Consider the following 72,089-nt stretch of genomic DNA (forward strand, 5'->3'; position numbering starts at 1 on the left):
GGATCAGAGAAAGTCAGCGCAAGAGAGACAGAAAAGTAAGCCGGGTAGCTTCTCAGCCATCTGCCAATAGCGTCCCTTGTATGAAATCAACTGGGTAAACCAACTGAGGAAGCATGTACCAGAAATTAAAAGACCCATTGTCCGCAGAAATCCGCGAACCAGCAAAAAATCCGCGATATATATTTAAATATGCTTACATATACAGTAAAATCCGCGATGGAGTGAAGCCGCGAAAGGCGAAGCGCGATATAGCGAGGGATTACTGTATTAACATTGCTACTGGCAACACCAAAATACGGGTTATGTATAGTACATCTATTAGTCACTTACTTCCAGGATTTGCATCTATTATGAAACTAATGAAGCTTAAGCTTCAGGGCCCCTAATCGTGGAGGGGCCCCAGAAGTTATTTTAATTTTAATCCTTTCATAACTCAAAAACTATAAGGCATTGGAACTTTTTATTTACGCCAGTGACTTTGACATGCAAGATGATCCAGTAGAGTAATCTTAATCAATGTACTGGTAATTATTTTGTGGTGATCTGTTGTGGAAAAAACCCATTAGAGAAAATAACAGTGGTCAACAGGATCTTGTTGCTGGATGTGTTCAACATTTTCAGAGCCCCAAAAATGTAGGTCTTCATAAATGTTTTGCTCAATAGATGCACTATAACAAGTCCTTAACACTCATACTCTAGTTTTATCAAAACCATATCTCATATCCTCTTTAATGTCTACAATAAGATTTTTGAGAAGCTCTTTTGAAGAAGTTGTCTTTTTGCATGACCTTCTGGGGGGTCAGAGCACAGGGTCAGCCACTGTAGAGCACCCCTGGAGCAATTTTCAGGTTAAGGGTCTTGTTCAAGGGCCCAGGAGAGTAGGGAATTCTGGGAATTTAGCTGGTAACCTCCCAGATATCAGTGCAGATCTTTAGACACAGAGCACCCATCCATTCTTTGAAACCCACTTCTCTGTTATATAGTCAAGGAGAGGCAACACCTGGCAATCAGCAATGGACGCGAGTCAAGCGCCAACATTATGTGGGATACCATTTCACAGATGATCACTTCATTTCCAACTTGTACAAATTAACTATTTTATCTTCAATCTATTTATTTAAGTTCCTATTCAGAACTGACATTTTTTCTGTGATATTGTCTTTTAGAAGATAAGGGATACTTTTTTTTCCCACTCTGCTTCCTAAAACGTTGGCATAATGATTAGCACAGCAATATCATGGGTCAACCATTCGGTTGTTCATTACTTCTTGAAATATTTCTTTTAAATCCTTAATTTTCACTTCAAATCACTTCCTCTGTATAGTGAGAATCACATTGCTGGCCAAGAAGGCATTTACTGATGATGCGCTCAAAGAGCTCAGTAATTTATCTTATAGAATCTAAGCAGTCTGTTTGCTTAATTAATACACTAAAACCTAACATTTTCTTGCCAATAACTAATTTCCTGCAATTCTGGATTGGTATAATAAGATTCCAGTTAATCAAGAGCAGAGTATTAGGCTAAATAAAATTCAAGAATGTTTGTTGATATTTATGTATTTTCTTTATTATTATTTCATTTTCCTAAATGAATATGGAGGTTACTCAAAATAGTTGGTGGACCTTTAAAAAAAGAGTTCAAGGGAAGGGCAAACTGTGTTTTGACTGGCTCAGTGTTAGCTATTTAAATGTGACGTACTGCATTTTTACCTCCCGGCTTCATCTCTCCACTTTAATCTCTACAGCATCCAGTTGCACACATTTAGGTCAGTGAGATGCAGCCAATGGAATGCATAAATGCTAAAAAACACTGTCATTGTTCATACATTCTTATAAAACAGTATTATTTACAAATATTTTTGGTTAAGATGAACAAAATTAAATGCTTATGTCCCAATAGGATAAACTATATTCAGGAACAGCAGTAACCTTTCACTTTATCTGTACACATGCTGGATGGATTATGTTTTGATTGCCCTGGGAGCATCTGGGTATTCCCTAAGAATGTCTTGGGAAGTTTGTCGTCGCTAGGGAGGCCTAGTCAGCCCAGTCCCAGGTGTTGCTACCATTTGAAAAGATTAAGATGGTCTATTTTCCACATTCTTCTTAGGTTGGTGTAGTTTTTATTTGGGTTCTCTGATTTCCTTCTCCATCCCCAACACATTAGATTAGCTCAATAAGAGTTGAGTGTAGCTTGATGTATTAATTTTACCTGGGATAGACTGAACTCCTGTTCTAAGATGGTTCCTGACTTGTACTCAATGCTGCTACTACAGGCAGTTACCCACTGTGACAATGGATTGAACAGAACCAATTAAAACAACAGATGGACCACTTTCATTGGATGCTTTTGAAGGGGTAAGAACATGTTTTTGAATTTCAATTTAATTCTAGGCTCAATTTAGTTTGTGTTGGTTCATTCCTTCTGAGGATAACTAATTGCATTATTGGGTGGAAATAATTAAATATATATATATATACATAATATACATACATACAGGTGGAATCTCATTGTAACGAACTTCATGGGACCATAAAAATATTTTGTTATAACAAACATGGGGAAACTATGTATACCATTGTGACCAGAGTCGATGGTGATTCGCCATCTCTAATAGCAGAGGCACAAGGATGGTTCCGTAGCTGCTTTGCTGGTAAAACAGTAAACAAGGGCAAAGTAATTGGTCATCCTCTGCTGGGTCAGGCTTTCCACGTAACATACTTGTTGCACAATGTTTAGGACATTTAACACTGGGCTTTGACCTGCTCTTCCTCACATTGTCCTGGTCTGCCACAGCATTGATTCCGAGCCCCTGGTGTTCTTCTAATTTGAAGATGGGAATTAAAGCAGGATGATAGCCCGTGTTGTTGCTCCTATCTCGTGTGCTTGAGTGCTGAAGTAACAGCTCTGATTTTGAATGAAGTCCTGAGACTGTACCTGCCTTCTCTATACAGTAATAAAGTACCTGTATTTTCTGTTTCTCACTTTTTTTGTTCATTGCAAAGAAAACTTTGAGAAGCACTATGAAACTATGAAACAGTACAGTATCTACACATGACACAACTACCCACGCAGACACTTGGTGCAGCACTGACTCAGAATTCGGCTTTACCTTTATGATGTCGTGCCTACACTCACACCGAGAATGCCTGAGGCCGGAAATTTCGCAACAGACTGTCTCTATTTTTTTGGCCTAACAAGAAAGAGACAGCCTGTTGGAGGGTTTCCGAGATTCGGCACTAAGTATTTTTTTAATCATATTATTTTTTGTGGCTATTTTTGATTGAAAAAGCATGCGTTATACTGCAATTTACATTTCATTAAGATGATAACCATTAAACACGATGTTGTATGATCGTTTATCTGAGCTAACAAAAGGTATTCTTTATTCTGAAAATTTTGTTATTTCGGTATGCGCTATAATGGGATTTGACCTATATATATGTATGGAATATAAATAGACAGCTATATAGCTATACATTGATGAATAGTCTGCCTTGCAGTCGAATCAGTACTTAACATCCCAGTCTAACGGTGCTCCCAGTGGAGCTAATTGTTGTTAACTACTTGGGATACTTGCCCTTGAACCAAAGTAGAGGCTGAAAGGGCCACCACAGTGTCCAGGGGTTTGTCTTCCCCATTTAAAAATAAGGACAGGGAGAACTGGCGAGAAGCCAGTACTTTTTCATAACATCATTACGTTGAACAAAGCTGTTATCAAACTACATAACTTTTCCAGTGATTTATAGTCCTTGTCTTTATTTCCATACACTTGGGGACAATTGTGGCTCATGTCCATAACCCCCACTCATGTAGTCTGACATCCCCAGTGACTCAGTGATACCAGTCTTCTATTCACCACATTTCATTGCCTTAAGTCACAGCGATGGGGTCCAATGTGTATGAGCCGAGGGTGCTTAGCTGAAAATATAATGCATACAATGCAGCTGTGATATGTTTAGACCATGAAAACACTATCTAGAAAACAATTGTATAGCAATTGAAACAGTCAGGCAGCATGTTAACTGTCTGAAAAAATGCAGGAAGATCACAATATTTTGGAAATTTGGAACTGGAACTGTGTCATGAGGCAGTCATGTGATGTGTCATCCCCTGCAATTCCTGGTCATGTTATCCGACATCCTCAAGGTGATGAGTTTCGGCACATGGAGGCATTAGGTTTGACATAACTTCTGATGGAAATTTCTATAATTTGCTGCCTGAATAACATGTTTCCTGACTTGTATCATGAGAACCATGTTGCCTGTTTAAGGTGGGCCATGCAATAGTGGGCCATATTGCTTAAAAGCTATTCTGTTAGGGAATTTATTCTGCATAGGGATCAGTGGCCAAGTCTTGTGGTAACCAAAGAAGGCTCAGACGTGACCCTGTGATAGGGTTTCCAGGCTGTTTAAAACCATTGAGATTTGAGCTTAGAGCTTGGGAGGAGAGTTAAGGAAATGGCCTATTGATAGGAGGGAAAGAAACTAGTATCTATATAGTGAGAGGGCAATAGCAGAAGTAAAGAGATGACTGGTCTGATGTTATGAACTGAGAAAAAATGGAAGCCATCTCACTGGGCATTAGTCTGTGAAGGCAAGCCTGAGGGGAAGTGTGGTTTTGTGTTGGTTTATTATGATCCTTTGTATTCTCCCTTCAGTGGATCCTGCTCTTAAGTAGTTAAGAGTAAAAAGAGTCCCGTTCCAGATACGTTTTACATATTTTGTAATTATTTCAGCTTTTTACTCCATTAGCAAGGCTCTCCGTGTATTAATTTACATATATGAGCAGCAATGCCTCATAACAATTTTAAACCCTAAACCGCTTCCTGCTTTCTTTGTAGTTTTTGCATGAATTTAGTATGATTATGCATGTTTTGTTTGGAAACGCTGATGGATGGATTTTTGAATGAGAGTTTACAAGTGACAAACTGGAATGCTGTAAGGCCGGAATGTCAAACTCAATTTCTGGAAGGACACTGTGGCTGCATGTTTCCATTGCAATCACTTTCTTCACTAATCAATTGCTACTGCTAATGAAACACACTTCTTTTGTGTTAATTTAAATTACTAGATTTTAAAGATTCAGAGTCCTTCATTGTTCCCTTTTTTCTGGTTGCTAATTAAGAAAAAAGAAAAAAAACACTGCAGCCACTGAGATTCCCCATGAACTGTGCTGAACATCCCTGCTGTAAGTGGTTGGCACCAATCTGGCTCTTGTTACAGTCAAAATGAGCTTAATTACCCATAACTCTGACTTCAAAAGTGACTACAGAAACGGAGTGCATGAAAATATATAGTTTATATATGTCTGCAACACTGAAATGGATGAAGTAAGCATTGATAATGAGTGAGTATATATATATATATATATATATATATATATATAAAATATTTTGGGCTGTATAGATATACAAACACACACACACACACGCACACACACACAGTAACAGCATATTATATATATATATATATATATATATATATATATATATATATATATATATATATATATAGAGAGAGAGAGAGAGAGAGAGAGAGAGAGAGAGAGAGAGAGAGAAATTTACACAATCACACACACACACAGCAGACACATACCCATTCTTTCATTTTCTTGCTTGTCCAGTTCAGGGGAGCCAATGTCTGTCATGGCAACACACTAGTCGTGACCAATGACAGTTCATGGCACACACTCACATATAAATTGGGAAATTATTACAGCTAAGAGATTATCGTAATACACACCTATAAATGTTTTTAGCATCACTAGGAAATTTGTAACACACCACTCTAAAAACACACACTGAAAACTCCACACTCTACCCATGGATAACTCACAAAGGGAGAGTTAAACCTTTATTTTCATTGGTTTAGTTTTCAGTTGCCTATAGGATTTCTTTTTTTTTTTTTATTTCTTCAAATATTTTAATTTAATATTGCAAACAACGTCACAACATACAAAATGAATTATATTTTGCAGAACATATGTCAATGAATAATCTTTTATATCTCATTTTTTAAACTTTGTGGGAATAAAAAAATAAACAGCAAAGCTTTGACAACAGCACCTTGACATTTGAATTGAATTCCAATGCTATCTGTAGAAGTTTAAAGCAGTAAACAAGTATAATACTAACAGGAATAAAGATCACTTACTGTCTAAAATGTAAACGGAATGTTTTGGTCAGAATTGATTTCCTTTTTCAAAGTGGACAGTTTCTCACTTCACAATCGAAGCAGCATGCAATATTTTTTCATTCATTTTACTTTCTGTGTTTTCTATTTAATTATTTTTTCAGATTCTTGGCAACGTAAACAAACCACAATGTCTTGAGGAATGTAATACAGAATTATTTGAAATTGTGCGCAGATGACTTTATTTTTTTTTTTTCTTTTATTTGTCTTGGTCATGGATATGTTCAATAAATAGACCGTATTACCACTTTACTGTATAAACTTCTTTTTTTTTTCTTTTTTTTTTAAACTTTACATGCAGTCCATAAAATTATCATTTAACGGAATAATTTACCCTGTTATGTATATATACAAATAGATAATTTCTCTTTTTTTCTCTCAATAAAATCTATACAACGTTAAATTCACTATCTCCCTCTCTTAATGGTTAATGTACATACACAGGAAGTGTCTATTCTTATAAAGCGCCAGCCAATTTTTTTTTTGCTATCCATAGTGAGAGCTCGTACATATGACTGGGTCGTCCGACACTGGGAATTGTAATGCCTCTTGTCGATTCCTCTGCAGCCTTCCTTGGTGTAGCCCATTGGGTTACATTTGGTCTCATAAAAGTATTGCTTCAATTGGCCGTTTGGTACAGGGACCTTTTCCAGGACGGTTACCGTCTGCCCTGACATGTCCACTGCCGTCTTTTTGTCAACAGCTGTCACCCATTCACTAATACTGTCACATACGCTGAGCTCGCCTCGGCGGGCCGGGTCTGAGTGGCGGCGCACCCTCATGGACATGTTTGCCGAGTCCAGGTAGTTTTTATACTCCTCCAGGAGAAAGAGCAGAGGGGGTTCCAAAGGCACTTGGCTACTGATCATTACGCGTGATGTGTACATGTCCGCATCCTTGGGATCAGCCCCCTTTGTGGCAGGCTGAGGCTCATTTCCCCCATCAAGCAGTTCCTCAATGACCTGCTCAAAAGTGTCCGCTAGTGACGGCAATCCACGTTGGGGTACACCCATGCTCTCCAAAGTCCCATGGGTCCGTGCTCCAAGGTAGCCCGGTCCGGCGTGACCTCGGATGACGCCGGCATCTTTCATGGGAGCAGCTTTCATGCAACTAAAGTATGAAATAACCATAGTAATGAACAAGATGGTCATCACTCTTCTCACCTGGTGGAACTGCAATGGAAAAGAAAGAGAAAAAAAACAGATGTATTAGAGGTGTGAGGAGAGGTGAACAGCATCCATCATTGCCACATGTTAACCAATCTGACTTTTAGACATCATCAGTGGTTAGACCACTGACGTCACTGGGAGTTCCACAGGAAGCTCAGAGAAGAGGCTCTCGAGATGTCATTAAGAGCCTTGATAATGTTTCTCCTCCCCCTTTTTCCCACGTTCCTCCGCTTTACACATTCCTGGTGGACTGTGACAGGACCCTACAGAAATTAATCCATTACAATTATGGGATATAAGACAGACATTTTCTTTCTTTTTATATTTTGTCAGGGTTAAAATAAGTTGTAAACATTCTTTCACTGAGATAAAATAAAAAAGAAAACTCTGTCATTTTAGTAAGGTAAGTAATAAGCTGTTAAAAATCCTAAATTAGCAGTCTCTCTTGCTGCCTTCTAGTTTGACAACCCTAGCAGGTGTTGAGCCTTTTTTAGAAAGAAAAGAGAAAAAAAAAAAACAGTGCAAATTACCCCCCTGGAGGGCAGTCTTGTGTGCTGTCTCCCCCTGGAGATGCACACTCTGAGAACCTTGGACATCCATCTGTATTCTCTTTTTACGTTCTCTCCTCCCCGATTTCTTTTGTTTAAAATATGTCTAATATTTATCTCAAGCCTTAATTTGCACCCAGGGGAGAGAACATTGGCTCAAGCCGTCTGCACACTCACGTCTCATATCTGCGTTCTTTTTTTTGACCTTCACAAAGTCTCTTTCTTTCAAATCCCTGTCAGGGTTGCCAGGTTCTAAATTGCCATTAAACCCAAACTATTCCTGTCATTATGGTGGATAGTGATGAGGTGCTGGTTCTTGAGACACTGAAGGCTCCCACTTCTGAGGTACTTGAAGTAGCAGATTTGGGTGTCAGCTCAGGGAACATGTCCCATAAACAGGGGCATGCTGTACTATAATTAAAGTGGGAGGCAATTGTTCCATGGCTCACCAGTCAGAAAGCAAAAAAAAAGACACTTTCTACCCTATTATATGGGGAATCTTGAGGTTCATTTCATTATAAACTAAGAATGTTTTCTTCTGTGATTACAGAATCACAGAGCTATTGTGAGAGAATCTCACTCAACATTAGAGTCATGATAATAATTAGTAATAATAATAATAACTGGGTCCTTACTGTACTTCAAGACAGCTGTAAGAAAACCAATTTGTCAGAACTGGGCAGTGTCGCCACACTTAATCACATCCTGTTCTTTTACAAGGTGTTGTTTTGGCAACAGATGAGAAAAGTAACTGAAGCAACAGAACAGGTACAATTCCTAAGGGCCCGTTGGCATTCCTAAATTAATAATTCATATGTATTTAGAATGATTCAGAAAATTAGGTTTTTGAAAAAAGTACTAAAATATGATTAGACTGCCCCGTCCCCTTTACGCACACACATACACAAACACATTCACTTGTAACCTTGGTTCTTCAAGACTAATTGATATGTGCTGCCCTATATTTTTAAACACTGTGAAGACAGCCCTAGAGGCAGGCATGCTCTCTCCGGAGCCCTGACTACGATCATGTCCTACGTATAATAAACACTCGACTCCTGTTTCATCAGCTGCCAAGAGCATCTCCAAGAATACTAGCAAAAAAAAAAAAAAAAAAAAAAAAAGGTAATCCATGCAAGAGACTTAAGTTGTTTTACCCAAGGCAGTAAAAAAATAAACATAATGGCTGATTCTTTTCATGTGACAGACAGAACAAGAAAGCCCTGATTATACTTCCCTTTTCACTTGATTCTGCCGGCAGGGATACCAGCATCTCAGAGTGGATGTCATGTGTCGATTTATTTATTTATTTATATTAATTGACTGCAGCCATCTCTGAGACACTCAGTAATTAGGTTGGCCCAACACATTCTGGTGCTTGTGGCAGAAAGACGGCACTACAGGTCCAGCAACATCACTTGGTGGTTCTCAAACCCCGTCCACTAGTTAACTGCCACTTTTTTTTTTTTTTAATTGAAGGTTTACTTGTATTGTAATAATAATATAATAATACATTTTATTTAGGTAGCACCTTTCCCATGCTCAAGTACACCTTGATCTCCTGATGTCTTCTCGTTTCATCTCTATCTCTGCAAAGTTTACTTTTCTCATACATTTAGATAATGTGTATGTGCTTAGGCCATGACATTATTACTCTTATTTTTTTCTACATTTTAAATTTTCTATAAAACCGGCACAGTAAAACAAGCTTGCCTTGCCATATGTGTTCTCTTTTAATGTTAGCACAGGTTACATCTACAGACAGGGGCAGGTCTACAATGAAACTAGTGAAGCTTAAGCTTCAGGGCCCTTAATCCTGAAGAGGCCTCAGAAGTGACTTTAGTTCACGTTGTTTAAAAATATTAGGAGTCTACTGTATGAAAAGGGTTTTTTTTAAAACCCCTACATGTAGTGGTTAAAATAAAACAAAAATTGTGGTGATCTGTCATGGAAAAACCCCATTGAAGAAGATAACTGGTTACCCAGACCTCACTGCTGGTTGAGAAGGGGCCCCAGAGCAGTTCAAGCTTCAGGGCCCCAAAAATGTGGGTCAGACAAAACACACATTTTCTACTCAGCCACTGCCAAACTGCCCTGGTGTGAATGGGACTGTGCTTCTGTACGCCTTGGTATTGGGCTTGACTCCCGTTCCCCACAATACATAATGGAAATAGAAGAAGAGAACTAAAATAATTTATATGTGCCAGTATCTGGCACACAAAAGTATCTAAAAACGTTTGATTCTGTACACTTAAAGGAAAAAGAATCATTATGATCATCTTGCTCTTCACAAACTGACCACCGAGTTAAATTACTTGTAAGAAAACCCAGTGATTCTCTAAGTCCTATATTTAGGTATGACAATTAATAGTTTAAATACCTAAGCTATAAATGGTGTGGGCAAATGGGGGCAAGCCAGGACAACACCCTTAAACAGCAGCCAGAACAAGTCATCCACTTGAAGCTAAGCATGTTCAGGTTTGGCCAGTACTTGGATGGGAGACCATCCAGATAAAACATGGGTTGTTGCTGGAAGAGGTGTTGGCAAAGCCAGCAGGGGGTTCTTATCCTGTGGTCTCAATGTGGATCCCAATGCCCCAGTGCAGTGATGGGGACATTGCGGTAAAAATGGTGCTGTCCTTTGCATGAGACATAAAACCGAGGTCCTGACTCTCTGTGGTCATAAAATCTCTGAGCATCCTTCATAAAGAGTAGGGTGCATCCCTATGTCCTGGCTACACTTCCCACCTCAGCCTCGTCATTCTGACCCCCTAATCATCCCCTGTCTCTGACTGGATAACTATCTCTCACCCCTTCACCACCTAACAGCTAATGCATGCTGAGTGCACTAGCACAAAAATAGCTGCAATCACATCATCCAGTGGTGGCTGAAGTGGCTCCCCACTTCCCACTGTGTAAAGCACTTTGAGTAGTGAGAAAAGTGCTATATAAATGTAAAGAATTACTGTTATTACTATTAAAACACAGCATGGCTTGGACTGTGAACCACAAAGTGCCAGTTCAATCTCAGATCTCTTACTGCTGTATGTAATTCACTTATCCTGGCAGTTCTTATAGCTGCACACATAAATAAGCAATGGTGTCACTGAGACTTGTAAACTGCCTGACATAAAAGAAGGAGAGGACATTACTGAATTATGGCAGTGTGTTGAGGGTGCATTGCTAATGGGGTATTAAGGTTGTACTTGTCATTGAACCAGTCTCTTTCTTTCTTTCATTCTTAGAGAGAGGATGCTAGGAATAGACACTGCCACTGGTACTGGAGGGGTGCTATGAGAGCTTTTACCACAAGAAGGCAGCATTGCATCCAGTACCTTGAGACCATGGAGGCTGACTATGTATACTGTACTTTAGTTGGCTTATTGTCATATATGGCAAAGACAAAATATGGCTTTTTGTGAAGCAATCAAATATAAAAGATAAAATAGCTTCACCATCATATGTTTCACAACAAAAATGATTGCCTTAATATAGAAATTATTATAATGTAAATTATTCAGAAGTCCTTTGGTATTGTCTTTGATGCTACTCCCTGGTAACCTCCAGAAGCAGAAACACAAGCACTTAATGTGCTATCTCAGGTCTTGGATTCATCTAACCATGAAGTCCAAAAGCAGCACGCCAAAAAACAGCCATGTTATTCATGAGTATCCTAGAGAAAGTTTGTAATCCAACGTCCAAAGTCATGTCAGCTATGTAGTAAATGGGGCACGCAGTACACCAGGTTAGCCATACACCTTATGTAACAACAGTCATTGGCAACAAATTGGCTGTCCGTGCATTCACTAATACTATCCTGTCTTATTTCAAAATTCTCTTTCATGAGAAGCACACTTTTTGGATGAGTGAGCTGGTTTACTATAGTGTTGCAATATGGATGGATAAGGACTTTCCTACTGCGGCTCATAGGCACATGCATTTTTGGATAATTTCTTGGGTTACTCTTTTTTGTGCATGCAGATATTATCCCATATTCGACAAACCAATACATCATTTTATATATTCTTCTGTGTCACGTGTATCATGTTTTGAGATTCATGGAGCTTTTATCTGTTGTAACTTGATTTTATGATGAGCCGCCTGAAGGTACCAGTATTTTCCATGCCTTCCGGTGTTACAACTGTACAAGGTAAACAAATCCTAAAATGAATAAGGAAACCTCAGCACCAAGTTTAGAATTGAACACAGGAACTGTCAAAAAGGAAACAATACATTGTTACAATATTGTGAGAGTAACACTAAATCTGTGGATGAAAGAGTATTTTAGTCAACATTAAGAAATGATTTACAGCTGCAAAACAGAAATCTGATGCAGGATGTGCAGACAGAAGTGACTTGGCTAATACAGTGGCAAGGTCATTGAGGGCAGAAAATCTGAGTGAAGTAGTAAGAAAAGTCCCTGCACTGCTCACCCACCACAACCAAAACATCAAATAATTATTGGGGAAACCCATGCACATTTGAAACTCACAATGCCTGCACAGGAAGTATTATTCTCCAGTTTATGGCACGCCATGTCATATGGGCTGCCAATTCATCTACGGTCACTTCTACAATTGTAAACCAAAGGTGCTGACAAGGCCTTGAGGATCTGCCTATTTAGGGAAAGTCACTTTAGGACATCTTGGAAAATGTTCTACAATATGAAACAGAGACAAATTCCTTCAGCATATAAAAATCAACATCTGGCTGCTTATACATTCCATTCACCGATATTGTGAATGAATTTATTCTGTTACAAAGGGAACCCTCCATGGGATCCCTGTGCATCATAAGTTATATTTATATACACACTCACATTCATACTGGATCAGCTTAAAATTGCAAATCAACCAGATGTGCACTTCTTTGGGTTGAGGAAGGAAACTAGTTGACTTTGAAAGGACCCACACAAACACAGGGAAAAAGTAGAAACTCCACGCTGACAGCAAATGGACAGAGATTTAAACCCATGAGCATAAACCTGTGAGGCATCAGTTCTAACCACTGCCACACTTTGTCTTTCTGCTCAGTGCAAATTTTGACCCACTGGATTTCTTTAGGTGTTAGTGCATAGGAAAGGTGCTATATGCATAAAATGTATTATTATTATTATTAATGAACCCAGAATGGACATGGACCTAGTACAAATGGACTTTCGTAGTAGCCAACAGTAACAAGATACATGCAATAGATCCTGAACTACAACACTGAAGAACTTTTCAGAAATTTGCAAAGTATGTCTGTAGCATAACTTCTGCACTCCATGAGGTATTTACTATGAAATGTTAATCATGGAACCGTCTGTCTAATGCTGCATCCTTGGCCTATGCAAGAGCATAGGTTTTGTGCTACTTGCTCTAATATTTCTAATTCCATGGCAGTCAGATATATGGTATGGAGTGATCCAAACATTGATATCAATCCATAATTGAAACACTGCAGGTCCACTGCTATCCCAAAACAATTCAGGAATGGCATCAGAATGTTTTTCATATCAGATAAAACTACAGTACACAGGAAAGCACAATTCTCATACATTAAAAATTTATAGAAGAACAACACAAGACAAGGAAGTAACCTATTAGGGTCCTTGAATGAAAGAAATGTAAATAACCTGCACTACACATTTTTTGCAAATGTGTTCACTATAAAAGACGCTATGAAAAATGAAGGTAAAATTGATGGATAAACTGTACCAAGGCAAATTCTTGTTTAATTCCCCTTGATCGCAAAGACATTTGGTGCGCCAGTTTCCACCAGCATGACAAAATAATGAGACTTTCAAAGCCATTCTTGCTGCGGCGCTTCCACAACTCAGAACACCCTTAATTACCGAGCACAACATCCACACCTAAGCCCTGCAGCACTGCAAATGACTGACAAGTTTTAAAGAGGAATTAAAATCAGTTACCACTTCCAAAATGACCCCAGGTAAAGCATGGCTCACTGGAAAGTAAAAGTCTCAAGAAAATTTTCAAAAAAAAAAAAAAAAAAAAAAATCAGCTGCACTTAAAATAAAAGGCGACATGATCCTCACTGTCCAACAATAATCAGATTAAGACTAAGCTCTTATTTACAAAAAAAAATGTAAATAGTTTTTGGAAAAGGCTTATCTGTCTTTACTCTACAAGACTCCTTGCAAAAGCAATCTTGACATACTTGTATTTTATATAAGGATTAATGTATTGTATATCCTGGTCTACTGATGCCAAGAGTTTCATCGTGAAGTTTGCCCTTCTAAACACTTACTGTACATTAAGTTCTGAGTTCTGAGCTTTCTAGCTGTGTAATACTATAACATTTTCTATAAAAAGGTCCTAGAAATCTCTGCTTCCTGTTGTCTGTCAACACAGGAGGCCAGAAGTTGTCCCACCATGTTTCAGCCTGCTTCAGGCTATTTTTACTGGATGTTCTGGAATTTTTTCTAAACCCACCCCAAAGCCTATCTCATACACCCCACCCCCACATACTCTGCCAACACTTATCGTTTTCTATACATTAAAATGCAGAAGTAATGGCAACTTAGCTTTCACTTTTCTTGTGTTCCTTTATTTAGTATCAGCCATCCATTTCCTAAACTCGTTTATGTTCATGGGGGATCATTGGACAACCAACATTTACCTAAAGGTGTGATGAAATACCACAAACCAAACTAACAGATTTGTTGGTGTGAATGTTGTAATAAATACAATATCTACCATATATAATATTCTCAAACTTGCTTAATCCAATTTCAGATCATGGGGACATGAAGTCTGTCCTAAGAGCATCAAATATACGGGAAGAAGTAACCGTGCGTGTGGCACCAGTCCATTACAGGGCCTACTCACGTGTGGGCCCAAATTAGAATCATCATTCAACCTGCCATGCAGGTCTATTGGATGAAAACTGGGCTACCCAGAGGAAGACCATCTTAGTAACATGAAGAACATGCAAGCTTCACAAAGATAGCAACAAATAATGCAATTCAAATCCAGGATGTTTGATCTATACAACAGAAATGTTAACCACTGCGCCATCTAAATAAACTTTTAACAAAAACTGAATATTTTGTACTTGAATTTAAAGTTAGATCTTGGGCTAACATGGGGTAACCAACTGAACAGGAAAATGGAAAACTTCACTTTAGTGGTGAAGATATACTTAGAATTGTCACCCTAGATAGGAACACTAGGAAATAACATACTGCATCGTCTTTAAACTGTTTGTAAACCTAATATTCTGCTCACTGACACTGAAAATGTATTTCACTGTGCAAACACCAACACTAATAAATCAGGGAGTAATTCCTGCAGGACCAGATTAAAAACGGAGATCCTGGAAAACTAGCAGATCTCTCCCATGACACCATGGGAAACCCCTGTTACTATCAAAGTGTTTTCCCTTGATCTCAACTGGACTGTCCAGGTCTTCAGAAAATGTATGACCAGTAGTAGAACAATACAAACAGAAGACCTGTGGAAGGAAAAGCCCTGTAGCATTGTTCAATAGATCCACCAGACCACATCAAGATATCTAACTGCTTTTTGTGAGCACTTCCTCCACCCACTGTTTATCAACAGCCTTCCTTGGCCTGTTTTCTATGCAGATGACATAATATGCTCACCTGACATACATAAACTTGTGCGCATATCAAGTTCCTGCTCCTCCCCACACTTTCATTTGATAAGAATCTATCAAAGACTACACCTTGTTCCCTAGCCTTCCAAAATGTATCAAAAATTTCAGTCATTTCTGAATGCTGTAGCCGGATTAAAGTAAATCCCAATTTACCAGTTTAATGCAAATATGATAAAAGATGTGTTGCATCACTCGTTGTAAGGTTTCACGCATTCCCTCGGAACAAAACTCCTCTAATCCTTTTCTTTGCCGCTCCCACTAACTGAAAACATACTACCTGCTCTCCTGTTGAAGTTTAAAATGCATACACAGAGTTCAGAAATGTATAGTAATACTGTTTACTTGAAAATAAACTTTCAAGTCATCTTTTGACAAAGCTACTACAAGGATTACTGCGAAGCAAACAAGGTAAGACTAATAATTTGTGTAAACAGTGTGGCATCTAAATGTGACTACTTATATAACGAACTCTTTGAGATCTAGTCACCCACACCCAAATGTGATCTTCCATATTTTAAGGAACTTTACAACAAATGCAACAGGTTCATTGATAATAATTGTTCTGTATTTTTCAGCTATAGTTAGTAAATTTGAATCTTTAAAATGCTGATGAATATATTTTAAAAAGTCATATCTTAGTGAACATTCATATCGATGAGCCATCAATATGCATTTGGATCATCTCTTAAAATTCTAAATCTGCTTTTTCCATTATGTGGAATCTACTCCTGTTTATTCTAAGGCAGGCACCATTAGATGTCGCTGTTAAGACATTTTATTTTTTGTAGAACATATATTGAAATATCAGTGTAAATTGTTTTAAGAAATAAGAATGTGATAATGGAGAACATTTTCTCAGATTGACAAAACTGAAATAGCTTTCAGCTGCAAATCTCAAGTTTTATTTAACAGAAATGCAACTGTTCACTAGTTCATGCTAACAACTGGTGTAAACAAGATTTTCACCTCGAATATGCATTCCGTTACTTAATTGACTTGTTTCCAAATGTTCCCACAGTTGCCTAGGAATATTAGACTGTACCATATGTTGTTTGCCTCACATGAGGTGCATTTTATTTATCTCTTCCTGTGTAGATTCTGTACTCTTAGATGAAGTTATGTCTGGCAGATTTCTTTAACTTTATTTTTTGCCCATGTGTTTTTTATTATTCAACATCTTATAATAAGACTAATCTTTCCAAATTTTATTTGTTCCATGAGATGTTCCTCTGTTGAATGAGGCTGTCTTTAAAAGTGGTTTTCTTGTACTCCAAGTGCTATGGATGATGCTAAAACATGGGAAATGCCTCGCTGCACTTTGTCCTTTGCCAGTTGAACTTTGTTAACAATACTTGATGTCAATTATAATAAAAATCACGGGTGGTCAATGGTGGTCAAATTTGTACCACTCTACTTACATCCAGTATTATGGTACTTATGATGTGCTAAGGTTTGTATTAACTCTAAATATTACTTTTACAGCATATTTTTTCTGAGTCAATGAAGAGACATATCTAAACTCAACAGAAACTGCCTGCTTGATTACTTTGATTTTCAACACAAACCATATGCCATCTGCTATATACATAAAGCCTATGAAATCTGCAGTCAAATACAAATTTGAAAGCACTTCATTCTTCAGGGTACAGAAAAATTATAAATTATGATACACACTGTAGATCCCCTGGATACTTTCCCCATTTCAGATTATCTGTGCGTAATCAAGTGTATCAATTTTAATATTCTGTTTTCAATGTGGGGTGTTACAATGAGCCAGTGGTTTGCAACAAGGAGACCTGGATTCAAGGGGAGTTTGCATGTTCTCCACGTGTGCACATGGGTTTCCTCCAGGTTCTCCGGTTTCCTCCCACAGACCAAAGACATGCAGATTAGGTGGAATGGCGGTGTTAAGTTGGCTCCAATGTGTGTGTGTGTGTTCATCATGTGATCAATGACCACCCTGTCCGGGTGCTGTTGCTGCTTTGTGCCTGATGATTGTTGAGATAGGCTTCAGCTGACCCATGGATAAGTGGGTTATGAAGATGGACAGATGTTTTCAGAGTGGGACTGCAAGGTGGTGCAGAGTTAGTACTACTATCTCACAGATCCTAAGCTTGTAGTCCATGCCCATCCATTACCTGTATGGAGTTAAAATTATTTTCATTTGTCTGCAATGGTTTTCTCTGATTTGCTTCATACATTCCAAAGAGGTGCAAATTATGCAATCTTGCAATTCTAAAATTGGCCCTGTGAGTGTGTGCAAGAGTGGACCCTGCAGTTCACTCTGTCCACAGATTGTTCCTGCTTTGCACCTCATGCTCAAGAGACATGCTTCAAATCTTATGGATCCTGAACTGGATTCACAAGGCTTGAGAATAACATTTGTGGTAAGTTTTTGGAATTCACCCTTTCCTAGTATTGTTTTATTTAATAAGCGCTCCTCAATTTACCATTTTTAAGAGGAATTTAAAAGTTTAAATAATTTATTTTTTGATCCCGATTTTTCCAATATAGGTTGTCCATGAGCTAGAGTATTTTCCAGCAGTATTGTTCTCAAGGTAGGTAGCCCAGTGCATGAACAGCTCAAGCACACACCCACCATGACCAATTTGTTATCACCATTTTACCTAACAAGTATGAGTTTGGTTTGTGCAAGGAAGCTAGAGAATGGGAGGAAATGCAAATGCCATGTAGACAATGACCGGGACTGAAATCAAATCAAGATGACAGGAGCTGGGAAACAGCTGGATTAGCCACCATACCACCAATACTTTTAAAATTCCCAACTATTAATTGCCTAGGATTTTGCACATTCATAATAACCATGCAATAAGCTGTGGTGCTTGGGACATACACATTTTAAATTTAGTAAACCAGCATAATTTGCATTGTAGTCAAAATTAGACCTCTAGAAGTTTTCTTTAATCATTGGCATATCAGGTAGGCAAAGTATACAAATAGCATCATAGCTGACTTTCTATACCCAGAATTGGCACATTGACCTTCTAGAAAAATAAAGTGTCTAGTGATTTTCTGGATAAACACATTCTGTAACTTGAAAAAATCTCTCTTCATGTGTGTACTTCAGTTCATTCAACCATTTATCTATTAACTAGATTATCCATTTCAGGATTATAGTGATGGCATATGCTACTACCCAGCCCATAAAGTGAAACCCAGTTCAGGCTGGCCTCAGGGGTTTCATGTAAACTCTCAACATCAGTTTCAACCTCTCACCAGAAGACGAGTGATGGAGGCAGGACAAGATATCTGAAATGTGGAATAAAAAGAAACCAAAGGAATTCTGGTCTGGAAAAAAGAAACATGAACTTCCAGATGTAGTGTTAATCAGTGTCTGACAGCAGGTTAAGAGCGGAGTAGTGAGTTCCCCTCCCCCTCAGTTTCCTCTGCCATTTCCATATGGTTTTCTCTGTCTTACCAGAAGAATATCCGGGAATTAAAAAGCTGTCATTCAGGCAGTCAACAGTGACAAAGACAGATTTTGAGCTGAGCCCAGGTGACAACCAAGAATACTTTCTATGTTAATAAAGACACAAAAAGACTTCTAAACTTACTGCAAGTTTATAATTTTTTTCCAAGTCACGCGTTTGCTTTATTACATTCATTTTATTTTTGGCCTTGCTGTGAATGGCACTTTGTAAGTATATTTATTCTCAAAAAAAAAAATGAAAATACTGACCAGTTAGCCAACTCTGTTACAAAGATGACAGAATGGTTGCAAAACATCAAACAGTTTGAATACTCCCATTGAGTCTGCATGGGGCTTCCCATGGGTACCACAGTGTTCCTCCCTCTTCCCAAAGATAGGATGAGTAGGTTAGTTGGTGACTGTATTTTAGCCTGGTATGATCTGCAATTGACTGGCATCTGGCATGGTTCATGCCTTTTGCTTGACGTAGCCAGGAAAGGCTCTAGCTCCATAGAGCCCTATAGTTAGAGTTAGAAGGTTCAAGAATGGATGGGTGGATGTTCATTGCTTAATTATATGACCATCACAAAATTTTGATCACTGTTTAAAAAAAAAAAAGAAAAACTTATCTACCATATCAGATTTAGGTTGACTACATATATATATTTTTACTTACATATTGTAAGAGACTAAGGTTGATTACTTATATAAACTGTAAATATATACTGTGTATTGCACTCATATATTGTATTAGACTATAGTTGACTACTTTTATACACTATGCATGTATATACTGTAAGGTACTTAAATATTGCATAAGACTAAGGTTGACTACTTATATATACAGTACTTATGTTTTGTATCATAGTAAGGTTTACTCTTATATACTGTATCAGACTAAGATTGACTACTTATGTATACTGTACTTATACAGTATATACTGTACCTATGTTTGTATCATAGTAAGGTTGACTACTTATAAACACTGTACTTATATATTATATCAGACTATGGTTCACAACTCATACATACTTAATGTACATATACTGTACCCGTGTATTGTATCAGAATATGGTAGACAACTTATATATACTGTACCCATGTATTGTATCAGACCAAGCCTGACTACTTGTATATACTGTACTTATATATTGTATCAGACTATGGTCGACAACTTCTATATACTAAATGTACATATACTGTACCCATGTATTGTATCACACTAAGGTTGACTACTTATATATACTGTATTTTTTTTTCAGAGATAATATGGAGACTTGAATAACTTTAAACATGAATTCTATCATGTGTACTTCAGTTCATTCAACTATCTATCGATTATCTATTTCAGGACTGTAGTGATGGCAAAAGCTAGGACCCAGACCATAAAGTGAAGTCCATCAAACACAGTGCACTGCCATGATATACAGAATTTTATCTTTACTCAGTATGCATAATTCATCCTTAATCTGAACCATACATACTGAGCAAGGCAGTCTCAGTTATGAACTCTAGAAAATGACTCAGAGTCTTGGTGACTGCACAATTCTCTCAAAAAAAAAAACAACTTTACACTTCCATCCTTAGAAGGGAAGAGAGAGTCAGCCAGTGATCTTCTATATTATATTGGGGTCTGCACACTGCTCTAGATCTGTGTTATCAGAGGGTCTTCTTTTAATTTGGACTAAAATGTAATTCTGTCTCACTCTGTTATATTGATTTGCTACTCACTAACAACAGTTTCCTTTACATCATTAGAACATTCTATCCTTTCAGCACTCATCTGTCACTAGGTGGTGCAGCAAGCCCACTGAAAATATGCACCTGCCACAACAAATCTGCATGATGGTCCCCATGTTTTATTTACTGTAAATACTACCACCAAAGTTAAGGGAACAAAATATTTAGGCATGGATCCAGGAGCTTCCTTACCTAACTCCCAGATTCATTGGGAAATATGCAAATTTTGGCCAAATATAAATGGACACATTTTACATTTTTCATTAGTAAGGATTAAAACTCCTTTGTTTACTAAAGAATCTCAAAATTACTTACAGTATGTTTTTATTTAGCCAAATGAGGCAAACAGAATGCAGCAAATTTCGCATGACTATTTTTATCTCTGCCTCTGACGCAGGCAAATGTCAGCTCTTAAGTAATGGAAGGGGTCATCAGTATTAATCTTAGTCAAATGCTATAAATATGAGGTTTTAAAACACTAAAAGTAGTGTTGCAGTTCCAGAAGATGTCTTTCAGAACAACTGAATCAATAGAATTTGGAATTCACCATATGCTTGAATGTTGTGCTGCATGCTGTAAAGCTGCATTATTGCTCTGCCTTTCAGTCAATGTCCACCAAATGCAACAGTCAGATGTGAAGATGCTGAAGGAAAATCTTACTACTTAAGTTGTTCCTTCATTGGACACATTTCTTGTCATTTTCTCCATAAGATTTCTTTCAGACTGCAACAAAAAGAAATCTACGGAATAGCCACATTTTTCATTAAAATTGATAAGAGTAAATGTATCTAAATCCAGTTCTCTCCAATACAATAGAAGCCAACTACTAATGCAAAAAGATGAGAAGCCAAATACCTGTTTTTATTTATATGTCAAATCATTGCAAACCTTTTAAAATGGAAAAATCAAATCAGTAAAGTTTGAGATCTCTGTTAATAATACAATAAAAATGAAAACGTAAACTTGTGCTATTAGGTCTTTTTTGTAGTATGCACAACATAAATAAGCGTATTCATTAAACACGGTTACTGAAAGCAGCACAAGTACATTTCATGTTATGCAAACGAATGTTAAATAATCCTAAAGTTGAATCTAAAGATATCAGCGATCTTGGAGATTAAGAAACTGTTAATGATGAGCCTACGCATTCACTGTTTGTCTTACTCGATGCACTGTTATTTAATTCTTTGTGGTTTATTAGGTTTCCACTTAATGCTCATGGTGATGATTCCATAAAGCACTTTTTAATAGCCGACGGCAATAAATCCCCACATTGATTGAGAGAGATAACGACACCTCACCGGTTTTTAACACGGGGTTGCAGTACACAAATCGAGCCTGTAGGTGCCGCCATCTACTCACACTTCATTGCCCATTAGCTTGTCGGCACACTAAAACCACGACTACTCCAGTACCTGCCGTATTCATTGAATTAGAATCTTATCCCTTTTAAGCGTCCAATTAAGCGCTCCTCTTATATTAGACAATTAAGCCACACTCAATTCCCTTTCCGCTCTCTTTCCACGTGCAGTCCCAGCTCTCCGCTGACGTGGGTCCTGCCGTCTTCGCACCCTTGAGAGTCAAAGAGGCCCATTGACTAATGATCTCTACACGTCAGAGCGTTGGTAAACATGTTATTGTCACCTGTCACCAAATGTGGGCACAAAGCCGGCGTGACTCTATGTTGAACTATTGGTCAAGTTTTTTGACGAGCAAAGTTCAACTGAAAGGATGCCTTACGGAAGCCATCACTGTACCCCCCTTGCAGACGCAGTTTACTCAAGGAATGATGACGGGCCATCGGACATATCAGAAGCGTTGAAATCGTACAGCTGTTTATGAAGAGTGGGTGTACAAACGGCATTTCGTGATTCGCATAGATAAAAATACCGCGTCAGCATTTGATTTGCAGACCTGAAAATACAACACCGTATGACTATGCAATAAATAGACAAATTACTGAAGTCCTCAAAAAACCACACACACGCACAAAGAAACAAACTATAGTTTATGGATATATGCAAAGATACTACCAGCTTGAATCAGTATTGTAAATTGGTTTCCTCGTAAAATTCTCCTTTTACAACTGTTAACTGTTTCGTGCCCTCATAGTTGCAGTCTTCAGCCGCTTTCATTCATTCATTCATACGGTACCTCGTTATTATGGATGCCGCATGTGGTTACTGCTGAGCCACGCTGAACATATTAGAAGCTTATCTTGAACACTTCGAAAGTAACTCATTGAGCGATGAGGAGAGATGTTAGACATAATCCGCAGGAATATAAATCCATCTTTACGTCGCGATCTCAAATAGCTAAGTGTTCAAACTATCATCTTTTTCGAGTAAAACAGCTTTTATCCAGTTCAAAGTGACAATTTAACAATGGGAGTTTGTAAAGGAAACCACTATAGCTACTAATGCGCATTGGGATAAATTAAACGTTAACGCTATATAAAGCATATGCACCGTAAGGTACAGGTCGACTGAGTCTCCGTGTGACTCGTCAGAGAACAGATAATTACTACTAATCGAAATACTGGATTGTTTCCTAACACAAACGAAGGACACGCCTTCAAGCCTTGCTGTTCATAAAAGCTAAAAACGAGAAATATGCAAGACAGGTGAGAGCTCCAAAAAACAAATAATCGAGCACATACTAGGTGGTGAATAAAAACAATACATGCATGCAAAATGATCCTTTTGTATTCTTCTTATCTATTCTTACTTGTACAGTATATTGGGACCATGCTGCATGGTGATTCTGCATTTTAAATAAAGTTGGTTGACTGACTGAATTATAAAACATGCTTAAACCTGTCATTGTAAGACGCTATAAATTCAGCTTTGCTTAAACTGTACAACGTCTTGTCTCTTTGGCAACTGCATGTTTGTCGGTAAAGATACTGTATTAAAGAATCGATGTTTTGCACGATCGTGTAATTATGTATTTTGTGATGACGTGCCTATTGTATAAAACTGATCCTGTCGCCGTGTGGAATTAAATTCTCTACGGCGAAGGGCACAAAAATACACTATTCTGTAAGATCACGCATGACCTGTATCATGAAATTGTATCTTTCCTTGAGCATCCTGTAAAATGTAATATTTTAATCAAATAAATTAACTTAAACCGGCAACCGCCCAGGGCTCGTCTCTGCTTTGCGCCCCATGCTGCGAGATTGGCTCCGTTTCCCCGCGACCCTTAAATTAGATCAAGCGGGGTCAGTAAGCGGATGGATAGATGGATAAACTCAATTCATAACCCTGTTGCTATGAGCGAAAGATCTTTATTAAAATATAATCGACCTTACAGTGTGTAAATCACTCAACAAGAATATCACATTCTATCTATGATTTAATCAGTTATTAAATCTGTATTTTGCGTTAGTGATCAGCTATAAAAGTAAACCAGGTTGCTATGGCAATAGTAGACTACCAATTCACAGATGGCTTATTATATTCGCAGTATAGCACGGGATGCAAATAGTTTTGGGAGATGAATTTTCCACACGCCTGCTGATCTGCAAGCCTCATACAACCGCATAAGAAAACAGGAGTAGTGTTAAAAATAACCCTTAAGGATTACGATGTGAAGGCTAGGGGTCTGTTATTGATTATTCCGCGATATCTAATCTCGGATGGAACGTGTAGTATAATAATATAGCTGTTAAAATAAAAAAGCAGGTAATGTTCATGTAGAGACAATTAACATTACCCAACCTTGTTCCAAAAAGCGAGTCGCTACAGTGCACCGAAAATGCCACAGAAACAGGTAATAAATGCACGCTTTAAATAGAAAATGTGCGTTTATGCTTTATTTTGGGATTCGTTAAAATGGCAACGCGGTATCCTTTTACCTCTACGGATTCAAGCGTTGATTAAAAAAAAAATTGTCGTTGCAAAGCACACAATCCTAGCCCAAGTTTAATTTGACTACCAAGCGCTATTTCGAATACTCTGCATTGAAAAAGATCCTGACGAAAAACGGGGGGGAAAAAAGTATATTACAGACCAAGCCCAGAGAACGGGTTACTCATCCAATGAAATGACCGTGTTAAACCACACACCCAATCCTGGATCAGCGCGAGTGCACATAACCCGAGACTCGACTAAATCCACATCCAGAGCAGGCATTTTGCACACATTTCATTCATACCACTATGCAAACAAAGCCACGTCAATGAGACATTCATTCTAATTATACCCAGGTAAACAATCTGGGAATATAAACAAGAGACATCTTTCTCCGACCATTTTTCTTGAAAGAGATTAAGATCAGAGGGTTCTCCCCTCCAGCTGTGTCCTGAAATTAATTGAACTGCGTTACACCTCTATCCCACGTCCTGAAGCGATTAATTATTTAATGGAGCCCATTAAAGCAGAAGTGCAAGGGAGGGGGGTTGGGTTGAGCTAGACCAGAGTCCACGTACTGCTAAAAGCGCACGTACCTGTATGAAATGTAATCTCACCGGATTGAAAAACAGGTGCATCCATGATAATAATTAATCTACAGAGCTAGACTGCAGAAGCGGAGGATCTTCGCAAACAGGGAATTAAAGAAATGTAGCGTTCATAAGACAAATATTAATACAAAAAAAAGTTAATCGCCTGAGTTTACTACGTGACTTTCCAGGGTTTGCAGCACTTTGTCGTATGTACACAATGACTCAGCGTGATGCGATGCTAAAATGCAAAGTTAAATGATTAAAACAGAGCGCGAATGAACATTTCCGAAGCAGTGTTTCCTAACAACTCTAATGTATCTGTTTATATTGCCCAGCAAGCTTATCCAGTGAGTGCAGTTTAAAAACCTAAAGAATCTGAACGTGTTCCCGGCGCATTTTAAAACAAAGTTTATAACGTGTTTCTTTTTTATGATTAATTGCATACAATAACAGTTTGGAAACGGGTTAAACACATTTCACCAAAACCGTCCGCAATCGCATACCAAACATTCCATTCGGTCAGTTTCATTTTTTCCGTTTTCCAGTATGTTTACATAGTCAACTTCTTTTTTTGGCCGTCACATTTCTTCATTAGTACGCAAAGCTGCGATCAATAAATTCAATCTCGACTTGTCGCGAGGTCCTGACACTCACAGCGTTCAAATGTACGGTCAGAGAACACCAATTCCTCGAAGCTAGGAAGAATCCTAAAGAATTCTTTACATGCCCGCTAGAGGACGCCTTTGCCCGCGACACAGAAGCAGTTTGAATATGAATTATTTTTACTTTTTTTTTTTTCCTTGCAGATGGCGCTTTGCATTCCTTTAATATTCAGGTACCTTACATGACGGCTATCAATCTTCCGATTAGAACAAGGAAATTCACACGCACTAACATTCGATGTGTTGTCCGCAGGGTCAGAATTCGACTGGCAAAAAATGAAACCGAGCTCCAATTCAAAAAAATATTGAAGGAAAAAGTTCACAACAAACCTTTAGCAGATCAAAAAAAAAAACATGTAAATTTCACTTTGGAAGGATAGAAAAGTTCGTTCTACTACTTTATTTCTGCCGCAGTTCTCTAATAAAAGGCTATCATGGACACACAGTTTGATCCAGTGCTTAATATGGCAGAATGCTACCGTTAAAAATGATTCCTATCGCTTAAGAAGAACATTCATAAACAGTACATACTAAAACGGCACAATTCACATGCTAATCTAAACCATTATCTAAGACATGTGAAGAGATAATAAATGAAAGATACACATTTGACATCTAATACATGCGATTCTTCCACTGGTAAAACTGAGCGTGTAAAAAAGAAAAAAGTTTTTAAGCAACCTACAACGTTATATCCTAAACATTAAATAAGTAAACATTTGAGTCTATTTTTCCATATATTAATACTCATAAATCCTTACCCTAGTAGGTTTCGGAAGGAAAATAATAAAGTATCTCCGATCAAACCTTTTTTTACCCTCAGTTTCTAGAGCAGCCCATTTTTTTAAGCCTCATTTGGGACAATCTTCTGCAGCTGCAGCAAAACAACGACGTATTGCGAGATTTTCATGTCTTCAAATTCATCGGCACATTGTGAGTTTAACCGGTCACAGGAAGATTCATGGCTATCCCGTAGCTGAGTGATGCAGCCTGTCATCTCGAGTTACTTATAAAATGTTTATGAGAAGATCAGACTTTATATTTGCCTACAAGCCTGCTTGTTTTATTTATGCATTTGTCTTGCAGCAAAGCCTTCTGCATACACATTTTGTGTCTGTTTGCCAATCAGCACGATATGCACGACCGCATATGTGCGATTATTGATCTAACAGGTTTTATTCATTTTTACAACTTTTAAAAGTCTGAGCGCCTCTTCCGTCACCTACCTACCACCGTCTCAGCCAACACGCACGTAAGACTTCAGGACTTAGTGTATAAAAATCATGCGTGCATATATTAGAAACGTGTTAACGATAAAAGACAAATTGACACACACAAAAAGGCACCCCATTTACAATTCGAGTAAAGCATATGTTTACCAAAGTTACCTTTTAAGTTTCTGATTTCGATATTAACGATACTTCAGGAGACGTCTCCGGAAAAAAAAAAATAAGATGGTGAGCATTTCACGACTGCTAAAAAAATTAAGCCATGTCAACGCAGATGATGCATTTCTAAAAATATTCTGTTCTTATGCGTCAGGTGAAAACCGTATCTCTGTCCTCTTTTGGAAAATCGAGTTATCTCCAATGACCCCCCTCACAGTTCGCCCATTAAGAATTCAATCAAGATAATAACAGCATTTCTTATTAATGAACACCCTGATAGAGTTACAGCGGATCCTTTCAAGCGAGCTGCAGACGAGATACATTTGCAGAAACTAGTACTTGATTACTTTTGCAGACTTTTTCCCAAAGGGATTCGTGAATAAAGAAGACACAACATTAATAAGACGAGCACTACTACTACTGCTGCTGCTGTCATACTGATCATAGTACTACGGATAACGAGGAAATCGCTGCCTACCTTTTAATGCCTAGCTGTAAAAGAAAACATCAACAGAACAGTTTCATTTGGGTCTCTTTGCTGAAACTCCTCACTTTCGTTTTGTCTTGTAATTTTCCTTCTTTTCCCGGTGGGACTACAAGTTCTCTTGTCTGCTGCGCCGCAAATCGATTAAATTATTGATGGTGGCGATTGCATGATGAAGGCAGTGACATCCCTCGCTGGAGTGGCTCCATTTGATCTTGGTGCACACAGACACATTGCATGCTAGCACACTCTCTGAGTTACTTGTGCAGCTCTGAATGAGGACGAGGGTGGGAATCCTCTTCTATCCAAACTACCGCCCGTGATGTCAGAGGCACGTGACTCGCGGTGTGAGCACGAGCTGGCGGCCCTCCGCTACTACTGTGCTGTGGGGACAATTAATCACTACAATTAAAGAATAAAGAAAGAATTACAGAAAGAAAAAATGCCTCCAGAAAGTGAACGACTCATGCCTGGTGTTTTTGTTCAGAGGAAGTGACAAGTGGGAGGTAAAAAAAGAAAGAAAAACTTATTTTTATCTTATTCGTGAGGTAAGTTTAAATAGATGGGGAAATAAAATAATTACACGACTTCCCAGGAAGGTTAAAGCAACATGGCAAAGACAAGATATACTTTCAAGGAGTGCGTGTCCTTAATAGATGAAAGCAGACTGTAGGCACTACAGGATTAAAACGAAGCTGGCAAAAATAGTCACATATAAGAATGTATTATAATAAGGTGCGTTTTCCTGCCCGCACTTTAACAGTCATATAGTCGTATATATAACATCATTAGACAATCGTTTCTTTCACAGAGCCAACATGGATCTTTACAAGCTAAAGTGGAATATTTAACATGCAGATGCTGTTATGATTACCATCAGCAGGAGTTTCTTTAGTATTACACAGTGGCACAGTACACTGGGACTGATTCTGGTCACAGTCGTTGTGTCAATCTGTTTTCCCCCACTGTTCTAAATGTATGCAGGCAAAGCTGACTTGCAACTGCCACCTTACCTTATGATCCTTCCAGGTTGGTTCTTACATTGCACCCAGGACCAATCGCCACAACAACAACAATTTATTTCTTGTATAGTCCAAAATCACACAAGGAGTGCCACAATGAGCTTTAACAGGTCCTATTTTTTGACAGCCCCCAGCCTTAACTCCATAAGAATTGCATTTATTTATTTGATACTTTTATCCAAAGTGACTTAAAACATTTATGATACAATTATTTACATTTCTTTTGTTTTTCAAATTGGAGCACAGACAGGTGAAGAGTCTTGCTCAGTGACACAGTGTGGGATTTGAACCCATACCCTCAGGCCTTGAAGTCCAACACCTTAACCATTGTACTGTACTGCCTGCCAGAGTAGATTCCAGCTCTTTTTGAGAGTGAATTGGATAAGTGGGTTCAAAAAGTGGATAGATGGATTATTATTGCTACTATAAATATTTTGATACAAGAATCAAACAAACCACTTATCCAAGTAGTTGGTGCCTTGTTATTTTAGATGGGATCAACATTTTTATTTTTAGTTGCTTAGCTGTAAAGGTATGCATCTTTTATAAGTCCTCTTTCTACTGTCGTTCACACAAAAATCACACCCTTTGTAATTATTAAGCATGACTGCATCTTTTTTTATCATTTGAAGTCATTTTGTTAATTAATGCAACTTCTTGGATTATTCACCTGGGTGACACTTTTCAGTAATGCAGGGGCTAAAATTCTTGATTGCTGAAAACAGAAAGAGAACAAAAAGATGCCCCCCTTCTCCACCCCATCATTCTTTGCGATGCATAAATATTCAATAAGAATCTGCTTTTTCTGTGTCAGATAATTGTTATGTAATGTTTTACACGAGGGTGCTAGCCTAGAACAAGTAGCAATGACGCAGCTCAAAACTTGTAAAATGAAAGTAGAAACACAACATCAGTTGTATGGCTATCTGTGTCTGCATTTTATTGTAGCTTTATATAATGTGCATATTCTTTGTGTTTTCTTTCATTTTAACTAATATCCTACTGTTAAAGGTAGGGGCATTGCAGCAAAAGGCCAATACTTGTCAACATTTGCTCAGGATTAACAGTGAAGGCTTTGATGCTCACTTGCACATGATATCCATCCCCTTCACCATATGATCATTTAAATTATATAAACATGAAACTTGCTAAAAAAACAAACTACCATCCACTGCTGTGTTAGCCTGCCTTTAATTAAAGCCTTAGTACAGTCACGAGTCAGAGTGCTGGAAGTTCAGGTTGTCTGCGAACCTTTCAGAATGACTCTCTACCACTTTCATTCATAATGTTAACCACTTCTAGATTCACAAAGAAGTTCTCATCACATTAATATAAAACCAGATGTAAGAATTCCTTCTAAAAGAATACAATATGAAATGAAAAAAAACTTTTACAGACTGATTAGTATATACTGAATATTTTATTCTTTTGAGGCTAATTGTTTATCCAGCTTCTCACTTGAATTTGTCAAAAACAGATAAGGCAGAGGCCTAGGTTGTTAGTCTGTTTGGATATGATATTCTTTATTCCTGTTACTGTCTAGTTTTTCCTGTTGTATGTGGCTTTTTAACTTAAAGGTTAACTTCATAATGCAATCGCATGTACCAATCATGTGACAGATGTCATGATCCATACATGTATATCATGCTTATGATTGTCGAGGCAGGTGACAAACTCTTAAAAGAACCGGGCAGGAGAATAAAATAAATGGCCATGAAATGTTAGTGCCTGGATAAATGACATAAATATACATGGAAAGATTGGAGGAATGCATTTGCTAACACAGAATACTTCCCAAGTCACAGTTTAAAGAATATACAGTATTATTATGTACAGTGGCAGCGCTATCTGCTTTGGTCAAGTGAAATATGTCTATTTCATAACCATTTTTTACAGTATTCAGCAATTTATTTGTTTAGTATTGCCTCATATGTATTTTAAATGAAGATATGATTGCAGTAAAAAAAGTCTAATCTGTTCCACTAGTTGACTTAAATGAGACACAGATACACTAATAATAAACTCTACAAGCAGTGGCGCACTGAGACAACATACTGTCAAGGGTGCTATACGGAAGGTTATTGAATTGAGATCAAAACAAGTTCAGAGTTGCCACCAATACTATGTTAACACACAAACTGGTAGTGAAAAAGAATGGATGATGAGAGAAATCAAGTTTTTCTTAATAGCTTCCAGCGTAGTGCTTTCAATCAACATGTGAGGTTACCTTTTGCCAGTGAAGAGCGAGTATGTAGGTCAACTTTTATGTTGTGTTTTAACAGGGTTTTCTCTCATATTTAGTTGTACCCTACCATTTTTTCAACCTGGTCTCATTTCTTTAGCAGCTCCTAGGCAGCATCTTTAGCAAAAAGCAAAATATACAAACAGTACAGTGTTCTTGCATGCATTAATATAAGATACATGTTTTATAAATTTCATGGAACGTAACATATTAATCACATTTTTTTTAATTCATAGACTATATGGTGAAACATGGATCAGAAATTCTGGTCTAAACAAGTTTAAAATGTGAGATGGCCAATGGCTAAGAGTTTATTTGCCAACAGAGCCCACAGATGCTGCCTTCCACCACAGTTCTAAAATTATTGCCCCAAATAAGTGACATTTTAAACTTTTAAATTTGAACAATGTCATGATACTAAATATGTACATCAGATTTGATGTGTAGCTTTAGCAAGCTAAAGCACTAAACCTGATGCTAAAGCTTTAACAAAAGGTATGTTGATGGCCTGCATAGCTAATGGTGAAGCCTATAGTCATCAAGCACACTATGATTATATCATCCGAACTAATTTTTGAGTGGAAACTCTGTAACATAAAATATGTTTATAGATATTGCCAACGACATTATAAAACAGAATTACTCTTAGTTTTCAGGTCGCAATGTGATAAACTGCTAACATTTCTTTGGAAGCCCTTTCCCTATGTTTAGCTTGAGTCAATCATTTCATCTTTAATCAGCGTTAATGTTAATATCATCTCCGGGTTTTGCCTACAGCATCATGTCATGTCACATTTTTTTTTAATCATCTTAGAAATTTTCCTTTTAGTTCGTTTTAGTCAGCAGTAAGCTGCAGATGTGACAATATATTTAGCAGGTCTGACAATTTTCTACAAGACTTCAATATGAAATGTCTGCTGTGGAATTGTTGGTGTCTTTGACTACATAGTCTGCATTTTGCAGTCATGTAAGATGACTTCAAATCTCAGTATTGATGCATCACATATGATATATTAGATTGCCAAGAAGCTACAGGCTACTGTAACTATAAATTTTGCACTAGCAAGGTGACACCATGATGAGCACTGCTGTCTCATACCCCTAAAGTGTCCAGAATCCACTTTCTGCATGGAGATTTTCTATATTCTCTGAATGAAATGCTTAAGTTGATTTTTTAGGTGAGTTGCATTGCACTGGTGCCTCATCCAAGGTTGGTTACTGCCTAGTGGCCGTTGCTATTTACTTTGTTGACATAGATGAAAAGATTAAAAAGATCACTTTCAGCTTTAAACAGTATTTAATTACAGGGATTTGTGGAATAAGACATTTAAACCCTGATATGTTTCGGCCTACAGTACTGTATTTACTTGGAAGTATCTGAATAAAAAGTTCCACATAGATGTTTGTGGCCTTACTAATACCATGATAGGATTTTCATTGCAGGGGGAGCAAATATTTTAGCCGAGTTCCAGCAGTGCAAAGCAGCAAAGAAATTGTCACAGTCTCCCTAAAAGCAATGACAGTATTGACTGTAGATAAGCCAGCATGGATTTGATGAGGCTATCATATTTAAGGAGATACCATATTACTTGTTTCTTGCCTTGTGCACCATCAGGATATTTCCTGTTCCCATTTGCTCCATTAGTTGTTTCATTGACTTTTGTTTGTGCCCTTTTGTTATAAGAGCAGCCTACAAGTTAAGACCAATAACGTACCATATTTCATCTTCTTGTATTGGTGTATTGAAATTGCTTACTCTTGTAAGACTGAAAGACCAGAATTGCCATTTGCCTTTAATGAAAAAATACCTTCATTGAGAAGGAGGAATTTCAAGGATAAAGCAATAATGCAAAGTTAAAATAGAAAAGTGTACATTCAAAATCTAAAGACTGGATCAATACATATGGGGTAAAGCAAGTTCAATTAGCTTCTAAAATAAATCCAACACAGATTAATTGTGAGCAAAAGTGCAGATGCAGTAAGTATGGTATACTAATTATTTTCAATGAAATGCTAAACTCTGGCTTTAGAAAGGCATACATTATAACCTACACCTAAGGGAGGGATCTATGTCAACCCATGCTTGAAGAGTAAAGAATAATAAAACCTAGCTACTGTTAAATGTTTTTAATTAAGCAGAGTTTTCTTTCCTGAGGTATTGAGTATATTCTTTCACACATATAATTTCCTGCATAACATGTTTCCAGTTTTGAAAGAATATCAGGATTGAGTCCTGCCTAGTAACAAGCACTGCCAGGAAAGAATTCACTGCACCATAATCCTGTAATTGAGTTAAGTCGATTTATAAATACATGGATGGATAGACATTCTATCTATCTATCTATCTATCTATCTATCTATCTATCTATCTATCTATCTATCTATCTATCTATCTATCTATCTATCTAATATAAACATATATAATATATATAGGTTATAATTACTATCAAAGTAATAATCCTTGTTGCACAAAACTTACAACTAACATTCAGTTCTTATGTGTGTATAAATACACACTCACACACTATATTTAGATACATTTATAAATTTGTGTGTGTGTGTATATATATATATATATATATATATATATATATATATATATATATATATATACTGACACACATATGTATATATCATTTCTTAAAGTATTTTTGTCACTTAAATGTTCAGCTGCTTTTTTGACGTAGATTATTCATGCATCATTCATTCATACTGTGCTTTAATTGGCTGGTGCAACGAAGTCCAGATATTTACGTAACATGTTTTTGATTCTTTTTTTTTTAATTTTATCTCACTTTTAACAGCCAATCCTTCAATACCTATCCTCAGGGCCTCTCTGCCTACATTTTTATACTTAATTATCTCTTAAAGTCTAAGATAGAAACGACCAGATCTATAAAAAAATCCTTGCATGTTAAAATGCCCACTCAACTTCTGTGATTTTCAGGCTAGGAGTCCCTCTCATGTCTTTGTTGGCTCCCTGCCACAAACATTCACTGGTACTAATCTTTAATACGTGATGTACACAATGTTGCACAGATAAGAGCCTAAATCTGGCTTGATGTGATTGCAAGTGAAATAATAATAATTATAAAGTAAATAAATGGTATGTTGAAAGCAACCATGCAGTGGGAAATTAACAGAAGCAAAGAGAAATGGTTCATTTAAAGTTCTAGAGCAGCACTATACTTAAAGAGAAAGAAAGTATTTTGAATTTTAACAGCCTTGTTTTCAATGAGCAGGTGCACATCCCTATAGTTCCTAAGTGGAAAGTATGGTGTAGTTGAAAATGAAATAATCAATACCTTTTTTATAAGCATTGCTAAAACAAATAACCACATGACTAAAATGTATAAAGAGAATTCTAAGAAATATAAAGTAGAAGATGAAGGAGACAAAACCAATCTATCCATTGTATGGATGCTCTTAATCTAAATTTACTATCACCTGGAGCTGAAACCTATCCCTGCAGCATGAAGCACAAGGGAGAACTCAAGAAGTAGATAGATAGATAGATAGATAGATAGATAGATAGATAGATAGATAGATAGATAGATAGATAGATAGATAGATAGATAGATAGATAGATAGATAGATACTTTATTAATCCCAATGGGAAATTCACAAGTGTATATCATTTTGGGGCACAATCACACACACTCCCACATCAGAAAGGGACAAGGCAGATTCATCAGTTAACTTCTAAGCTCGTTTAAAGTCTGTGGGGAAAGAAACAGAGTACCTGGAGTCCAGTGACATTTTCTCCATGTTTGCCTGATTTTTCTCCTGGTATTCCACTTTCTTTCCACACCACAAAGATGTGCATATTACGATGGTTGACATTTCTAAATTGTGTCTATATGAGTAGAACCGTAATTGTGTGTTCGGTACAGAGTTGGTTTTTTTTGTTAGACTCAATAGAGCTCATATAAAGTAAGTCACTTTTTGACCCTGACATGGAATAAGCAAGATAGAAAGAATAAGTGGAAGAATAAATGGATGTTGCCATCAAGATGAAAGAAAATATTGTTTACTTCAAGTGCCAGAATTTGGTTAGGTCAGACAGAACTGCAGATGTGACTGAAAGTGGTAGTTGTACTGTACTTGAGAGGAGCGGCAAAAGTGAAAACATATATAAAATATAAAGACTCAAGAAGATGCTATTGAATGTGGTAAATTTTCTTAACTTTGATAATTTAAATATAAGGCAAATGAAATCTTCTAAGGAGATCGCAAATGTTCAGTGAATCATCCTCCTGAAATACCAAAGTGTTTACACTCTAACATTATTTAAAATCCCACACTATTGCTTGTTACACAGTAAAATGTAAATTTAATTCTGTTCGGCACATAAGAGTTTATAGCTTAGTTATGCTTTAATAATATTAATTTTATTAAGGTGATAAACTGAGAAGATAGGGAAATGAAGATAAACTCAGCTATGGATCAAAGTGTAAAGAAACTTACTTAATTTGAATATTTTTATTATTATTAGTGCCGTTTTGCTTTTCCAAAGAAACAAACAAAAAAAAATATATGATAATTAAATTTTCATCAGCAAAATGTGGTACTGTGATTTTTAAAATAGTACAATGCACTACTTAAAATATTAAGTTTTAGAACGTAATGAATTCTATTTTTGTCATTCTTGCTCTAAATTAATCCACAAACCACGCAGCCCCCACATAGTATGCAACATGTTTCTCATCTTGGCAGCTGCAAGCGTGATAACCTTTACATAGTGTGAAAGTGGACACAACCCCAGAGATCTGAGTCACTGTGCAAGGAACAGACCAAAATATGGGCCAAAAAGAAAGAAATAAAGAAAGAAAGAAAGAAAGAAAGAAAGAAAGAAAGAACGAAAGAAAGAAAGAAAGAAAGATGGTGGAATATTATTAGAAAGAATGCAAGAAAAGCAACATAATGAGATGGAGGGTAACTGTAGGAGCTGTGAAGGGAATGCGGCAAAACATTAGGAAAAATTAAAAGTTCAGTAGAAATATATAAGACTATACTTCTGGATATTGAAGTGATGTGAAAAAGGAATATGTTAAAAATAAACCAAAAAGGAATGAGAAGATGGAAATGTAGCCATGGTGGGATGTGGGAGATATTGAGAAATAGGTATTAATATCATGTTGATAAAAATATGGGGTAATAGAAGAAAGAGCAAAAGACAGAGTTTTGAAAGATAGATATTTGTAAAAAGTGAAAAAAAAAGAAAATGTCTTCTACACTGAGGTGTTGTTCACTTACAGAATAAAACATGTAAGGATATCCTTTCCGATGGACTATACAATGCACAATATGCTTATTTGGTAAAGTTTACCATAACAAACCAGGATAGACAGTTGAACTGATCTGAGACCGGGATAGAAAGAGATAAAATTAGAGAAGTAAATAAGAAGTAGATGGATGTTTATAAAAAAAATAATAATAAAAAGACAAAATAACAAACTAATAATAAATATATATTAAGGGAGAGGAAGATTACATTTCTGGGCACAGTCCTATATTGGGTTATTCAATTATGACCATCCTGATACTGACCACCATATTTCATCACCTGGTCCCATGTGTAGTCGAACAGATATGGACTATTCCTATACAGGTAACATTTCTAGAAAATATATCCTGGAACATAATTTTACATTTTTCTTGATATATGTGAAATTATGTAAATTACTCAAATTCATGTGGATCATCCTCCTTATCCTCAATGGACAGATATCAAGTTGGCGTTGTGTTTTTTGTTCATTAAAGTAAATTCCTTAAAGCATCTTCATCTAAGTACTCATTACATGATCTGAGCTGCCATTAGAATTACCATGAAGACAACAAAGACTGAACACAAATCAGTTGCCCTATACACCCCATATTGGGGGATGATCTGTTTCTCTTAAAAATTGAAAGTGATTGATCTGTCTCAGATTGAAGAAACATTTAAGTCAATAAAAAGGCAGAAAATAAAAATAAACTTGCACTTTGTATGTGCTGCAGATATTTCTGATATAGCATTGAGAAAGATAAAAATGTTGATGTGTAGATGATATTATAAGCTTGCTCACTGACAAAGAGGTGCATTGGGCAACCTGCACAAACACTGGAAGCAGCAAATACATTTTTAATGTGAGTTAAAAACTTAAAAGAAAACTTATTCACCTGCCAGCTTGGCTCTGGTTGCCATTTAATTTGCCTTTATTTACTTACCAGCTACTTGTCTGCAAAGCATTCAAAGAGTCATTCAGTAAGATGGCATTGTCTATAGTATAACCTTCCAAATAAATATGATATGCAAACACGCAGCCACCTGCTTCCTTTAGCATATATTGTTACCTGCCTTTAATCAAAGCAGGACTGTTTGCCAGTGCTGTTAGCCAGAACCATGCGAATCCCAAGGGGATCTAACAAAATGGGCTCAAGCAATGAAATATTGTGACAATAGAGTTTAGCCCTCTTTGAGATTCCGCATTTCACTGCAGTTTTACTCAACGATTTATTTTTCTTTATGTCTGACTCCTTCAACGGATGAATAAATGCATTCATTCATAACGAGGTTTGCCCCTCGACTGCTGTATACCTGCACATATTCGTCTTCCACTGGAGGTGAACATTAAATTAAACGATTACCACGAACTCCAGCCGACTGTACTTAACATACAGGTACCCTGCTGAGGCTTCATTCTGGAGTGTTTGACTTTAAAACAACAGATCCAGTGAGAATTCAATTCAATTACTGACTATATATATATATATATATATGCCTTACAAACAACATAAATGATTACAGTGGACAAGGTTTCTTTTATCACGTACGCACACTTCAACAGGTGTCACCCATCAACCACCATTACACACATTCAGCACTAATAAGTACATTTTTAGGTTCTAGGCTACATCCCATACGAAACACCATGTAGCAACTGAGCTTGGGCTTTAGCAATATGATACAAAGCCGTATTTTGCACCACGGGCGAAGCAGAAAACCCGTTCGGTTGAGCTACATCACCATTTCCTTTTTATTATTCCGTTGGGCTGCTTCTTGCGCTCCTTTAAAGGTATAAAGAAGATGAGATGCTGATGCCGCGCCGCCAAATAAGTCTAGTACGTTTTCAAAGAAAAAACAAAATCAGGGATACCGGTGGCTGCGACACGCTGCTAAATTCAAAATAAAAAGTTGGAAAACGTCAACAACATCGACGTGGAAAAATGGCTTTTTGAACCCATCGAATTTCTCTTAAACTGTGAAACACGATCAATTTTTTAAAAATATTATCACAGTATATCATGTCAATCCCCTGATGTGGTTTTATTTTTAACGCCCACTCGCCTCCCGCTGAGGGAGGGCGGGGGGATTCTCTTCAGCAATAGGCGCAATAGGCGGGCAAACCCCTGTATGGACTGATCTGATGACGTACATTGCAGAAAGTTCCATAAAAAAAATCTTTATGCACAAAGAGCGTCGTGCAACCCCCCCACCCCCACCCCTATCCCCCCACACACAGCGCACACAAGCTTGCCAGCCACCCACGCCTCTCAGACATCTCACACAACAACAAAGCAGGAAAGTTAGAAATGAGAAGGGCGAAAGCCAAAAAAAATGTTTAATTAAAGCGGTGACGAATTTCTTCTGTTTATCGTCATACGGTCACAAAGTCTCATAGTTAAGTCATTTTATTTTCATTATCATTGCGATGCAATGAATACAGACGGAGAATCATTATTTTTAAGTCAAAACGATTATCATTACCACGTTGATATTAAATTTGTAATGTTTTTATGGTTGTTCCAAATAATTCTTGCATTGTTATTTTAGCTGAAATTCGTGTTGCCGTTTTGTCGTTTTGTTTCGGGTAATCGAATCACAAAACCATAACCTTAAATAAACTGTATATCATACCTTTTTCGGTGATTTTCGTTGCATTCCTGAAAGGTGTGCAAGACATCTTTTTAAGTCTTTGAGGCTTCAAGTTAAAAATAACACCGCGATGTATATTTTAAGCAATGTGACGTCGTATTTAAATATTTACAACGCACGAGTAGTATGGATTTCCCCCAACATGCATTTTATGTCCGATTTAGTGTAGATGTCGTGTACGTGTACATTCATTTGTTTAAGTGCATGGAAAATCTTACTAATTACCTTGTAAAGTGTAAAACTACTATTATGCTGTTTAGAAACGCGCTGATCGGGGTTTATTTGGGCAAAAATAATATACCCAGCTGTTTTCGTTCGCAGGATTCCTTAAAAGTTTCTGTTCTGTCCCGACGAGCCTCTTCTTTACAACGCCCTATGACCACTGGGATCGGATCGGTCCAGATCGGTGGAGCTTTTGTGTCGATAGAAGAACGACGCATAAATAGAAATACATTCCTTGTGGCAAAAGGGGCTCGCGAACAAACCTTCTCGCTGTATCCACATTAGATTTGGGATCGCGATAAAATACCCATTCGCGGGGGCAAACAAAAAATCATTTAAAAGAAACAATAGAAATGCGGTGAACCTGCCGACTTATAATAAATAAAACCGTCACCGCAGCTTCCCACATCATATCAGGCATTTGCACAACAAATCATTAAACGACTTACCTAAACCGCTTACTATCTATCTATCTATCTATCTATCTATCTATCTATCTATCTATCTATCTATCTATCTATCTAATCTATCTTCCCACCCCCTTTATGCTTCTCGCTGGAAGCTATTTTCTCCGACTTCCTTTTCCGTATCTTGCCTTTCTAAACCCAGCCTGAAATCTTGATCGCATCTCCTTACATATTAACCACACCTATCAGTGTAAATCGTGTTTCTGTGCGTATCACACAGCAGGAGCGGTTGTGCAAACACTCGCGTTAATGTGAGTGAGAAGGAAAATAATAGAAAAGATGGGTGGCAGGTGAATGTGCGAATAAAAAAGAAAGAAAGAACGAACGAAAGAAAGAAAGAAAGAAAATTAAAGAAAGAAAAAAAATCGACTCCATGAATGAAAAGCACCCGAACCACACAAGACTGTACAAGTAAAATCTCAGCTGAAGGGCGGGTGGAAATAAAAACCAGACTAATTAAGGAAGGAACGCTTCTGATGGCAAAAGGATCCTGACTCAGGGAGTATAGCAGCTAGAGCGTCTTCTTAAAAATGTACTGCTCAGAACACGGACGGGGTATACTAAACGATTAACTATGAATAAAAATTACGAAAAGCAGAACATATGTCATGGACATATGGCATTTCATAGAAACTGTATTTGTTTCGTGTAGATTTTTTAATGTTTTTTATTTCGGCTGGAAAGTATAAGTTCCAGATGGTGATAATGTAATTTGTGTATAATGGTCCTCGAGTGAGAATTCTGTTTTAAGGATATGTATGTTATCTGAAAAGTAGAATCTCTATAGACACCGTATTATAAACACTGTGAGTGTTTCATAATGCAATTTGTTTTTAACGTAACATCTAGATACTCTTAGGAGCTTGACTGCGTTTTTCAATGAAAATGTATGATAGTTTCAACATTTTTCCTGACAGTTTTTCATAGAAGATAAATAAACCTGTACCTTTTATATCGCGTGTTAAACGTCATTATTCCCTTATTAAACAGCATAGTCAAAAGTAATGCACATTAATGACCCTGAAAAAAGTAAAAGTAAATACGCAAAGTTTCAAGATACCTGTGTCTAAATGTTCTCGTGAAAGTCTATCACCGCTCTTCTACTTGAAAATGCATGCTTTCTTACCGTGCTCAGCAGCAAGACCCCACAATTAGTGATTTTACTTCACAGACCCACACTTGCATTTCCCAAAGTTGTCGCTGTATTGAGGACCAAGAGAAGCAGGCTGAGAACTGACACTTGACAGCAGTGCTGATATTTCAACTTTTTGGTTTTTTTTTTCAAACAAAGCGATGACAAAGCAATATCTAGGTGACGATTTCTTAATCAAATTGAAGTCCAAAGCGTTGCATTTGGCATTAAAATGAAACTGGCTCAGAACAGAAAAACAGTCAGAAGACTTTTAAGTTTGCATCCCAACAGCTCGGTAAGTCCTCTCGTTACAGATTGTCTGCAGCGCTGTCTCTGTCCAAAGTGCTGAAACGACGTCTCGGTCGCAAGCAGACTTAGGAGGGCAATAAGCACGCTTTCATAAAGCGCCCCTCGATATCCCTTTACCCCAAACGCATCCATACGCCTTGTCACGTGAGTACTTCCAGGCCATGTCAGTCCCGAGAATATTTGATCACACGTGGACCGGACCATTCCTGACAAAGGCAGACCTGATGCAGCGCAGGTTACATTCTTCTATAGAAAACACATACCACATAGCATAAAACATCCCACAAGAAGCCAGCAGTTTTGAGTAGTCATTAATTTACCTTTATATTGTTTGAAGACTCTAATTTGCTTTGTTGCCATTAATGAATTCATGCATTTGCGTGGGCTACTCAGGGGTACAGTTAGTGCGTTTGTTTTGGACAGGCACATGCAGGAATATGTATATGCTAGCTAAGTGTATTAATAGATGAACTGTTTACATACGTTTTACGCCATAACTGTTATTATGTAGAAATTAAATGCAAACAGAGTGTTGTTTCTTTTTAACTTTGTTAGTTAGCTTAAAGGAGATAGATAGATAGATAGATAGATAGATAGATAGATAGATAGATAGATAGATAGATAGATAGATAGATAGATAGATAGATAGATAGATAGATAGATAGATTCTAAACTAATGAAATGAAAGTTCCGTTGTAGTAAATCAAATACCTGAGCGCTTAAACCAATCTCCACCCCCTCCCACTTTTCGAATACCCTATCCTAGCTGACAAAATATATGGCACATATTACACTTGTAACTATTAAATGCAATGGATGGGCAATTAACTGCGCTAATACTAATCCCAAAATTACTCACCATTGTTTCTTAGCTGTCCTAGAGACAGAGGTGTCTTAAAATCCAGTCTCTCCAACAGATGCTGGAAGGTAGTGTGTCTTGTTTGAAGTCATCATGTGAGAACTTCTGCTTTCCTCAGCGGGTCGCCCACCACTTGTGTGACTTATGAATCTAATAACCCTTTCCAATATCCGCAAAGCTAAGTCTCCAACACCTTGATGGCTATATACTAAGAAGACTGTTACGCTACAGTTCGCGGTTAAAAAGAAAAAAATATATATAGAAAAGGAAAAAAAACAGAAAAGGGAAAGCGATACGCCATTCGCAATGCTCCCGTGCAGACGCGATTTTTTTTTCTTTTCTCCTTGTATCTTCTCAGTACATAGTACGTGATTAACATATCAAAAGAAGGTTAACTCTAAGAAGAACTATTAAAGACTGTTACATCGACGACCGTATGCTATACAGGTTGCTACAATATGAAAAACGAAATTAAAGGGAAACTCAAGATTAAAGTTAGTCGCTGAAAGACACGCATTTCTGAAAAAAAATGTATACCAAACTCAGAAAAGGAGTATACTCTTGAAATCTCAAAGCGCACAGCAACAATCCAAAACCCTCGATTGCGGAGGAGCAATAGGTAAGTTACCGCTCACAGTTTTTCACACCAGTCTGTTGCTGAAGTGGTGGTGCTCACATAACTTGTTGATCTTATCATCGTTTAGCGTTTTTGCTACCATTTTAATGGCTCAGCTTGTGTTGATATTGCTATGTTTTTGAACTTACCTTCACAAATACTCTTTGAAATACCCTCTTTGTTGATGCTGGTGCTGGAATGGATCCTTCCCACGCTGTCGTTTGCGAATCGCCTTTCTGGAGATTCAATACGGATCTTCTAAAAACACAACCACTCGGTAAAATGCCAAGCCAGCTTTAAGTGCGGTATTACGAAGTGAAACCTGTATTATGGAGATTATAGTTAGATTAAATATATATCGCATTTCATTTAGGCGAACCCAGCACTACATGGTTGTACAATTGTGTCATCTGTCGAGGGAAAGCTGCTGTCTAATTGTATTGAGTGGTGGCATGTGTTCGAAAGTTTACAGCTAGATGAGTAATATGTGATATTTGCCGGTCACATGCATGGGCTGTGAGTTGAATCCACCTAGGTATGCGACATCCAGACGATATCATAGACAAACTGACACAGACAGTGATTATATTTCAAATTTATGTAACTGTGTACTACTGTACCGTCATTTCTACTTGCATTCCCAGGTATATCATATGCGAATCATAAGAAGTGGTGGGAAATTATAATATCTCATTGCTTTTATGCGAGATGTGGAATGATGTAAGCATATATATAGCAGTTTTACTTTACTTGGTTCGCACAAGAAAAAACTCAAACATTTATATAAGTATGAACAACACCACGCCGTGCGCAAAATGCGCACAAGCCTGCAGATTCCTGGGCATTGAAAGCGCGAAGAACGGTAATGCGGATTTTTAGTTGAGGTAACCGTTCAGTGTTGTTTAAATTGTAAATATCGCATAAGTTTAAATTCCAGGTTCAGTTTTACTGTAAATGACTTAGTGACAGTTGCAATGTAAACTAAGGATAGATAGATAGATAGATAGATAGATAGATAGATAGATAGATAGATAGATAGATAGATAGATAGATAGATAGATAGATAGATAGATAGATAGATAGATAGCAATTTGTAATTCAGTAATGGGTTTGTATTTCTTATCATTCAGCCTCCTCTTTGCCAACTTGCACCAAATCATCCTCTTCCTTAATAAAATGCCAATACCTTTGTGACTTCTCTGCATAGTTTTGCTTAATTAGCTTGAATTTGTTTTCCTGGGTTGTTACTGTGCCTTGGGACAACAATAACTACGAAGACCCTTTCCCCCAATATCCGAAGTTTCTTCAATAGTTAGTTGCACTTGAATGTCATTTTTCAAGGAAATGAAAACACATTCAGTCAGTTGGTAGGTTAGTTACAGTTGGTTGGTGAATCAATCAACCAATGTATCTTTCAGTTATATAGTGTTATTCCTATCTATCTCTTAGTGTTTTTCAAATATCTGAAGCCTAAGACATGTATACTGCAACTACGACTCATTCTGTCGCATCTGAATCATTACTTTTAGCCATCTTTGTATGGTTATGCATGAATGCATCTATTCCTGGAATATGCGAGCTTTCAAATCCCAAATACAGCATACGTACATCACCATGCATTATATTAAGGTATTCAGATACACATGCATCCTAAAGACATTGAGTTACTACAGAAACATGAAACTAAATTAAAGCTTATTATTTAATCCGGTTTCTCAAAACTGGATTTCTTCAGCTTTAGAAGAAAAAAAAAGCCTGCACCTGCGTCATTTTGCATATGGAGAGCACCTACGTTACATGAGAGTGCCGTTCGTGATGGCAGGTTGGGAAACTGACGCAGCTGTGCGTCACAAGAAGTCCTTGGTCTGCTCTCTTTAAGTTGAGCGACACGATTGGTTTAAAGGCTTTTTTTTTCAACTGAGTTGCTATTGGCAATGCAACAAAAGCGTTCAAAACTTGGTTCACGGTTAATTTAGCTTATCAGAAGACGTAAACGTGGGTCGATTACCTGCCATCTATAAGGGTTCAAGAGAATTTGAACAGGCAGACTGGATAACCAGATACATATTCTGCCGCAATGCCAGTACTTTTCTTTATATGTAGAAAATAATCGTAGCATAGCACTTCTACTTTAAGGCTGCAGAATGTTCTCAGACCGGGGCACGCTATTTGAACCATTCAAAAATCTGCCTGCTTTTCGCCATAACTAAAGAAGTTTTTGGTGTCTTGATGAAACAAATTAGAATGCTAAGAAATCAAAGTTTCAAGAGGTTCTAAAAGTTGCAAGAATTTGCTTTGGAGATAGACAACATCACTTATTGTTGCTCTAAACTTTCGTAATAACCCCAGATAAAGTGTTATACCTGGTTAGTCAGCCTAGTCAGCTGGCCGTTTGAACCGCGCGAGTCATTTGCTTGAGATTTTAAATACGGTGTGGAGCGCACACTCTGTTCAGCTGCAATGGTGCTGTCGTGCGCTGAAGTGGACAGGGTGCGGTGTGTTAGGCCATGATGACGATGATTTTTTCGAGTCTACCATTGTCCACCAGTAACACTGATTTGGTGTTAAATGAAATGAGTTAGTTAAAAACGCAACCGGCAAGGTGTATTTTATTAGTAGGCGCTATAAAAAGTAAAACATGCCCTTACAACTTGTCTTCTTGTTCATAAAAACTCCAAAATGCTCAAACAGCTTGTCTTCATGTCATGGAATGGGTGCTGAACTTTACAATATGCTCTGTGGAGGGTGGTTTCATTGACAAAAAGAAAAGTTAATGAATGTGAATCAATTTAAAATCGACTATATTTTACTTTTTTAAATAAAGGCACACATGAACATTATGACTGCATTTGATCTATTAGTGTAATGTTTTTACATTTTCTCTGTATTCATTGTGTTTTTACATTTTCTCTGGGGTAAACCTGCATCAGCTTAACAAGTCTTTCAGCTCGTTGGCTGAATGGCCTGTTCTCGTTGCAATTTCTTCAAATTTTCCAAAAAAACAAATAATAAATATATTAACCTAAGAAGTTTATATATCTCACCCCGACAATTCACATGACAGCCTGTATCAAACATCTTCTTCAACAATGTCACAATAGATTTTGAGTACCTTCATTACTGCAAAGCAATACATTTTATTTTCAGTCTATGGTTGACTCTGCAAAAAAAAGTGTAGTAAACATCCATGTTATTTGGAAGACAGCTTTATCCAAGGTGACTTATAACATTTGAGACACAACAGGATATTTTTGTTTTGTTTATGGTCACACTGTGTCGATAGTGGGACCGGAACCCACAATATCAGGTTTTCAATTCCAAACTTTTAACCATTGTTACCCTGCCAATTATTTACATAATGTTGAAAATCATGCTTACACACAGTTTTTAATTTAACTGATTTAAAACTGGGATATGCTTATTATATTTCTAATAATAGTAATTAACCCAATGACCTTTAGCTTTGATAAAGCATGTTCAGAATATGGATGTATAATAGTTATCATTGTCTAATGAACAGCAACATTATTGTTTCTAAGTTAATTTTTGGCATCTTTGAAAATCAATAATAAGTGAATTATGTATGTTGTTTTATGTGTTACCACAGGAAAAAAAACATGTTTCATGAATTATTGTGAATTTTAATTTATAATCTAGATATTATGATTACATCAGTACTACATAGGTGTAAAAGTCTCCTCTGATTCATATGTGCTGTACTCTTTTCTTCTGCACTAACGCAACATTTCTGTACCTGCTTTTATTGTCTTTTTTGAGAAATAATCTGAAATGATTCTTGGAGTATTTGGGAGTGTGTCCTGGTATGGATTAGTGCCCTATGCCCTGTGATGCTGGGTCAGGCAACAGCCCTGCCATTCTGCACATAAGAATACTAACAACTAATGGCTATATATTTTTCAACAAGTACCCACTTTAAGGGGCTTTATTGAGTTTAATTTGTTAAAATTTGGACTGTTAAAGTAGTTAAATGAGATGTCTTGGTATTTTTCAACATAAGCATTCTAACTTCAAAGTGAAAATTTTTAAAATCATCCATCCATCCATTGTCTAAACCTGACAATATAGTTAAAAGGCTGTGGGAGGTCAGAATTCTGGCACAAAGTTAATTGCTTATAAAACAGAAAACAATTTGTTCTGTAAGAATTCAGTCCATTTGCCAGCATACATCTCATTACACTCAAGTGGAAAATGCTCTAGAAGTTACATTATAAATATAATAAAAGTTGTCTGTTCAGATTAAATTTAGCTATGTATGTTTGAGAAGCCCAGAAATCAGTTCATACAAGCAGTGCCGGTGCAAAGTTATTTGGCACCCTAGGCCAAGCTTATTAGTGAGCCAACCGACTGTTCGACACCTAACCTGTGTGGCTCGGTTTTCCACCCCTTATGATCTTCGCTCCAGGTGGATACCCTGCATACAAGAGGAAAAGCTAAATCATCCAGATGAAAAGAACTTTTGTTTTTTCCAGATGCCTGGCATGGACACTTGAAGGAACCTGTCTCTTTACAACATTATTTTTATTCTTATGTTCTTTGCATATACCATATTCAGGCTCATAATACCTCTCGAACAAGCAACAAAAGAACAATTGAAGTGGAAGAGGGAAGCAGCTTGATACAGCCAGTTATAGACAGATGGATTCCAAAGATGTAGGTTTAGGCTTTGGTGCAGGCTATAACAAGTCCAACATTACTGTAGCAAAAGAGGCCCAAGTGACATGTGCCACACTGGTTCAAATAGAGCAGCCAGCCTAATAGGCAGCCAATGTTCATTACTACCATTACTATTCAGTAACAGTAGCTTGTTATCATCCTCATCAATGGCACCAACAAGATATAATAGAATGGTGAAATATAAAGCAAAAAGTAAAATAGTTGATACAATTGACTGTAATACTGAATGAATGGATTTTAAAATTGGTTTGATAGAAGAAATTAATCAAGATCTCTAGGGCCTGAGCAACCAAACGTTTAGATGTTGAAATTAGCACAGTTAGTGCACAGATGAAAAACATATCGACATCTTGTATCAAAAAAATGGGAGCAAACAGTTTTTCAGAAAATAAGCAGGGTCACTGTATTAGAAATCACAAACCATGTTATGTGTGATAAACTTAAGAGATTTTAAAAACAGAGACAGGGAAACCTGACAATTATTGGTATCCAGAAGGAAGTGAAGATGGAAATCCAGTTAAATTAATGTTGAAGTTCTTTACCAAAATCCTTGAAAAAACTATTAGGAAAACCTAGAAACCTGAAAGAGCACATTGCTTACCTGAATAACATTTCCATAGAGCCTTCATAATAAAATTCCTGATGTTTCATGAAAAAGAAAAAGCAGTATGTGGCACCAGAAAGAAAGAAGCATTATTGCATGAATTCAATCAGGTCAACTTTTGTTGTGATTTTAGCTCTCAAACAGTGTAAGGTATATTATGTAGTGACTATGTTTCACCAGTAAGAAAGAACCATTATTGTTTGAATTCATTTTTGTGACTTCAACTCTCAAACAGTGTAAGTCACACTAAGTGGTGGCTATATGAGTCGGGACTACACTATGGTCCTATGTATCCAGCTAGCCTGGAATTCATTGCTAGAGATCAGACACATCAGTATTACACACCTGAGGAAGTCTAGAAGGTCCTGAGAACTATCAATAGATACGAACAGCAGCTATTGTTAGTGCTAATACCATCACTCTACAACATTTGTTTCTCCCTGTCTGTGTCTTGTTGTCTATCTCTCTCTCCACCTATCTCTTTTCTTATTTGTTTATTTAATTAAGAGAGATTAGGAGCATTTTCACTTCCTTCTGGATCCCAGCGCATTGCCGCACCCACCACATGACAAATCAACTCAAGATCCCCAGATTAGGACCCGAGTGCAGCCATGCAATGGGTGACACCTCAGCACCACACTAGTTCAGATGGAGTGGAACAGTGTGAGGTTTTTTATGGTGGCTGGAGTGTCAATTCTGGCACCAACTCCCATGTTTTTCACTGCAGGTTGGAGGGCCTACTTGCACGGCTGGATGCAGATTAACGTCATACCCAGGACGAAGCAATTGCAGGTTAAGGGCCTTGCTCAGGGGTCCAATGGAGTGGAGTCACTTCGGGTGTTTACGGGACTTGAAATGGCAACCTTTCAATTACCAGTGAAGGTCGCTACTTCAGAGCCATCACTCTGTTAAACAGCAATAAAAAATGATAAGAATAAGAATGAAAAATAGAATATTTTAGTTAATAATCTGTCTGATATTATTACATTGCTCCAATATTGATTCTTTAATTTTGTTGTATATTACACCAATATTTATTTAACTCTATATACATAAATTGATAAATGTAATAATAATAGAAGTAATAATGAATTGCTAGTGTATTCTTGCATTTAAGCTGTAAGAAGTTTCCATTTTATCAATAACATTACTACCATTCTGCTACTACTTTTTATGCTTACTAATATTAATAATAGTATTTTATTAGTACTCTTCCCTAACTCTCTTTCTCTTTCCTATGTGGTCAATCCAAAGTATTGCTACAGATTTGAATAATATTACAGCTGTTCTCTAGCTTTAGCTAATCAATGTCTAGTAACAAAAGTGGAAAATTCTAGGGATGAGGCAGTGACAGTGGGAAGAAATTTAAAAAGCCAGTAGCTGGTAGTGAAAGATTGATTGGTTGGCATCAGGAAATGAAAAAAAAAACTGACTTATTATTCAAAACAAAATTTTATCTATCCTATACAGATTATACGTAGAGTACAATATGTAGTGAAAAGCTCAACATCTACTATTGCAGTGCCATTTCGGAAGATACTGGAGAGCCCTACCTGGCTGTTGAAGCCATCTTTTAACACAACCATTACAAACCTCAATGACTTGTCCTGTTTGTGCAGGGTCCATGCTGTATCTCTCTCAGTTGGATAACCGATTGTTTCACAGGAAACCCTCTGTGACCCAAATACCACACTTTTTGAAACTCACATTCTTCTGCAAGGCAATCAGCTTTGCAGTTCACACACTTCACTGCATCTTGAGGGGGTCCTGGCAACTTAGCCACAATGTTCCTTACAATGCGCTTGTAATCACAGATGATTTACACATTATTCTTTTCTACTAACAGTTTTGAGGGTCTTTGATGGGAAGTAACACCATTCATATTCAGAAACCCATAAAATGAATGAAAACTTCAGGCCCTGTTATATACTGTGGTGTAATGGCCGTCTGCACACAGCACACAATGGTAACTGAGTGGCTCACTGAGAAAGTATTCATTTTTAGTGCATGTTCTGGACATTGCAAAAAGAACCTTCGGCAAGGCATTTTTTAGAGGTGCTGAGAAAAAACAGCAATAATCAACTGCATCAGTCTTGTTGAGAAAGCCAGTGAGCCAGCGAGAGTCTCGTAAGCTCTACTCTCAGATATAAGTCTCTTCTTACCGGTGAAAGGCCCTAAATCATGCTCTAATTCATCTCTGTATGCTTTCTCTGTCCAACAGCTGTTATTGTTAACTGCAGCCAACTTTAAATTAGTTCAGTTGATCAGCTCTAATTTAGATTATGGGACTAGTGCAACAGACACTAGCAGCTGAGATGTCAAATGTTCCCTGTTGCTTGCAGATTGTCATCCATGTACCATTCTCCACCTCTTCAGCTGCATTCTAATAGAGGCAAAATTTTCAAATGTGACTCATCAGTCCAGAGCATCTGCTGCCATTTTTTGCATCTCAGTCCTTGCGTTTTAATGCATGGGTGAGCCATTTGGATTTATTTCCACCTCAGATAAATGACTTATTGGACACAACTCTACCATGAAAACCACTTTTGTTAAGTCTTCTTTGGACTGTTTATGGATGCACCAGGGTCCCAGTGGTTTTTATCGGTTTTCAGCTGATAGAGGTACTAGACCTCAGTTTTCCATCTTGTACATATGTCTGTGTTTCTTGCAGGACTTGGACAGCACATATGGAAACAACTGTCTTCTGTGAAATTTGTGCTAGGTAGAGACCTTGCTGATAAGGGATGGCCGCCTTGTGTCTTGTTGCTGTGCTCACTTTTACCATGGTGTAAGATTTGCAGGTTAAACCACATGTCTACTGCATCCTTACCTTTTTAGTATAGTTTTGCCTTTCCCAGTTCAGTTCCTTCTACACTATATCTGTTTCAGTTAATCACTTTGGTTCAAAAATGTAATATAATATACCTTCAAATATAGAATAATGATCACATCTTTGTTGACAGGCTATGCAAAATGGATCTGGGTTAAGGTCACATGTTTTGGGAATGTCCTTTACTCATACCTGTGTATAGAGTAGGCAGGGGTTCAGACCCAAGTTTTTCCTCTTTTATTTCAGGAATGACCTGGGGGCTTTGTCTTTAGTATTTCCACCCCTGTGTCTGTCGCTATAAAAGCAGTACTCATATGGTAGGGCAAGGGACATAAGAAGGGGGTGCATTGATGGTTGTGTCAGTCCAATTTTGTATTAGTTTACCCCTACAACAGCTACTATCTAGAGATGGAATGTCTCAAATGTTTGTGCCTTTTGATCTTTAGTTTTTGTGCATAACAGTTTTGGCCTAGTGTTTCTGTTCTAGTTGTGATGTCCAGTCTTTTGACCCTTTGCCCTTTTTTTGAATACTGCTTTGATATTTTCCCTTTCGGAATTGGACCCTAATTCTCTTCAGCCTGTTTTTTGATCATCCTTTCGGATTATGGACTTGTTTAAATAAACAGTCTTTATTTTACTTTTGTCACACCTGCTTCAATGTTGACTCACCTTGATCTGCACATCAGCCTGTGTTTGCACTGACAGCTGCAGTGGGCTGCGACTCTACTTTGAGTCCTTTCCTATGACTGTGTGTAACCTCTGACCCCTCCCTCTGTTACTATGCAACGATTATTGCACTGCAGTCATGTGATTGAAGGGGCAGGGACGAAAATATAGAGGAGCTATATTCAAGCTTTGTCTAACATGACCATCTTGACTTCTTCTTGTTTAATGTCTAGTGTTTTTGATTTTTGTCTTCATTTTTGGAATTTTTGAGTTTTGTCTAGCATTTTAGCACCCTCTTTTAAATTGCCTGTTTTTGACCTCCTTCTGTTTGATTTCTTTTTTATTCTTGGTTTTGTTGGATTTGTTCATTGCATTTGCTATTCTCTGTATGGCCTGTGTCAAGTTGTGGATTTGTCTGTTGGATCATGGACTTCTTTAAATAAAGCATTATTACTTATCATCATGTATACTTTTTGATCTGTTGTACAACTTTGGTGGGTCACTTTATTAGAAAGATGCATTGCACAGCATACTTTTATCTTTATAACAGCTGGTGCAGGGAGCCACACTGCATTTTCCTGCTTCTGATTGTTCTTTCAATTGTTATACCTTGTAAAATTACATTCATGCTTTACAGAGTGATGAGCTTCTCTGCAGTCAGTAGCTCACCTTTTGATTAGGCACAGTTAAGGCTCATACAAATTAATAGTCCGGCTGCTCCAAAACAACAAACAGCTCATTAAAACAATCGTGCTGAATAAGTCAGATCAGAAAACACAACAATGTAATACCTTGTCATGGTTGGGGTAAGGAACACAATAATCCAATAAGGTTCTAATTCTTTCAGAAAACTACTAAAAGTTATTGTAACAGACAACTAAGAAGAAACACTAAATACTGGAAAATTAAAAAATGACCATATCAAGAGAAAAACCAGTACGAGTCCATGCATGGATCCATTCTAATAAGTGCCTAGAATGCAGGCTTGTTTTGGTTGTTTAAAGTGGATAATACTCCACTTTGCAAATCTATATGTTATGGAATGGTTTCAGGAACCTTGCAGTGATTTCAGCTATATTCAGTGACCTCCCACTCATCAGGTGTCAATTTAATGAAGCATATGTGGGGATGAAATTTAATGAGCCATATAGACAAGACATCCACCACTAATTGATTTGTAATAAATAACAGAAACTTTGAAGTGAACATAGGTTAACATCCAGGGTCGGTACTAAAGGGGTGCCAGTGAGGGGCACGTTTCTCCATCCAGACAAGTGGGCCCCAAACACAAATTCTTAAAAAAGATATTTTAATATATGTACAGTATATATGTTTTTAATTGCCGTGTTTACATAATAAAATTACTATTTGACAAAAAAAATTTAAAATATTGGTTTTCCTGGACAGTAATGAACTGTGATTTTGATGACATATCAGCTACAGATTCACTGAATTCAACTCTTCTAAACGTGAGTTCAGTGGTTTAACATCTACCTTTATACTTGTGTTTTACCCCAGCAATATTATACTTTGGTGCTGTTTCAGTTTATCCATGGCAAAGTATTTTGAAAGCTAAATAATACACATTAACCCCATTTTTTTAGTCTAAACTGCATGCAGTGGTAACTAAGCTAGAGAAGAGTTATTCTTGAGTTTTTATGGCTACATGTATTTTTTATTTTTGTCTATTTTTGATATATTTTATATTCTTTTAAATTCTGCCTTTGCAAGTTATGGCTCTGCTGTTAGAGATGATGACCGTTTTATTGCTAGTTGTTTTTGGTGTAAACTTTTCAGTCTGCCATTGAGTCTTATCCCATAAGGAGGTCTCCATCTTTTTTTTAATCATCGTTCATTTGACTATTTAGGACATGGTCAATATAATTTGATATGAGTTTTTCTATGTGCATGCAGTGATGACATCGGTGAATGACATGATAATACATTTAATGCAAGCATTATAGTTGGAAGTTCAATGATGTGAAGAAATAATATTACATTTATAAATCATGAGTCTTCTACCCAATAACCAAGCCCACCTATTATATATCAATTGTGCTGGTTTTGGAATAGTTTAGAGTAAAAAGTTTCAGCACCTAGATATACTCCTCGAATGTGTTTTCTATTCAAAACCAGAAGCTGAGTTTTGTTTACCCTTTTCTAGCATGACATCTTCTGTATTAAATAAATAAAAAAAATGTTTACATATTATTTACAATACACAGATATGACCAACAGCAATCATATCCTATAGAGTACCAGAAGTTGTTGGAAGAAGACATTGTCTACCACTGAGTCTTTGCCATCACTTTTTCACAGCCATTCTGAATCAGTTTCTTTACTAAAGTAAACGGCTAGTCAGTGCTTGGTTATATCATTAATCATCATGCAGAGTGAATTTCCACTTCACACCAATTTATGTCAGCTGGGATTTTGCTGTTAGGAACGATTACTTTAAACTTTACAGCAAACATTTTATTAATGTTTTGCTGGCAAATGCTTAAGAGAGTAAGGCTAATGAAACAAATGTTCAACAATCATCAGGAATACAGCTAAACACTGGATTTCTGAAAATCTCTAGTCAAAGAGGAATTTGTGGTACCACTGGTTATTCACAACATACAGTATGTAACACATTCTGTTGTAGAAATACATTACTTTTTCCTCCCTCTATCACTGTGTGCACCAAAAAAATTCAGGGACAGTTTTATTCCACAGGACAGATAACAACCACTCATATTTAGTGTATAGGGGATACACGGATGAGTGCAACCTACAGATAATACCAAACCCTATATATACAATCAGTCTGCAGGGGTAAAGTTCCTGAAAAACCCCACAGATATGGAAACTGCACATGGATACTAAAGAAGCATTGATCCTATGGGAATAATGGGGTTAAGTTCTAAAGGGATGCATTCTTGGGGGGAGAACTTGCAGAGAGAGGAGTTCAGGTGGATGTGCTGGCTCTCTGCTCTCCCCCCTTGAGGCTTACTGATGATCTTTCCACAGGTTCATTTTCATACAACTTGTTACAACTTTTACTTCCTCTGTAGTCAAGTTTGATTGTAGGCAACTATGGCAGAGATTCAATCTGAGGACCTCACAAAACCATCCAACCCATAGTAAAGATAGGTGGTTATGTACAGATTGTATAGGTTAATCAGTGAGAGCTTATGACTCACACTTACTTAATTCATCATTAATGGACAACAATTGCAAATCTCTGCCCTCATCGCATAATTTCATTCAACAGCTTACCCATGCTTCTTTGTGCTAGGTAGACATACTTTGATCCATGGAGATCTAAGGACATCACAAACCTATTATTGGTGCTGTGTGAGAAGCCCCTCAGAATTTTTTTTTCTACTGTGCATGGCTGTAAATAGGCAGACGTAAACTACAGGTGTAATAAAGTGAGTTACACTAAGAAATTCCATAAATAGCTTTTGCTGTATTAAGCAAACAAAAGTTACAGTTATAACAGTACTGTGAGCATGGATAGCTTTTACACTGCGGATGCTATAGTGTGGCTAACAGTGAGAAGGGAGGCTGGCTGGGTGGCTGGAGTGGGTGACATCAAAAGTGCTCAGAATGCTAAATATGGCTCTACATGTGGGTGCATGGCTAATTCAATTTTATGAATAATTAAGTTTTGGATTTTTTAAAGATTTAATATTTTCAAACTGTGGATAACTAAAACCACTTACAGAGTATCTGTGTTTGAAGGGATAACACTGTGTGTGTGTATATATATATATATATATATATATATATATATATATATATAGTATATACTGTATATATATTTATATATACAAGGCGGGGGTCAAGCTAAAGTTAGAAGTTGGGATTTTAGGTCCATAAATATTTGGTCAGAGACAACGTTTTTCTAAATTTGGTTCTGTACATTACCACAATGAATTTTAAATGAAACAACTCAGATGCAGTTGAAGTGCAGACTTTCAGCTTTAATTCAGTGGGTGAACAAAACGATTGCATAAAAATGTGAGGCAACTAAAACACAATCCCTTCATTTCAGGGGTTCAAAAGTAATTGAACAAATTAAATAACTGGAAATAAAAAGTTCATTTCTAATGAAAACCCTTTGCTGGCAATGACATCCTGAAGTCTTGAACTCATGGAAACACCAGATGCTGGGTTTCCTCCTTTTTAATGCTCTGCCAGGCCTTTACTGCAGCGGCTTTCAGTTGCTGTTTGTTTGTGGGCCTTTCTGTCTGAAGTTTAGTCTTCAAAAAGTGAAATGCATGCTCAATTGGGTTAATATCAGGTGACTGACTTGGCCATTCAAGAATTCTCCACTTCTTTGCTTTAATAAACTCCCGGGTTGCTTTGGCTGTATGTTTTGGGTCATTGTCCATCTGTATCATGAAACGCCACCCAATAAATTTGACTGCATTTAGTTGGATTTGAGCAGACAGTCTGTCTCTGAACACCTCAGAATTCATTTGGCTGCTTCTGCCCTGTGTCACATCATCAATAAACACTAGTGTCCCAATGCCACTGGCAGCCATGCACGCCCAAGCCATCACACTGCCTCCACTGTGTTTTACAGATGACGTGGTATGCTTTGGATAATGAGCTGTTCCACGCCTTCTCCAAACTTTTTTCTTGCCATCATTCTGGTAGAGGTTGATCTTGGTTTCATCTGTCCAAAGAATGTTTTTCCAGAACTGTGCTGGCTTTTTTAGATGTTTTTTAGCAAAGTCCAATCTAGCCTTTCTATTCTTGAGGCTTATGAGTGGCTTGCACCTTGCAGTGCACCCTCTGTATTTACTTTCATGCAGTCTTCTCTTTATGGTAGACTTGGATATCGATACGTGTACCCCTTGGAGAGTGTTGTTCACTTGGTTGGCTGTTGTGAAGGGGTTTCTCTTCACCATGGAAATGATTCTGCGATCATCCACCACTGTTGTCTTCCGTGGACGTCCAGGTCTTTTTGCGTTGCTGAGTTGACCAGTGCTTGCTTTCTTTCTCAGGATGTACCAAACTGTAGATTTTGCCACTCGTAATATTGTAGCAATTTCTCGGATGGGTTTTTTCTGTTTTCGTAGCTTAAGGATAGCTTGTTTCACCTACATGGAGAGCTCCTTTGACCGCATGTTGTCTGTTCACAGCAAAATCTTCCACATGCAAGCACCACACGTCAAATTAACTCCAGGCCTTTTATCTGCTTAATTGATAATGACATAACGATGGACTTGACCACACCTGCCTATGAAATAGCCTTTGAGTCAATTGTCCAATTACTTTTGAGCCCCTGAAATGAAGGGATTGTGTTAAAAAATGCTTTAGTTGCCTCACATTTTTATGCAATCGTTTGTTCAACCCACTGAATTAAAGCTGAAAGTCTGCACTTCAACTGCATCTGAGTTGTTTCATTTAAAATTCATTGTGGTAATGTACAGAACCAAAATTAGAAAAAAGTTGTCTGTCCAAATATTTATGGACCTAACTGTATATTCATATATATATAGTATATACTGTATATACAGTATATTTATATATTCCAGGCGGGGGTCAAGCTAAAGTTAGAAGATGGGATTTATTCGAAAATGGAACAAACGAGTGGTTGAAGGACAAGACAAAACCTTTTATTCTGCTGGAATCCAGGCACTTCCAGGCAGGTGGTGCATGTGCATAGAGAAGGGTGGAGACTACATTGAGAAATGATATTGTCAGTTTTGTTAAGGTTTGTTCCATTTTCTAATGAATCCCATTTTCTAACTTTAGCTTGACACCCCCTCGTGTATCTTATATATAAACGTCTACACGTGGAAGCGTGTGTGTCTGTCTGTCTGGCCCGGAAGTGAGAGGTGGGGTCGGGCTAAGGGCTCCACCTCAGAGGAAACATAAGTGAGGCCAGCACATCGGCAAAATTAAACCTCCGAAGAAAGAGTCACTCGCTTAGCCGCTAATACAGAACAAGGCGAGCACATTGGCAAAATAGTATCCCTTTTACTTTTCCTCCCGTCACTAATACACAAGCGAGGCAAACACATCGACAAAACAAAACCTCCGAATAAAGACAGTGTCGTTTAGCCGCTAATGCACAAGCAATGTGAGCACAAAATCTCTACATTTCAATTTTTTTTCTGACAATTTCAATAGTTTATAGGACCTCGTGCTTTTTATAGAACGGGCTTACACATATATATATATATATATATATATATATATATATATATATATATATATATATATATATATATATATATATATATATATATATATATGTTTAATATTGTAGTTAGTGTTTGATATTAAATCGTTTGTCTTTTTTGGCCTCTTGTTGGTATTATATTATATTGTATTTAGTCTGTATGAGATATGCATTGTACTATATACTCCTGGCAATACTGTATATTTAAACCTGAACTGCACATTGAATGACTGGAGGCTTCATAACTTCACAGCTTTAATATACTTCTAAGTTAATATTCTGAGAATGTTGCCTAATTTCACACAGTGTTCAGTACAGGGGTGTATAAATACCAAACTTTAAGCAGCTTTTATTGACAGTGCACAGAACACAACCAAAGCTGTTACACAGACTGCACTTACTCTCAGTACCCATGTGGCTTTTTGAGTACAGTGGAGTACTGTACATTGACTTTGAGCCACAGTTTTTGATTCACTGCTTACAATATGGTAGAAACTGGTTGGACATATTTAACATAGTCTTGCCAACACAACTGAATTTTAAGGTTGTGATGAGTCAGTAACATACAGACTTCAGCAAGATGTCTGCACAAGATGGAACTGTCTTTATGTGATGTTGGTGACTATAATGGAAGTTAAAGACTGACCCAGAAATCTTTTAACAGTGATTAAGAAAGGATATTAAAATGTAGAAGAAATGGATGTTTATCTTAGACTAATTTATTGCTGGGAGGAGCTTTCTGTATGCCATGTATTTTAGTCTAATGTATACTGATGCACACAGCAAAATACAATGTTTCAAGCCCATTCAATCTAAATCAGGGTCATTGAGGAATGAAGACTATTCCAACAGCTCTGATGTGACCGCAGGGCCTACTAATTTGCAAATTGGACTAATTAATTATACTCAAACAAATATCTTTAAGAGGAAAATAATGAGAAAAGCCCACAAAGAAATTGGGGCAATGTGCAAATTTCATAGATAGTGATCATGAACTAGCTATGGACACAGGATACTGGATTCCAGAGGTAGCAGCTCACATGTCAACGCAGATGGCACTCAATCCATTATTTGAACCTAGAACTCAACAGGTTTGAGCCAATAATACTAACAACTGCACAGAGGCTGGTTATTTTGACAATAAAGTATCCTTATCTCCCATGTATTATCCCCATACATAAAACAATTAACCTGTGAATACTTTTAAATATTTTATTTTTGAAAATCACAACATTACAGTGGCATCTGACTCAATCAAATATGTAATAATAACATACAGTAACAGATATAAACATTTACTTCACAATATTTTCAAAGAAAACAAAGGAAAGATAGAAATACAAGGGGAAAAAAAGCAAAACAAGATTTTTTTGTTGTTGTTGTGAGCTTCCTCTCAAGAACTTCATGATTTTGTTTTTGCTGAAGGTAGTTCTTTTTTGCTTTTGGCAATTCGTTTGGGAACATTGCCCTGCTGCAAAATGAAGGATGTGTATGTCTTTTACCTGTGGAAAACCCTATTCTGCATCTCAGTTCAGATCTTGTTCAAAACCATAGCAATAGACTTGTGACAAAAGGTGATATCTGATATCCTTGGACCTGCTGGAGAGTAGTGCCAACATGGAGAGAAGTTGCCAGGTTGGAGATAATGGTCTCCCATGTACTTAGAACAGGGTGTTATACAGAAGGTGCATTCAGCGATAGTGGCTGAGACGAATGCCTGTGTTTGGAAAAAAATAGGCCATGGAGAGTGAATGTTGGCTGTCATCAAAGAGATTCTGGCAAATGAACTAGTGACTCCTGAGACGGGGACTATTTCTCTCAACTAAACTTGGAGTGCCAGAGGAATCTTACAAAAGTACTGAGATAATGTAGCTGAAGATAATAGGACAGCATGTTACTTTATGTACAGTTCAGTGTCTTGTGACCACAACCCTGACCTGGAGAAGCAGGTGAAGAATACATGAGTGAAGACGTGAGCAACTCCTATAAAAGCTAGTTTATAATACACAATTTCAATCTTCAATCTGCTCTAAATTATTACCTTAAACATTACATAAAGAAGCTGTGGTTAGCTCATTCCCATGCTCTTCTAGTTTGTATATGGCCATACCTTGACCCAACAAAAAGTTAGCAACTTTCTTTTTTATTTTTCTTAAGAGTCGGAAATTCCAAATATAAAAAAATGAGTCATTTTATCTTCTCACACAATAAACCAAGCAAACTGAACAGTTGTATTAGTCTTGTACAGAACAGAGAGATATAATAAATTGTGTCTGTTGATTACAAAAAGACACTGATCAGCCAAAGTTTTTTTTTTAAACTTGCCATTTGTAGCATTCTCCACTGTAAGTCCCAGGGTCTCAGACAGACATTTATTATAACAGATATGTAAAAATAAATCACAGTGTTTCACAAATGTTGGTTTCTACTTTATTTTCAAATTAGAATGCTAAACTTTTTCATTTCAGATGAGTTTATGGTTTTCAAAATTCTATAGCATTCTATTTGCAATTTACTGACAAGAGTATAGCACAGAAGTAGATTCACATCTGTACAGTAGTTGATCCTTTATCTGTACGTTATTGATTAGAGAAAAGCCAAAATAGCCAATGTATTGTACTTTTAAAAAGTTTTAAACTACATGAAGCAAAATTTTGTAATGTGAAGCTTTCAAAAATGATGAAATAAAAAGCTTATAATTATCAAAAAAAATCACTATAATGAGCAGTGAACAGTGAAAAACTAAAATCAATATTTGGTGCAATCACTCTTTGCTATTAAAGCTGCATCAGTTCTCTTAGGTCCACTGTTATGCAGTTTTAAAGAATATCAACTGGTGTTTTGTTTCAAATATCCTGGAGAACTTGTGCTGCTTCTTCTGCCGACTTTGGCTGGATTTCTTGCTTCTATCTCTCAGGTAATTCCAGGCAGCCTCGATGGTGTTGAGATCAGAGCTTTGTGGGAGCCATATCATCTGTTACAGAACTCCTTGCTCATATTTTTGCCGAAAATAGTTCTTTTTGACCTTGGCCTTGTGTTTGGGGACATTTTCCTGCTGTAGAATGATGTTTGGATCAATCCAATGCCTCTTTGATGATATTGTGTGATGAGTGAGAATTTGCTTGCACTTCCCAACATTGAGGATTGAGTCATTCTGACTAGGTCTCCAAATCCATTTGCACAAATGAAGTCCTAAACTACAGGGGATTTCTGCTGTGCCTCACACATCCATGTAGTGCCCTCTTGCTCTCCTTGGACAAATAGCTTTCTGTATGAGCTAAAATTATAAACGTTTTACTTAACAGTCCAGAGCAGTTGCTACCATTGCTCAGCACCCCATCCTTGGTTTTTTTGTGTATAGGTGAAGGCCCGTCGTGTGAAGGGTGCAGCGACATGCTATCAACTCATACTCCCAACTCTCTAGGTGAGGCCATTTGGCTTTGTTTCCACTTTGAACAAATGGCTGTTTGGTACCAACTCTACCATGAAGACTAGCCCTGACAAGACTTCTCCTGACTAAAGAGTTGTGTACTTGGATTTCAGTGGTGTCTGTGATATCAGAGCTTGCAGTATTTCTGGACATCTTGTGATTTCAAAGGGACATCAGCTTAATGAATCCGCTGCACTTAAGTTCCCATGGCTAGTGACTGTGTTTCTGGTTCTCAACCTTGCCCCTTTACTCGTGCTTCTTCAGAAGGGCTTGGAAGGCCCATCTTGAAATTCTGTTTTCTTGCTGATACAGGACGGACACGTTGTGCTTTGATGCAATGCTCATTCATGCCACTGTGTAAGAATTGTTGATTTGAAGCTTAGATGGTCAGATTGATCGTCCTTCACCCAGTTTGATTTGTTCTCCACATGTTTCTGTTTCAGTTTAGTTTCTTCGGTCAACTCATGATGTCTTGATCATTAACACCTGTTTGTTATCTTTGTTTAATCACACACTAGAGTCTACAACTACAACATATGTTTTTATATTAAAAATAGTCATGTATTTAATAGGCTACTTTCTTTAATAAAATACAAACACCCTCATAATGACAATGAACCCATCCTTCCTCCCTTAAGGATGTTAAAAATAAGAAAATGGATATTAGTTACCAACATCAAAGGAAAAAAAAAAAATGAAGTTTCAAACTGTAATTGTATAGGCCTTTAATTATAATTATAAACTAAGCAGAGAATACAGTATGCTTACTCTGTTACACATCTGAATATCTTGAATGAATTACATATCAATTAATTTAATTTTTTAAATAATTTGTTAAGAAATAGGATATATATTCAGTCATTCAGAGAGTTATCAGCCTGATTTCAAAAATAAATAGTTTAGTTCATCTTCTGCATTTCCTTACATGATTACATACCAAATAAGTAGTGTTTGGAAATTGTTACAATTATTTGTATCAAAGAAGATCATGGGATCTCTGCTTCCAAGGATACGTGTGGATACTCTAAAATGTTCATGAGGAAAAGGTTAATTTGAACCCTCCATCCAACCATTCTCATATTTCCTACTCCGTGCAACCTATTATTCATGTCCTGTGGGATGTAACAAGTGAATTCCAACCATGGGCCTCAAGGTGTGTGCAAGGCCTCCTTTATACAAATATTTGGGTTCCTCCTCTTTATTCATGACAGAATGTTTTCTAAATAATGCACAAATTGTTGCGAATGATGAGGGACATACGTACATATCTCATAGAGCTAGAAAAATTTAAAGGGGATAAATTATATTGACAATTCAGACCTTATATTTCTCAAAACTATTTTTGGAATACTAAATTAAAATAATTAATTGCTGGTTTTCTACACTTAAGGATATTAAGAATGTAAGAATGTAGCAGTGGTAGCCATTGTGTCACCTCATCTTCATTAGCTTTGTTAATCTTGTGCTGGTGTAAGTGGGGTGGAAAATACATTCTTTATTTGAGACGCTTTTCAAAATTGGCTTAGAAAATTTAAGGTTTGTTCCTGCCTTTAGCCTGATGTTCCCCCAGCTCCCTGCAAACCTGAATTGGGTGAGTGGCTTCTGCAAATTCATGGATAATGGTTTTTATATAGTTTAGACATTGCATCTATTTTTACGGCAAATTATTGTAAAAAAATGTTTTAAAAGAGATCTAGGGGGCCATATTAGCAGTCACATTTTATTCCTAACAATTTTTCATTTCCCATCACTGCCAGAAGATAAGTTTGCTTTAACAAAGGTCATTTATGATGTGTAACTAAAACAGCGGATGGACATTTTATTGTTGAAATTCTTCTTTATACAAAAGTGTTCCTATTAACCAGAATAAGCTACTGGTACGACTTAAAATGAACAACAGCACTCTTGGAAAGTGTCAGATCTTTTGTTAGTGGTAGAAAAATCTTTCTGTGTCAACAAAGGCTGACGTAATGAGTTGTGTTAAAAGTTTCAGTTCTTGGAACCTTATCATTTTTATTACTGCTATTCATAGAAATGGTGTATCATTTCAAATAGCCATTTACTGAGAACATTCATGTGTATTTAACAGTAAAACCTGGGAAGAGGTCTTGAGTTGGTGCTACTGTTTGAATACACTTGTTATTTGTAAACATAATTGGTTGTTCAGCTCCACAAAAACAAAACAACAATAAGGTCCTACAAGAGAATTGTTTCACACAGGCTTTATTTCTAAAAAAGCTAAGTGTGTAGTTTAAAATTGGAAATCTTGGCTTGGCTTTAGATACGTACTTTTAAAAATCACAGCTCTTCAAAGTCATTTGCATTTCTGTAAGATTAATTTATTGTTTCTCCCTACATTCTGGCCGACTAACACATTACCTAAACCTCTGCACTGGCTACAAGTCAGTTATTACTGTTTACAGAAGCAAACAGTGGAAACTTAATGCCCTGAAAACAGTGGAGTACACTTTGACTTTGTACAATTACAAGTTTTGATGTTCCAGGTACTTTGTACAGTTTTGCGCATCTGGACTCTGGAAGGTATTCCCTAAATGCAGTATATCAAAGATTTGCCAACAGCATCAATATTTAACTCACCTTTGAAGGCACATTGATTTTGGTTAGTTTTTTTTTATTGGCTTGGTTTTTATCTAACTTCAGTCAGTGAACATTCTCTTTTGTTTTTATTTTTTTTCTGGATTTTGTTTGCCTTTTTATGTAAAGCTCATATGAGAAGCATTACATAAACAGTTTTAAGTTTTTCTCCTGTTGGTAACACTATGCTGAGGCTACTCAGTTACAATTCAGGGATCCAAGCTCAATCCCCAACACAGTGTGTTTTTGGTAATAACTAGTCTGAAGAATGCTTCGTAAAACCTACTCCTTCATTTACATTTATAATACCACAGCAGAACAATCTTATTTCAATGAAAGGAATAATTTGAGTCTTTTCAACTTTCAATATCATTCTATTAGACCTGCACAGCAAAGCACTAAAGTCAATAGGGCTGTCAAAAGCAAATTAGCAAATTATACAGACATAAAATATGAAGACATGGCTAGAAAATCTACAATTGTGTAACACTCAGAAACATTTTATTCATCTTCCTGGAATCCATGTAATGTTATTATCAAGTTGAGAAAGCTTATGGATGGATATAGTATGTGCTGAAGCCTAGCTATGTCACAAAAACTGAGAACAAAGGCAATTTTAGTAGCATAAAAGTTTGCATTCTGGTCAAAATTACAGAAGTTCAGACAGATGCCAGAAAATGGAGTGGTAAACAATACAGGAGTTATACGTATTTAGTGAAGGCCTAAGATAAGATAATGAGTGATGTTTATAATACCTCCTAAATAAGAGAAAGTAGATTTAAACCAATTATATTTTATATCCTGGCAATTTAGTTTCTTTTGGAAAAATAGTGTCATACTTTCCTGTGATAACAGTTCCACTGCAGACTAATGGCATACTACCAGTCCAGATTGGGGTACTGCAGACCTCAGACGGAAAAGGAGTAATTCTATTGTTGGGCTATGGGATATGCAAACCCATAAAGGTCTTGGACAAGACATCCACTCTGACCCTCACCAGTGCCTTTCTATTGTGAGTGGCAGCTACACGGGACCCCAGACTTTCTTACTATGTCGGCTTATACGGCTGTGCTTTCCCTTGTTTTGGAGAGTTTATAATATGGAGGTAACTGATGGAAAGGGCCCCACTGACAAGAAGGGAGATGAAGAGCAGCCAAAATGTGGGAAGATGTATTAGGAAGTTTAGCAATGAGGGTACTCAGGATGGAGTAGTCATGAACTATTATTTAGGTAGACCTTTCGGACACGGTTTGTTGCTGTTCCACTCTTTGTTGCACTTTGTAATTTTCGTGTGTGTGTGTGTGTGTGTAATAAAACCCTTTTACTTAGTTTTTCAGACTTCTGTGTCTGTGTTTCTCTAGAGTGTCCCCTACAGTCCATAGTTACTGTTTGTTTCAGTCCAAAGAAAAAGGTTCAATCAAGACTTCTGTTTTGGCAGTTTTAGATTGAATAATGTACTTGAAACTGATTCAGCCTGCTGGGCTTTCAGTAGCTGGATGGAAGGCTTTTATTAACTAAGTGTATCGTAGCAGATATGGTCCCATCACAGGTGGATAAGCCAATCGTGTTTTGATATATAACATATGACACTTTTTATTTCTTCCTCTTATGACTCATCTTCAAGAGTTTCACTCTTCTTAGCAAGATTCATTTTTAATTCTACTGGGCCACTTTATATGCTGAACTTGCTACATTTAAATTGCAATTTTAATTTTCAGTTCATTGAAAAATAATTCAGCCCTTTGCACTTTCCCATATTTTGTTTTATTAGATGCTGAATTTGAAGTGTATAAAACTGAGGAGTTTCACCTCAGCGATCCACAAAGTTTTGAACACTTACCATTGCAGCTGCAGGCATTCTTGTCAGAATTGATAAAGAGATTCCAAAAACTCTAAATACTCTACTGTAAAATTTTGTGCATGTCCAAGTAATTTCTCTATACAAAAACATGACAAAAGGAAAGTGTATTTATGATTAAAATCCAAATAAGAGAATTTAATATTCTAAATTATGTCACTTTTTCTACCAATGTTTTAAAGTTACAAATAAAAGTTAAATAATAATAGCAGAATCTGCAGTGGGTTGGCACCCTGCCCAGGATTGGTTCCTGCCTTGTGCCCTGTGTTGGCTGGGATTGACTCCAGCAGACCCCCGTGACCCTTTTTTCGGATTCAGCGGGTTATAAAATGGATGGATGGATAATAGCAGAATTCAGTTACATGCTTCAGTTGGCCACTGAATAATAAATGGTCTTGAATAAAAACAAGTAGCACACTCCAGATATGTGTTACCCCCAAATTAACATGTATTTCTGATAAGCACAATCTATGGTAATTCATTCATTTTCTTAAAGGATAAGTATTTTTGAAGTCAAAGTTATTTTTTCACAAGCATGGTTTATATTCAATTGCCATGCAAAATTGTGTTCGAAGTCCAGCATTTTCTATACATTTTTAAAAATAGATTGCCTGGACTGGTGTATTACATTAGAATTAATGGGGTATGAGTACAGATGGAAAAGAAAAGCCTTAAATCTTGCCAAAAATATTTTTCAAGTAATGACAGTTGTAAAGTATTGATTGGTGTCTTGTGATTATACATAAAATAGCTTATACATCATTTTTGAAAAAAAAAAAACATCAATATTATGAGATTCAGTCATTTTAGAAGAAAACCAGCTGTGTGTGCTATATTAGCTATTATAGTCTTCCGCAATAACCATTCAAGGAGGAGTGGTGTCTTCTCAAAAGATAAAATCACAGTAAGCCTTTCATGTCATGGAATTAGTTTTGTTCTGATTTATGTCCATATTTATTTGAGAACTTACACAAGTGAATGGAAAACGTATCTTCACCTCAAGAAAAATAGTACCAGGAATATGCGATAAAATGATTATTTCCAGATCCCTTTTGTTGTCACAAAGATGAGTCGGAAGCACAGATCGTGTGTTTGCTTTTCTCAGAACTCAAACATGACATATTTGTTATGTTTTAGGCTCTTTTTAATTATGAAGTATTTTGTTTTAGGCTTTTTGGTGGTGCTTCATTTCCCATTGCCTAAATTGTAATGAGCCAGTACGGGCAAGATATTTTTAAACATTTATAGAAGTGATGGACTTTGGAACATGATTTTGCATGACAAATGTATATTTTACTATGTTTGCGAAGAAATAACATTGACTTGAAAAATAGCAAATCTACTCTTTAATATATTGTTCTATGCCAATGTTGCAGGATGCCAACATCACCAAATGTGCAACATAGGAACTCATTACAAACAGAGTGCCAGTCCAACACATTAAATGTTACCTGCATCTTTCTTCTTCAGCCTGTACTGTACTTTGTACTTTATGCCATTCATACTAAGCATTCAGTTCAGTTTATACATTGTATTTGTTCCTTGCTCCACTGGTAGAATATCATCAAGAATGTTGTGCATAGTACAAGAACGTAGTGTAGTAGGCAATTCAGTAGATCACTCAGATTAACAATGATAATAAATGAATTACTATAGATATAATAAAACAGGCAACAGGATGTAGTTAAAAAATAAATGCCATTTATAAACAGACATTGTTAACCAAATATAAAACTTATCGTTGAGACAATTCATGTACCTTTGATGAAGAAAACACAGCAATACCCAGCATCTCTACGAAAACAGGCTAAAGGTCTAGTGCATGTGTGAAGTGTACAAACTAAACAGGTAGAACAAACTGATTAATAGTAATAGTCCTTTTCACTCGGGGTCTTAGTCAGAGATGACTGTTTGCAAGTGTGATACCCAAGGGTAGAAACAAGAAACTATATGCAAGTCTAGTGGTAAGTATCAAATTCTGCTACATTTTTGCTATGTAGCAGGGCTCAAATAGTTAGTTGCTGAGTGTGTGGTGTCTGAAGTAGTGGCAAAGGCTTTCTTTAAGTATTTTATACTTATTATATTTAATTCTTTACTGGAGATCCTAGCCTTCTATGATTCACTCCCTGAAGTTTAAAAATGACAAATTTCAAACATAAGCATGTGGAGTATCATTTTCGACTACTTTAAGGTCAGTGATTATGAATATGATGTTATTTTTGATTTTTAATCCTAGAGAGCTAGCCCTCTATGTATCACTATGAGAGGGTGAAAAATAACAAATATCCATTACAATTGTGAATATTTAGACTTTAAACATTTGGACTGCAGCATACATTTTAATATTTCAAATATATGACGCAACTCTTCCTGTTTATTATTTACTACTACTTCATAAAGTAAATCATTAAATTTCTTATGAGCAATCCAAGTTAAGCCAGCTTACACTAATTCATAATTTTTATAATATATGACGCAGCTCTTCCTGTTTATTATTTACTACTACTTCATAAAGTAAATCATTAAATTTCTTATGAGCAATCCAAGTTAAGCCAGCTTACACTAATTCATAATTTTTATTTTTTTTTCATTTTTGGCTAATTTCCAAATATTTCAATGACAATCCTTCATGTTATTATATCACATCATATCATCACAGGGGCGCTGTCATCAAATGTTAAGAGTGTACTGTCACGAGGTGTGTTTAGGTATTCATTGACGTGACTTTTTTATTTTTTTGTCATCATTTTGTGCTTCTATATGCTTTACATTGTAATGACACAACGCACATGACGTCACCATAAACAACATGACAATGTCCTCATATATACATTAAGAAAAATGGCAGTACCCCAAAGTAATTTGATTTTATAAAGACCAAAGCACCTCCAGATTTTTGTGAAGTTTGATTTTATTTTGCTAGTGAAAAGCTTTATTGAAAGCCTCAGCTTCAAAAACACTTTGCTTTTGAAAAACTTCTTTGGCTTTGTTTTGAATTAATTTTTTTAAAAGAATCTAAGCATTTTTTGTTTTTGTAGAAGTCTCTCTGGCATTTTTCCAATTTATTAAAGTAAAAGAAACCAATTACTGTTAGTTATTATTTTTTCTTGGCCACTAGTTTTATCCGTGCTTTTAAGCATGTCATTAAAATCAGACCATACAGTTATGAGTGACCCTTAAATGAAACATGCCATTTCTAAAAGAGCACAGTTGTAGGCAGACGTTGAAAATTTGCAGTCATAAATAGCTACAATAAATAGTAGTCAGAAACAATTAGTCATAGGAGCAGAAAGACAACAATCATAGGGGGGCTACTGGTGTGTCAGGTTCAAAGAAGTGACTATAGTGCACCCAGAACGTTATAATGGAGATCCTAAGAACTGTCAAGGGTTCATACAGCAGTGTACCTTTACTTTTGAATTACAGCTCAGTGGATTTCCAACTGAAATATCTATGGTAACTTTTGTCATGTCACTTCTTACTGTGGAAAGCTTTACATTAGGCCACTGGAATTACTGGAATCAGGATGCCCATACCTTAATTCTTCAGAAAAGTTCTTTCATGAATTTTGCAAAATTTGTGAGAGGGAGATACATTTGTGAAAATATAACAAGGGGCTCGTGGGAAATATTGCTGGAATGGCTGAGCCTCAATTTCTTCATTTTGTAGTGAGCTCAGTCATTATATAAAGGGGGAAATGGCAAACCATGACATCATTCTTTAGAGGAAATAATCTTGCTCTGAAATTAGGCACCTGAACTGATGAACAGCAACAGAAAAACACAGTACCGGGAATCCCAGAAAGCATGACCTGCTCAAAAGGCAGGATCTTCATACATTTAAGAACAATGGAGGACATCTGTTAGTTTAAAAGAAAGAAAATATACAAGAATGTTTATATTTTATTGTTGTGGTTCCAGTCATAAGGTTAGTGTATGTCCCAAACTATAAGGAAAGTGATGGGCTCACCTCTTAAAGGATTCAATAAGTGGTCTTTTGTATTAAACTCCATTGGGGTAGTACATTTTCTTCATGCATTATTTTGGTCAGAAAACATAACATTCAAGCTTTCATAAAGTCTGTATCAGCTGGAAGTTGTATTAGTTCTTGTTTGATTCAACAGCTGGACCTTCCATAAGATAATATGTTAAGGCAATTAAGGATTCAAACTATTGATTGGGTCCATTGGAAAGAGTTTCACTTCTTGCATAGTTCCCTGTGTAGAGTTGTGGGTGAAGTTGGTACACCCTGAAACTCCTTGTTTTTTTGTAGCTAAATCTCAAGTTCCACCTTTGGTTTTAGGTATTCTGGGCTTTAGGTTCTTAATGCTGTTATGGATTGGTTTCCTGGGGTGCACAGTACTTTAAAATATGTTTAACTAGTATAGAAAAGTCACCAGTACATTGGGTTAGTACTCCACGATGAACTGGTGCCCCCATCCGGAGATTGTTCCTGCCTTGCACCAAATGCTTGCTGGGAGAGACTCCGGTTCCACAGTGACCCTGCTCTGGATAAGCAGGTTTAGAAAAGGGATGGATGGGCAGTGCTTTAGTGTTAATTATTTATCTACTTAATACTCACATTTTCTCAATTTATTTTTTTAAAAAAGGAAATCGTGAGTCTTACCTTTGCATCCTTTAACTGGGACACCACTACCTAAGGATAAAATCAGCACTCTGTCTGGTCCAAAAATTTGTGCTATGGACAAATGTATTCAAAAAATGTTGCATAATGATTTTTATTCATCCTTCTTATAGTCCTGTGGGTGTGTTTTGTGTTTTTGTTTAAAAGAATGGTGGAACACTATACCACTGTATAGATTTTTGAAAAGGAAACAAAATCACTATCAAGAATAATACCCAGTTTCCTTTATTCTAATTTCCTCTTGATCAAATTAATGGCTCCACCATCTTCAGTAGCTTAGATCTTTGTAGTGGATATAACTTGATATGTACACTTAAGTGATATGAGTAGAAAGCAACTTTTAATACAACCTGTGGTTATTATGAATATCTCACAATGCTCTTTGGACTTGCTAATGAATATGTTGTATTTCAAAATTTAATAAATGATACTCTTTGTGACTTCTTAGAAAGATACTGTATGTGTTGGTTTACAATGACAACATTTAACCCTAACCCTAACCCTAACCCTAACCCTAGCCTGATATAGTTACATTTGTGGCATATGTTTGTGAAGTGCTTTTACATTTGAGGAAACAGTCCCTTTATGCTAAGTAAAATAATTGTGAATTTAGTCAGACTGCTGTTTTGTTATTGGGATATCTTATACCACACTGAAGCTTAGAAATGGATCCTCTTCTAAGATGGAAGCAATTTTAAATTGGCCGCCAGCAGTTACAAAAAAACATGCACAAAGGTTTCAAGGATTTGTGAATAATAATCATCAATTTGTTTAGTATTTTACTACCTTCATTGCACATATTACTAATTTAACTGGTAAACAACACAAGAATTTAGTTTGAATGGCAGACACATATACAGTTTTCCAGGTTTGTGAACATTTTATAACTTTCCAGAAGGGTATAAAAAAAGCCTGTTATACCACAGTTTGCAGGCTCTAACACATTTGGACATGCTGAGAGGGGAGCCTTTTCCCAGACTTCGGCACAGCTCCATGCCAGTCCGTGATCCGATGTCAAAGTGTACACATCTATGTGTTTATGTTTTTAAAAATTAATTTGTTGGATTCTCATCAAAACTATTTCCCTGGAAGTCTTGGAGCAGTCAAAGACGAACTTAGGTGAAATGCTTCCAGCATGTATACATAGTGTATTTATACACATTTATTGTAAATTTTAGTCATATATCACTTAAAATCTTTGCATGACAGAGAAATCTGATTAGATGTTTGAATTCAGCACAAATATAAGAGTCACCTATATTAATTCATGAGACAAAAAATTTACATTTTGTTGCCCAGTGTTATAAATATTGTCATGAAAAAAAAGTAATCCTCTAAAAACTGATATTAAAACCACCAGATTAGTTTTTCTTTTCTCCACCAGTCGCAGTCCACCAGTTTGCTTTAAGGTGACTTTGGTTTGTGAAACACAGTGAAGCAAAGTCTGATTCCAAAATACTTTAAAAACTTAACCCCGATCTAAAAAAGAAAACATAAATATTTCAGCCAAGGTCATGTTTCAACTCAGAGATGGCAGTTTTAGGACAATTTAGGTTCACCGTCAAGTTGACAAAATTTTTAAAAATTGAAATATTTAATATCAAATACAGTTGGCCCTCTGAATCCACAGGGGATTGGTTCCAGGACTCCCCATGGATAGCAAAATCTGCCAATGCTCAAGTCCCTTATATAAAATGCAGTAATATTTGCATAAAACCTACGCACCTACTAGCATATACTTTAAATCAAATCCACTGACATGCCATTTTTCAAAAGTTGTAGTTTTTTTCCCCTCAAGAGATAGCATTTTACACTCCATCTTAGCTTTTGAGAGATTACTTTAACCACTTATTTGCATTCTAAAAGCCATCTTTTCCACAGAAACAAAGGGTGCACATGCAATGCTCCTTTAACAAAAAGAGATGAGCGCATTTGGGTGTAAACTCCAGATGGACTGCTCTGCGTTGTGTAATTATGTCTTATCTTCTCCGTTATCTTAATTTTTTTTTTTTTTATGAAAATTAACTTTTTTGTGTCTGGGTTTACATTTCTGCCTTGTGCCTGATGCTGTTGGGTTAGGCTGTGGTGGATTTGACCATGAATGAATGAA

At 36.8% G+C, this 72,089-nt stretch overlaps 1 protein-coding gene across 6 annotated transcripts; it reads right to left on the minus strand.

Moving 5' to 3' along the window:
• Positions 1 to 5,820: 5,820 nt before the first annotated feature.
• bdnf (brain-derived neurotrophic factor) lies at positions 5,821 to 42,951 on the minus strand. 6 transcript variants are annotated; one of them, XM_028794232.2, is made up of 2 exons: positions 42,623 to 42,951; positions 5,821 to 7,367 (listed from the first exon to the last, which is right to left on the minus strand). In XM_028794232.2, the coding sequence occupies exon 2, from the start codon at positions 7,344 to 7,346 to the stop codon at positions 6,603 to 6,605; it is 744 nt and encodes a 247-aa protein (XP_028650065.1). In that variant the 5' UTR covers positions 7,347 to 7,367; positions 42,623 to 42,951; the 3' UTR covers positions 5,821 to 6,602. The 6 variants fall into 6 exon arrangements, with proteins under 6 accessions (XP_028650065.1, XP_028650059.1, XP_028650064.1 ...); XM_028794226.2 differs by lacking the exon at positions 42,623 to 42,951 and adding an exon at positions 41,858 to 42,218; XM_028794231.2 differs by lacking the exon at positions 42,623 to 42,951 and adding an exon at positions 40,684 to 41,228.
• Positions 42,952 to 72,089: the final 29,138 nt, after the last annotated feature.

This window comes from Erpetoichthys calabaricus, chromosome 2 (assembly GCF_900747795.2).
Source record: "Erpetoichthys calabaricus chromosome 2, fErpCal1.3, whole genome shotgun sequence".
Classification (NCBI taxonomy): Eukaryota; Metazoa; Chordata; class Cladistia; order Polypteriformes; family Polypteridae; genus Erpetoichthys; species Erpetoichthys calabaricus.